The following is a 72,089-nucleotide window of genomic DNA, read 5'->3' on the forward strand; positions in this document are numbered from 1 at the left end:
AATAGACTAGGAAGTTTTTATAGATCGCAAAACACATTGGCATTGGAACACCGCCTAAAGGCGCGTTAAAAAATCGCCTGTCATATTGTTAAACAAAATGCCCCATTAAATTTCGTTTGCCTGAGAGTTCTCCGCAACGTTCTCAAAGGCGTATGAAGTCTACCAATTCTCACTTGACCAGCCTGATGCACAACGGGCTAAACGCTACTTCAGAGCGGAGATACGTGCCTATAGAGAACCGGTAATGAGTTGATGATGATGATGGTGATAAAAAAAGGAATCGTAATTGTAATGACACGCGCAATGCAGTTGATTTTCAAAAAATATAAATAATATAATTTATATATATTTATGTAGAAAACATTATACCGAAGGATCATATCTGATATATATTAGATCTACCTTTATCCTACCTTTTTTATGAATTCCGTAACGACAAGGCTGTTTAAAAACAGGGCACTCCGCTCTCATCTCTTACAAAACAGAATAAATCTAAATGATGTTGGAAAAGAGCAATCTGATAAGTTTCTTGCCGGCTCTTCTCTGTGGAATCTGCCTTCCGAACCGGCGGTAGATTCACTAAAAAAAAAGACTAATATGACGTTTAAAAAGTGCTTATATACTAGTCCTACTTGAAATAAATAAATATTGAATTTGAAAGATAGAAGATAGATTGTATGTTTCATAAATAAAATCGACTTAGCAAGCCCTCCCTTGCCCCAGTTAGGCGTATCTAAGCCAAGTTGCAGCACCCTTGCATAACCGCTGAACTATTTCGATATACTGTGCCATTGTTTGTTCGTTTGGGTAATTGTGATCGCACTCTGTTTATATTATTTATTAGGTTTAAAGATTAAGTACTTATAAACGTTAATTAATTTTAGTTGGTAGGTAATCTTGAAAGACTTTATCATCCATAGGAACGTTCTTTTTCAGTTACAAGAGATTACTTTTCACTTACAAGGGAACTTTTATTAATTTTAACCCCCGACATGTGTGTTTGTGTGTGTGTTTGAGTGTGTGTGCGAGTTTGTCTGTGTGTTTGAGTCTGTGTGCGAGTTTGTGTGTGTGTGTGTATGTGTGTGTGTGTGTGTGTGTGTGTGTGTGTGGTAACGGCATATGGGTCGAACGGTAGAATCGATTTTGATTATATTTGAACTGAAAAACCACTTTTCTACGAGATAATCTTTTGGTACATCATTATCGCTAGTTCGATCCCGGACTCACTGTATAATTATACTCTCTCAAACTGAATTGTAAACTTCACATCATCAGAATTGTCTTTACTTACATCCGTCTTCAAAATAAGTGATGTGTCATCTGCAAACAGTACATTGTCACAAGTGTTACTGACATGGCGTGGAAGATCGTTTATATACACTAACAATTGAAAGGGACCCAAAATTGAGCCCTGTGGGACACCCATTAAGAAAGGTTAACCCTGAACCCTAGTACTAGTTATAAAAAGCATTCGCGTTGCTCTAATAATTTATGTGTTAACTACTAGGAATTTGTGTTTTAATAAACTACAGACTTATTCACCGAAAAAACACAGTATAGCGCAGTCAATAAGAAAAAAAGTAAAATACAATCATAATAACAAATAACAAACCTTTTTCCTGCCGTCTCACCTTGTGTTACATCACGCAGTAAAGCATGCGCCTTGTAGAGGAAAAATAGGTGTGTACTTCCGATTTGTACTGCATATACATTACATGGCGTGACCTTATCACTTCCGGTTGACCTTAAGGCCCTACTGAGGTCGAGACATAGAGAAATGTGTTAATAATCACGTATCGGGACATTGAAATATTCTATGACATAAAACGCACAAATAGATGTCTGATGCAATAGTTAAAAGATAGAAAGAGAATGGTGACAATAATTCAGTCATACATAAATTTCGTTACGATAGTAACATATTCAAGCAAATTGCTAAACAAAACTAGATTGACCTTAGAGTCCTAGCTGAAGTCAGGATAATAAAGAAATTTAATAAACACGTGATAAATGGCATTGAAATATTCTATAACATAAAATATAAATGCCGTGGTCGTGGTCGCTAACTATGAGCCTCATAAGAAGGTTCAGAGTCACTGCGCGAGCGCTGAAAAGAGCTATGTTAGGAGAATCTCTACGTGATCAAATCAGAAGTGAGGAGATCCGCAGAAGAACTAAAGTTACCGACATAGCTCAACGAGTCGCGAAGCTGAAGTGGCAATGGGCGGGGCACATAGCACGGACCGATGGACGTCGGGGTTCCAAGATGTTGGAGTGGCAACCCCACACCGGTAAACTCAGCGTTGGTCGACCTGCAACCAGGTAGACCGACGACATCAAGCGAGTCGCGGGCAGCCACTGGATACAAGCGGCCCAGAATCGTAGATTTTGGAACGCCCTACAAAAGACCTATGTCCAGCAGTGGACGTCAATCGGTTAATTTGATGATGATGATGATGATGATAAAATATACATGTCTGATGCCATTTTTGAAAGAGAAAAAGAAAGAAAATGGCGTCAATAGGAATACTTCTAGGAAGGTCTAAAAATTTTTGCTATTCTTTTTCACGGGGAAGATTGCTCTACTGTTACACATGTCAATTTAGTTAAAGCACTAAACGCGGAGCTTCGTGCGCTTTCAAGCAATAAAAAGTCAGGTGCTTTAACGTTGAAGGAATACATCGTGACGAAAACATCGTATGCCTGAGAGTTCTCCTCATTATGTTTTCAAAGGCATGTGAAGACTACCAATCCGCATTTGGCCAGTGCCTAAATGGTAACTAGCCTAAACTCTAGACTAGAGAAGACCCGTGCCCAGCTGGAAATCAGGAAGCGGTCATAGACCGAGTTCGAATCGCAGCACGCACTTCTGACTTTTTCAAGTCGTCTTCAACGGTGAAAATATCGTGATTAAACCTGCATGCCTGAGAGTCCTCCATGATGTTCTCGAAGGTGTGTGGAGCACCAATCCGCACTGGGCCAGCGTGGTGGACTTCGGCCGTAACCCCTTTTCATTGTTGGAGCAGACCGTGCCCCGTAGTGGGCTGGTAATGTGTTGATATGATGATGATGATGAAGAATGATGAAGATAATACAAAATAGAATAACACTCCTCTTGGTTCTTTTTTAATTGTAGTTAAAAATAGTATGCTGCCTGAATCAATTAATCGCTACCTTGATTAGATAGTTTTGTGGAGCTCCTTGGCACAGCGGTAAGCGCTGTGGTCGAGGTCCCGAGGTTCGATCACCAGCGATTTGGGAATCAATAATTTCAGAATTTTTCCTGGCCTAGGCTGGCGTTAGGCTTCGTCCGTAGCTAGTAATCAAATTACGATTTAGGGTTACAGTACGACGTTGCGAAGAAACCGATTAAGGGTATCAGTTTAATGCCAATCTCCCTAACAGGTTAGCCCGTTACCATCTTAGAGTGCATCATCTCTTACAACCGAGGGCTAACTTGCAGTGGAAAAAAAAATGCAGATAGATACCAATAAAAACTAGCTAAAACACGCTAGCTATGTATATGTATATTAGCATGTTTGCACATACACGTCGGCCTTAACACAGCGTAGTAAGTGTGTCAAAACGAACAGATCGACAATTTGTGATGCAACTCTGCAATTGACGAGTCGCTTGTGAAACTCAAAGGATGCGAGCTCCTATTCGCGCATTCGACTGGATATCAAATCGAGCGTGCATTTCGTAGAAATGTGCTACATTAAATTGGTGCATTGTAACAGTTTTACAAATAATAACTAGTAATTAAATTAAAATTTTAACTAACCCCGACACAAAATAATAAAAATACTATGAAAGTTGAAATCCTACAACAATTAATTGATTCCCATATATATATTTTTTTGTTCAACTACAAGTTAGCCCTTGACTGCAATCTCACAGAACACACAAAAAAAATAAGGCATGCAGGTTTCCTCACGATGTTTTTTTTCTTCACCGTTGAAGCAAGTGTTATTTTAATTGCTCAAAACGCACGTAACTAAGAAAAGTAAGACGTGCGTGCTGGGATTTGAACTGCCCCTCTGAAAGTGAAGTCGAAGTCCTACCCACTGGGCTATCCCCGCTTTTTTATCGGTAGTGTTCAGTCCAAATTGACCACAGGGATCAAAACTACAACAACTTAACATTGGCAAAAAGTGCACCAGATTCCTATAAATATGAAATAATATAAAATGGTTGAATTTAAATTGTAATTTAATTTATTCTAATTTTAATTAAAGATTTTAATATTTTTTTTTTTTTTAATCTGAGTGTCTTATATTTATTTTATGTCAATCTCTCAATTTGTATATGGGTCCCCGCCCTGAAATAAAATGATTTTATTTCATTTTTATTTATTTATTTCAAACTCCAGAGTGGTCGGCAAAGTTGTACATTTACCAACTTGGGGCGATTTAAACAAAAAAAAGTTATCGTAACAACGCCACATCACCCTCGAGTAAAAATACTGTTTATGAAATTGCGAATCATTTGCTAAACACATTACACATTGGCGCAAAGTTTCAACAATGATATCGTAACAAAGCGTAACATTCCCTAGCAATAACTGCACAGCACCAAGGGCGGTTACAACACCAGTTTACACTATCGACAGCAATTTATTGCACCAAATAATGCGAACTGGGAATATTACTTAGACGACCTCCCTGGAGCAGGTGAGTGCTCTGGTTTTCGGCTTAAAGACATTTATTTCTCAAAAAGAACACAATACTTCACTTACATCGAAAATACCTATTTTAAAATTAGTAGATACAAAATCTCAATGTGGTTTACAAATGTTGTACCATATTATTTAAGTAAAATTTTTTGCGGGTGGTTAAAGAAAAAGTAAGCGAGCGATAATACAAAATTAACTTAACGTTTTAAATTTGCGATACCGCATTCGATTCTCGGCAGGCAATTTGTGCATTAATTATTTCAGAATTTCTCTGGTCTGGTCGGGAGACTTTCGCCGTGGCTAGTTACCACCCTACCGACAAATACGTGCCTCTAAGTGAGAGTGGAGACCTATTAGGGGTATGACTACCATACTCCCCCAACAGGTTAGGCCGCTACTTGTGTGCAGAGAGATTGCAATCAAGAGCTAACTTTTTAGTGCAATAAAAAAATATCGGTATCAAATCAACTGTTTTAGGATTTTAACTTTCATACTATACTAGCGTACCCAGCCCGCTTCGCCGGGCTAGATTTTCCTTTATTTTATTTAAACAATAAACTTACATCATTAAATTTTTAATTTAAGTCTCATAATATATTAAATCATTTATGAGACATAAATGATTCCCGTATTCATTCTCTTCTCGAGCGGGTGAAGATCATTATCTACACCCATGTACACCCAACAATAGAATATCATCATAGTAAATAAAAGCTGTATTTGACAGTTCAAAAATAGGAGTGCTCCGATCGTCACCAAACTAACACCACCACCGGAGATTCCCTGAAACTTTCATTGAAATCGGTCCAGCCGTTTCGGAGCCTATACGGAACATACCCACACACTTTCTCTTTTATATTTATAGATTTATTTTATTGTAATTTGTTAAGTTTATTTTAATTGTAATGGAAGAGCGGAGTCATCTGACTCAGGGGTAGTTATACTACTCTTAAAAAAAGGCATCAGCGATATATTGTAACCACTTTGTTTCTTACCGAAATAAACTATTTTTATTTTTTATTTTATTATTTTGAGTCGGAGCTAGTTAAAAATGTAATTTTTAAACTTCTTATCATTTGTGAAAATTGAAAACGCAAAAATTAAATGTAGCACATGTCTGCGAAATCACTGCAAACAAATTTGAAATCACATCTTAGACTGCATAATCACTTACCATACCATACCATACCACGGTGAGATTGCAGTCAAGGGCTAACTTGTAGTGGAATAAAAAAAAGAAAAGCGTTAGCTAGTTATCATATAATTCTAATCAACTTACATAACCTCCTTGGAAGGCTGCGCAGGAGGAAATACGGAAATGAACGCCGGACCTCGCACTTGCCTTCACCTCCGATTGATCATTGATCAACAATGGCATTACGTGTAACTTTTAATTGTGCATTAGTTGTTACCAATATACTTAACGCTATAAATGGATAAAGTCTCGTGTAAAAAGTGCCATCTATGTGCAGTGGCGTGCATAAATGATATGCACAGAGATGTATTAAGCGGGCAGATGATATAAAATGAAGAAAATCTCCAGTACGAGTTATAAAAAACTTAAGGATAGGCTTTGTGAAAGTTATAAAAAGCGTACCCTAAAGTTTTTATAACTCGTACTGTAGATTTTCTTAATTTTTATCTCATCTGCATACCCTTTATGCATGCCACTGTCTATGTACCTATTTGTCCGCGATTATGACGGTTTTTTAGAAATCCCGTGAGAACCATTCTTTTTTCTGGGATAGCCCAAAAGTAGCCTATGTGTGTAAAGTACTCTCCGTTCTTTCAACTAACTCTATGCCAAAAATCAAGCTAACGGATTGCTTAGTTAGGAAGTAAAGGAAGTACAATACTAATATTAGCCTGTAACAATATTGATATTAGAAGTAAAAATAAGCTTGTATTTTCTATTACTTGTAAATTTATTATATTGATTTTTATATCATTTCATAACAAATTACCGGACGAAATCCTTGAGATGTCTCTCAATAAGTCCAAAGTTTATATAAAACGTAAGCTTACAGAAAAGTCCTTTTATAATATTAAGGATTACATGTATGATAAAAAAGCTTGGGTATGAATTTCTCTAACATTAACTTGTGAGATGATTTTGTGAGATGGTGATAACAAAAAAAAACCTGGCTAAGTTTGTTGTGGGCTCTTCGTAGACCAGAGCCCGGAACCCTCCTAGCTTTAGTTTGCAGTTAACGAATGCAGTTATCACCATCACTAACATTAGTGTAACATGTTAAATGTATGAACGTTTCATTAGAGCCTGTGAAAAGGTCTACATGAATATAGCTTTTTTGAATTTTGAATTTTGAATGTTGACAAACAAACAGACTTTTTCGCATTTATAATAATAGTTAAGGTCTCAAGAGAACTCAAGTAGTTCTCGTTGGAATTTCACATAACATGAAAATAAGTAGCTAAATAGTGTAACGTTATGTGTAAACTAATTAGGTGAACGAAGGCAATACTGCCAATATCAAAGTTAGCTAACTTGTAACACAAAAAGCCACCCGAACGTAGCGTATAAAAAGCGGAGCCTAGCCCAAGTACAATCTGGCATTTGGCGGGTTCCCATTGCCCAAGAACGAAAGGAGCTGGCGCCTTGACACGCCGCTCCTTTGCTAGCAAACATTTGCCGTGTCGAAACCGACCCGTATCCTTGGCTTGCGTAACGTTACTTCACGTTGCTGGCTAGATGGCGTTGCTGAGGAAGTCGGGATTATGCGACGGATGTTATTAATATTCATATCATTATCTTTCAGTGGCGTGCAATTCGTACTCGCACAAAACCACTGGCTACGCTTTTTTTTTTGTCGTGGTGGGAAAGCTTTATTGCTGCCTCCGACCCTTGGGCAGGACGGAGGTAATGTGGGACTCCCCCCTCTCCTACTTTGTGCCTAACCCAGTCAAAAACCTTGTGCACGCCACTGTCATCCTTCATCATCCGCAGCCAATTAACAACCCAATGCCGGGCACTGACGTCATCTCCCATAACGAGACGGCCGTAGAGCATAGACCCACCACGCTGCTCTAATGCGGGCTGGTGGGCTGTAACGACTTTTACCACAATAAGGTGATAAAAACCGTGAGCTTTACGTGCTCTCCAAGGCACGTGCACTAACACCGCTTACTTTCCAACTCCGGACGAGAATCGAAAATTCTTTAAAAGAAAATACATTATAATTTGCAATATACCTTATATAAATTGGGCAGACCCGGGAATCGAATCTAGAACCTCATGGTCCGTATTTGAACACGCTAACCACACTACTAGACTAACGTGCCATTTAATCATACATTCTAAATTAAAAAATGTGAAATTGTGTTTGTTTGTTTGTCCCTACTTAACTGCCTAACTAAGCAGCCAATCGACTGGATTTTTGGCGTAGAGTTAGATGAAAGGACGGAGAGTGACAAAAGGCTACTTTTTATCCCAGAGAACAAAAGACCCCCACGGGATTTTTTGATTGATCTTGATTTTCATTAAAGCAATTTTAAATATACTGGTGGCAGGCTTTTGTCTAGTGGGAGGCTTTGGCCGTGGCTAGTTACCATCCTACAGACAAAGACGTGCCGCTAAGCGATTTAGTGTTCCGGTACGATGTCGCGTGGAATCCAATTAGGGGTATGACTACCATACAGCAGGCTAGCCCGTTACCATCTTAGACTGCATCATCACATACCACCAGGTGAGATTGCAATCTTACTAACTTTGTAGAGGAATAAAAAAATATATATATAATAGGTGAACGAAACCATCGTTAAGAAACCTACATGCCTGAGAGTTCTCAACAATGTTTTCAAAGGACCACGCCTATTATCTAAGCTATACTCCGCGAAAAGCAGGAGAATCTGTATGGTGTAATTTATAATTTCATCAATCTTTATACTGCACACCAAACAGATCTTCGGCAAGGTACACTCAACGTATGTATCACTCCGGAATCAGTTATGAACACCAAAAAAATTTAACAACTATTCATTGTCAAGTTAACATCTCCTGAGGATGCTACAAGAATGCCCATAATCAGTTTCTACAAAGCATTCAACCGGGTCTTTGCTGATAGGGTGGCAACCAGCCATGGTTAGCATGGGCAGGAAACAACCATATGGCCGGGTAAAGGATATGAATTTATCTTCTCCCGCAGCTTTATCAACTCTCAGAGCACTGACGCACAAGTTGAAATAATATATGTGTAATAATAAGCGGTGGTAAACTTCTCCTATTCCATATTCCCTTGCTTTAGCAGGTGGACACGTTAATTTTATCAAAATTCAAAATTCAAAATTCATTTATTTCAAGTAGGCCTAATATAAGTACTTTTGAAACGTCAAGTCTGTCTGTTTGTAGTGATTCTACCACCGGTTCGGAAGCAGATTCTACCGAGAAGAAGCCGGCAAGAAACTCAGCAGTTCCTCTTTTCCAACATCAACAATTTAAATTTTGCATTTTAACATTCATTTTTCTATCTTGTGAGAGCTGAAAGCGGAGCCGGATGCTTCCAAGCAACCTTGTCATTAAAAAAATCATCAATTGTATAGTAACCTCGCTGTAATAAATAGCGATGCTAAAATGCTCCCTTGTCAGGGGATATAATCGGGGGATATAATCAGGGGATATAAATTTTAGTCTCGCTGCCGTGCCGTGCTAGCCCTGCAGGAGCCCAGACAAACTCACTTTCCAGATTCGTCTCGCACTTCAAAAATGTTTGCACAATAAAAAGATTCCGATTTAGTAACAATAGTCATCCCCACTGCATCCCTCCTTGACTGTTATAAATGGCAGTCTCCGACAGCAAACCAATTAATTAGCAATGACTGGGTTAACCGTAATTTTCAGAACAATAGCGGGACGACAAATTTATGCCACCGTTGAAATTATGCGTTACGGACAAGTCATAATCAAGTCACGTTATAACTTTGAAATGACTTTGTTTTTGACACAGATCTTTTGTAGGGAGTTCCACAATACACGGTGCTGGGCCGCTTGCCACCAGCGGCTCCCAGCGACTCGCCTGATGTCATTTGTCCACCTCGTTGGGGCCGACCTACGCTGCGTTTGCCGGTGCGGGGTTGCCATTCCAGCACCTTAAGACCCCAACGTCCATCGGTTCTCCGAGCTATTTGCCCTGTCCATTGCCACTTCAGCTTCGCGACTCGCTGACCTATGTCGGTAACACTAGTTCTTCTACGGATCTCCTCATTTCTGATTTGATTACGTTGAGATACTCCTAGCTCTCTCCATCGCCCGCTGAGTGAGGCCCATAGTTAGTGACCATGTAAACCTTTTGTCACCTTCAAAAATGGGTAACAAAATAATATAAATGTTTAGGAAATTATAATATCCCTTGCTTTAACGGTGAAGGAAAATACCGCGAGGAAACCTGCATGCCTGAGATTTCTCCATAAAGTTCTTCTGGTTGTGTGGAGTCCCCCAATCCTCACTGGTCCAGGGTGGTTGACTAGACCCGTGCCCAGTAGTGGGCCGGTAAAGGGTTGATATGATGATGACGATAAATATAGATGCACTTGGCCAGCGTGGTGAACTACGGCCTGTAGTTGGCCGATAAAAAAAATGGGTTGAATGATTCATCATCATTTCAATGATGAATTACCGATTTGTTTTAAACTGGATAAATTTCAAGTGCTATATTAAACTTGGTTTCCAAACCGTAATCAGAACAAGAACATCCTATAAAACCAAGAACTATTGACAACCCAGTAGCAGAAGACGTAAAAAGTGATTCAATATTCTAAAATAGTTATCCTTACTTCATTCAAACAAAAAACTTAATAAGCGCAACGGTTGAAATTCAAAACGGCAATAATCGTTAATCGAAATGCAACTTTGCGGCAACGCTGATTCGTCGTGGATAACGAAAAAGTATGTTTACGAAATTCATTGGAAATACGTCAGATAATATTACAAGTAGATACCTAATATTTTTTTTTTTATTATCTACTTGATGGCAAGTGCTAAACAATTGACTTAATACAGAGCAACACAGAGCAGGGTACGCAAGGAAACATCTTAAGAAATGCCGCTCTTTGTCCCTCCATCTCAGGTTATCACCATCACCTTACATTTATGTAAACATATCATAAGAATTTATGCAAACTTTTGTTTTGAGCTAATTTTTGCCTTCTGCTATTTATGCAAACCGTGTTTCTAACACGGTTTCCATTTGAAGTGGATATGTGAAAACATAAGTAGTACTTTTACGTAGAACAATTAGAAGTTAGAATTTAGAATAAAGATGTTTTTTTAACTGAGCAAGAGTAAGATTAAATAAATCTAAATCCGAGAAATTATTATTATAGCTTTGAGTAGCTCTATAAATATAACTATTAAGAGCGTATTTTGATCTGACTAAGGGCAAATAAAATGGAGGGGATTTTCGCCTAGATAAAATTAAAGTGTCCACCTACTAAGCACTTGAACAGGGAATAGGAGAAGTTTACCTCCGTTTATATTATTTGGATATTAGTTCTGCCACAGAATCAAAAACAATCAGAAACCGTGTACACTACTAATATTGAGGCGTCAAAAACCACTCAACAGTGTTTCTCGAACAGGCGTTTAGTCACTTCATTCCATTTAGCAGTTGCCAGTAATTATTTTACCTCTAACGTCCTAAACGTTTACTACAAAATGGGAAAAGTTTGTGAGCTAGAAATATTCCGACGGTGTGAAGCGTGAAGTGAGATGTGCGTGGGGCGTTTTCACGTTTCTTGGACACAATGCACTGCATGCAATAATAGCTGAGTTAGGGTTCGGTAAATTCTTAATTCTGTGATTTCTACTTGTGAGCCAATGGTCAGAGAGTTGATAAAACTGTGGAAAGAAAAATTGGTATCCTTGCCCCGGGGAGAATAACGCTTTCACGGCTAGCATGGGCAGGAGACAATTATCTCCCAGGGAAATGGATTAAAATGTATCTTCTACCACAGATTTATCAACTCTCAGAGCACTGGCGCACAAGTGGAAATAATATCCAAATAATATATGAGTATTAATCAACGGGGGTAAACTTCTCCTATTCCATGTTCCCGTGCTTTAGCAGGTGGACACGTTAATTATATCCCCTGTCAGGGGACATATTTTTTATCTCCTGCCTGTGTCAGCCCTGCTTCCCATCCTGCTAGGCCTCACAGATGTTAATAGACTAAAGTATATTTTACATTTATTTATTTAATTTTATTACACAAGTACTTTATGAAATGGTATAACATGATTACACAATAACAATCAATACAAAATAGTCATTCATGCAGCGAATGATAACTACATTTATTATTAAGTTATCATTATGAATAAGCGATAAATAATAAATCATATTTATTATATATCGTTAATAATAATGTTTACCTATTATTATGTAACTAAAACTAGCAATAAACAAATTTATTACAACCATATTTGTTATTACGATAAACATTATCGTTTACAAGTTGAATGTTAGCACTTCTAATATCAATAGCAGGAAGTTCAGCACTTGGAATATACAGGTTCGAATATACCGGGCTAGTTCCAAAGTTAAAAGTTCCTAGATCACTTTGGCAGGAACTTTTTTGATGTTTAGTGAAACATACGCATTCTATCTCATCAATTGGCCTGGTTTCCAATGATTTTTGTTCACATGGAACTTTTTCATTACATCTGCAGTCGGATTTAGGAATGTATATAAGAAGGGGTTCCTCGATGTTTTCGATAAGAATTTTTGTTTTCGGCTTTAAGCATGCTGTTATCAGTTGAGCCTGAAATAAAAATAAAAATTTCAGTTTATCATTGGTGTTAACTCAAACTTTATTTTCTTCTATATTACCTACAGAATAATTAGATTTTTTTTTTTTTTTAATAAGATTAAGGTCTCAAATAAAATAAGCCATATTGCAGGCATTATTAATTCCACATAATGGATGAGTGACATATTATAAGATTTATTAAACAATTATTAAACAAGATATAAGATTCTTTAAACAATTTTAATATATTATTTGGAGTTACCTAGTTAAATTGTATTAAAAATAGATGAATAAAAAAATAGAAAAGAGAATATAATCCTTATTTATTTTAAATAATTTTCATAGTAAATAACACCGTATAAAAAAGATATATTTGATGCTTTGATCTTGTGTAGAATGCAAACATGCGGTTGCACAGAATCGCAATAGTTTCTCTGCACAGATTTATCGCAAAACTGCTCTCTCTAGTAGGCGGAGTCTATGGATACCCTTACCCTGTGGTTATTTTTGCTTGTAAATAGCTTATGTGTTTTGCTTCAAATTAGGTTGTTTTTAATCAGTGTATCTTCCCTTACGACCTAAATTAAAGGTAATGAAATGTCTTATTAATATAAATAAATGAAATAGGTACAAAATATTATACTTACGATTATAATGACAAGTATTAATGTAATGATATTTCTCATGACGTTTTTTTTTCTTTAGCACTTTTTTGAAATCGAAATGTTCTCCTTACTAATTTATAACAAAAAAAAATCTTAGCTTTTATACAAATTTCTTATCAACAATATTTCTGTTGTAATTTAGTTTCCGAAAATATTTTTTTGGTAAGACTGACACGTCCATATTTTTGAGTTTCAAAATTCTATAGATTAAGAAATTCACTACGGAATTTAATTTGTGTTTAGTGGTGTCGGTAGATCAGAATACAGTTGTCACCACCCCTTCTCTTCCCAGGTGATGTTTGAGGAGACTTAGAGAACATAACACAGAACGTCCAGTAGTGTCCTCTGTGCTACTACCATCTACTTTGATCAGTGGCGAGAAAACTTTGCAGAGTGACATAATTTTTTTTGGGTAGGCAGTGCTTCAGTGCATGTGATTGTGATCAACAACCCATATGCCTCCGTGTGTCTGCCTACCGTGGTGATTATAGGCAAACCCTCCAATTGGGATAGACTTTTAGTCCAGCAAAGTTAAGACTGTTATAAACTATTGATGGATTTAATATTTTTAAGTACTATTTCATATAATTGTTAACAGAACATTAGGTTGCCTATTTTTTTGGTATTTACAAGTATCTGTTGCTTGAAATAGTCAATGCTTCTTTCGATTCTTAAATTAAGTTATTAAGTTTCGTTTATTTCTCGTTATGTGTCCAAAGAACTTGAGGATTAGTATCTGCACAGTCGACGATAACCTCTCTTTGACTTTTAATTCCTCCAGGATCGACACGTTCGATCCAAGGGATCCGCAGCAGTCGCCGCCAGCACCACATTTCTAGTGCATCGATTCTGCAACGGTCTTTCAAGCGTACTGTCAGAAACATGTTCTGCGCCATACAGAAATATTGAAGAATTTTTTTTTTTCCTTAAACACCTTTTTTTCACATAATTTACTATTTAGCTACTGTGTTACCACAATTACTCTTCAAACCGGTCCATCAAAAACACCTGTCCACAAGAACTGTCCAGTAAGACGTCATAAATTGCATTTAGAATTGTGATACGAGTTCAATGTCATAAAGAACGAGATACCAGGCTAACATAACTACGTAGCGGCAAAATGCCTTGTCAAAGATGTATTAATTGACACACCGACTTGCATTACCCACAAACCGTGAGACTGTTTACGGATAGTCTACATTCTACTGGTTTTTCTTTGATAATAATACTTTGATAAATTTGACAGCCGGTTGGTGCAGTGGGCAGCGACCGTGCTTTCTGAGTCCAAGGCCGTGGGCTCGATTCCCACAACTGGAAAATGTTTGTGCGATGAACAATGAATTTTTTTTAGGTATTGTAAGTATTTATGTGCAATATTCATAAAAAAATATCTTAATACCCATAACACAAGCTACGCTTACTTTGGGGCTAGATGGCGATGTGTGTGTCGTAGTATATTTATTTATTTGTTTATAATAAAATGATGTTCTGAAAATACCAAAATCCTTGTTATTTTTAGCTCTCGACGCAAAAACGGTGTGTTGTGTATGTTTATGTCATTGTGTGTGTTTGGTGTGTATGGATGGCTTTCACCACAAAATGGCGGAATACATTTTTTCCCACAACTTCCTCAATATGAATATTAAAAAAGGGAGAGGGAAATGTATTGAGAAAGGGCTTGGCTAGGAGGATGCAACGAGAAATGAATGACAAATTTGAAATACAAGTCCCCGAATATGTATATTATATACCAAAAACATTCAAAAATATATATTTAAGATGAAATCCTGAATCATAATAGTGCAGCAGCATAAAATCTGGTCAAAAGCAACTTTATTTTTAATACAATAAAGCTTATGTTCATTCACGAGGAATGTGCAAGAGTGTTGCAACTGCTACAAAAACTGAGTTATCTGTGTTATCGATAGTAATGTCGACTAGTGTGCCAGTATACAGTGTACTGACAGGTAATGCAAACAAACTATGGAATAGGCTTTTAAACAGCTCAATTTTTCTTACTTGTCTACTTACATTTCAGCAGTATTGAGTAGTCGAAAACATGGTTTTGAAATATAGAAAAGAGGTCAGTTGAATGTCAGGATAAAATAGAATAAACCTGATATTTATGTTTTAAAATAGTTGTTTAATTTTATTTTTAAAACATACTTTACACTTCGATTCAATTCAAGTTAATTATTTTATTTGCTGATTGGCTTAACTTGCTAGAGGTTCGAACGATTGAGTAAAACTATCTAGGGTTCCGAGTAAGACCGGCACGCAGCTCTAATTTCTCGGAGTACGTTTTTAATTTAAGAAATTAAAATATTATTTGATTTAATGGTGAAGAACAACATCGTGAGGAAACCTGCATGAAGTCAAGCAATCCGCACTTGGCCAGCGTCGTTGACTACGGGCCCTTCTCATTCTGAGAAGAGACCCGTGTCCTTTATTTTGGGTTAGTAATGGGTGGACAATGATCATTAATAGGTTAGTAATTGTAAACTTCATGGCATAAAACCCAAGACCAAACACTTTTTGAGCCAGACCCGGAATTATAACCTCAAAATATCAAGTCAAACATGCTAACTACGCAGTTTGCTATAAAGTGATATAATTTAAAAAAAAAAGCCATATCCATACGCAGTGCTCGTAGAACTCGTAGAGTCCCGTTACGTGGCAGTAGGTTAGCATCCGCTTAACATCCCTATGATGCTGTCTCTCTAGGGTTGCCTAAAAAGAAAAAAAATTAAATTGTATTTTTTTTAGACAAAAATCAGACAAGGAAGGTTTTTGTTTTGACATATCGTACGAATCGGTAATTTTCTCGTAACATATGATTAAGTTAAGTAAGCCAAAAAATTAAGATAGTAGATTTAATTATAAATGCTTAGTTAGTTAGGTTATGACATTGACCAACGTCAGGTGATACTAATCGTTGAATTCTTTGAACTGGAGTAGCCTGGGTATGGGATTCGAGCAGCCTGGGTATTGCCCAGAACTGGGGCATTAATAGACTGAGTATAATAATGATGATAATGTTATGAGCAAAAGCCTTAAGAAAAGTCCTATTATAATATATAGGATATTGTAAACGATAAAAAAGCATCGGTGTGAAATATTATGGTTGCTCTTTAATATTTTCAAATGACAACGTGAGATGGTGATGACAAAAAGAAGTTGGTTGTGGACTTCTTCTTGGATCAGGGCGCGTTTGGAACCCTTGTAACTTTAGTTTTCGGTTTACGAACGATAGTTATCGACATCACTACAAACTACTATGTACACATTTTGTATGTAATGAACGCATCAAAGTGCCATTTTTATGCCTAATAAATATTTGACTTTGACCTTGACTTTAACTTTGACTTTATGATAGGGTAAGGTACAATGAATATGCTCTTATTTGAAGTTCCGATTAACAAAAACCAAAGATGTATTAATTGACACACCGACTTGCATTACCCACAAACCGTGAGACTGTTTACGGATAGTCTACATTCTACTGGTTTTTCTTTGATAATAATACTTTGATAAATTTGACAGCCGGTTGGTGCAGTGGGCAGCGACCGTGCTTTCTGAGTCCAAGGCCGTGGGCTCGATTCCCACAACTGGAAAATGTTTGTGCGATGAACAATGAATTTTTTTTAGGTATTGTAAGTATTTATGTGCAATATTCATAAAAAAATATCTTAATACCCATAACACAAGCTACGCTTACTTTGGGGCTAGATGGCGATGTGTGTGTCGTAGTATATTTATTTATTTGTTTATAATAAAATGATGTTCTGAAAATACCAAAATCCTTGTTATTTTTAGCTCTCGACGCAAAAACGGTGTGTTGTGTATGTTTATGTCATTGTGTGTGTTTGGTGTGTATGGATGGCTTTCACCACAAAATGGCGGAATACATTTTTTCCCACAACTTCCTCAATATGAATATTAAAAAAGGGAGAGGGAAATGTATTGAGAAAGGGCTTGGCTAGGAGGATGCAACGAGAAATGAATGACAAATTTGAAATACAAGTCCCCGAATATGTATATTATATACCAAAAACATTCAAAAATATATATTTAAGATGAAATCCTGAATCATAATAGTGCAGCAGCATAAAATCTGGTCAAAAGCAACTTTATTTTTAATACAATAAAGCTTATGTTCATTCACGAGGAATGTGCAAGAGTGTTGCAACTGCTACAAAAACTGAGTTATCTGTGTTATCGATAGTAATGTCGACTAGTGTGCCAGTATACAGTGTACTGACAGGTAATGCAAACAAACTATGGAATAGGCTTTTAAACAGCTCAATTTTTCTTACTTGTCTACTTACATTTCAGCAGTATTGAGTAGTCGAAAACATGGTTTTGAAATATAGAAAAGAGGTCAGTTGAATGTCAGGATAAAATAGAATAAACCTGATATTTATGTTTTAAAATAGTTGTTTAATTTTATTTTTAAAACATACTTTACACTTCGATTCAATTCAAGTTAATTATTTTATTTGCTGATTGGCTTAACTTGCTAGAGGTTCGAACGATTGAGTAAAACTATCTAGGGTTCCGAGTAAGACCGGCACGCAGCTCTAATTTCTCGGAGTACGTTTTTAATTTAAGAAATTAAAATATTATTTGATTTAATGGTGAAGAACAACATCGTGAGGAAACCTGCATGAAGTCAAGCAATCCGCACTTGGCCAGCGTCGTTGACTACGGGCCCTTCTCATTCTGAGAAGAGACCCGTGTCCTTTATTTTGGGTTAGTAATGGGTGGACAATGATCATTAATAGGTTAGTAATTGTAAACTTCATGGCATAAAACCCAAGACCAAACACTTTTTGAGCCAGACCCGGAATTATAACCTCAAAATATCAAGTCAAACATGCTAACTACGCAGTTTGCTATAAAGTGATATAATTTAAAAAAAAAAAGCCATATCCATACGCAGTGCTCGTAGAACTCGTAGAGTCCCGTTACGTGGCAGTAGGTTAGCATCCGCTTAACATCCCTATGATGCTGTCTCTCTAGGGTTGCCTAAAAAGAAAAAAAATTAAATTGTATTTTTTTTAGACAAAAATCAGACAAGGAAGGTTTTTGTTTTGACATATCGTACGAATCGGTAATTTTCTCGTAACATATGATTAAGTTAAGTAAGCCAAAAAATTAAGATAGTAGATTTAATTATAAATGCTTAGTTAGTTAGGTTATGACATTGACCAACGTCAGGTGATACTAATCGTTGAATTCTTTGAACTGGAGTAGCCTGGGTATGGGATTCGAGCAGCCTGGGTATTGCCCAGAACTGGGGCATTAATAGACTGAGTATAATAATGATGATAATGTTATGAGCAAAAGCCTTAAGAAAAGTCCTATTATAGTATATAGGATATTGTAAACGATAGAAAAGCATCGGTGTGAAATATTATGGTTGCTCTTTAATATTTTCAAATGACAACGTGAGATGGTGATGACAAAAAGAACTAAGTTGGTTGTGGACTTCTTTTTGGATCAGGGCGCGTTTGGAACCCTTGTAACTTTAGTTTTCGGTTTACGAACGATAGTTATCGACATCACTACAAACTACTATGTAATGAACGCATCAAAGTGGCATTTTTATGCCTAATAAATATTTGACTTTGACCTTGACTTTAACTTTGACTAGAATATGCTCTTAGGTACAAAGAATATGCTCTTATTTGAAGTTCCGATTAACAAAAACCCACCGAAGCAATCTCTGGAAGTTGAAGTTTTAAAAGAACATTAATCTCATTTGAAGTGCTGTTTACTTCTTGAGGTGAGGACACAACTTAGTTAAACTGATCCCAGAAGTTAAATAAATTTAAACCAGATATGAAATACCCGTTTTCCACTATAGGCTTTCTTTTTTCGTTTTATTAATGACTGTTTTTTTTTCAAAATTCAAAATTCATTTATTTCAAGTAGGCCTAATATAAGCACTTTTGAAACGTCAAGTCTGTCTGTTTGTAGTGATTCTACCACCGGTTCGGAAGGCAGATTCTACCGAGAAGAAGCCGGCAAGAAACTCAGCAGTTGCTCTTTTCCAACATCAACAATTTACATTTTGCATTTTAACATTCATTTTTCCATCTTGTGAGAGCTGAAAGCGGAGCCGGATAAAGTATATGAGATAATGCTGGCGTTTAAACAATATTTAATTTATTGACATACTGAAACTTCCAACAAAAACTGAGTGGTCAGGTGTTTCACCTTCATATCAAGAGGAGCGATTATTTAGACACCCCTATTTTAATTTTTTTATGCACATAATATATCTATGCATCTAGTTTGTAGATACATTTGTATGATGAGCGCTATCGACGAACTAAATGCATTAACATTTAGTCCGTCTCTCGCATCATCTATGTGCAGTTCGAGATTTATAGTGCTTCTTTTCTTTTTTAGTGACCAATCCAAATTATTATTTTTAAATAGAAGAAACTACACAGACGTCTGACGTAAGCGTTACTTCCGTCAGAAAAAGATATGAGTTACTCCCTAGTCACACCTTAAGAAGTTTTACTTCAAAAAAAACTTGACACCCCTAACCAGTATCCGCCAGTTAGTGGGTAAGCGGGTTATGTCAGCGCAGTGTAACGCGTATAAAAGGCCGCAGTGTTGCCATACTCGCTGCCATGATGGGCTGTGAGAGACGCAGTCGGACATTGTCTCTGAATACACGAAGGGTGACCATAAAAACAAACAAACAGAATAATATTTATTTATTATCTTTTAGGATATGGTCGGTTGATACTAAATGAAACACTACTTTGCGACGAACTGTGTATTTTACAGGATTGAAATCTTCTTTCTTCTTCTTCTGGATCTTTTTTCTTACTGGATCACTCCAGCCAGCCGAGCTCACTCCAGAAGCTTAGCAGGTCGCCCAGGTCGCCGAGTGCTTCATGGAGTGTTGCTGAGGAGCCAAGGTGTGCTGCGCGTAGTCCTGCTACTCCATTTTCATTGGAGCATTACGTGTTTCGGTTTTTCTTTCGTCCCCATGCATGCTCTGCACAGAGTCTGTCTTCTTCTTCTTTAGGTGCCTTTCCAACTAGTGAAGGTTGGCGGTCAGATTTTGATAATTTACCTTTTCTCTCGCGAGGCTAAACAGCTGGGCGGCACTAGCGATCCCAGTCCACTCTCTAATGTTGCGCAAGCAAGACTTCCTCTTGCAAACGGTGCGTCTCTTTCCAGCAACTTTTCCCATCTTTATCAGTTGCAGTAGCCTGTCATGCCGAAGCACATGCCCTAGTTAAGCAAATATTTTCTTTTTGACGGTCTTCCAAAGTTGACGCTGACAACAAACTCGTCGCAAGTCTTCCTTATTGGTAACCTTTTGAGTCCAACTGATTTTCAGCATGCGTCGATAGGCATTTCGAATGCTTCTAGACGTTTCCTGAGATCCTCTTTGATGGTCCAGGATCGCATCCGTAAAGAATAATTGGCCGTTAAATAAGGTATCCGTATATAGTAGGCAGTGCCCTGTTACCATACCTACAACTGTCCTTAGTTTTACCCAATTTAGTTGCAGTAATTGTGTTGTTAATCGTTGAGGTCTAGTAAGGCCTCCTTCTTGTGTCTGCAAGGTTTGAAATATTGTAAACTGACAAATATTATTTAAGGCAACAGGGCGGTCACCTTCTCGTTGGACAGTACGGTGAAATCATTGAACCAGGCAACTGTGGTGGAATGCTTCCGACATCCTACCAACCGCCAAAAGTGGAGAAGACTAGCGCGGGAAGCTGTACATTCCAATGATGCCTAATGCCATGGAATTCATCTCAGCAGCCACGACCACACTGCCAAGAATGCACTACTAATAAAGAAGAAGAAGAGAATTATTAACGGTATGCGTTAGCGTCGCAGGAGTAGCGTCTCTTATTGAGTGACGCAAACGTACGTGTTGCGCTTGGTCTGCCACTGACTGGCTGGACTGGCCGTGGCTCGGCGTGGTTCAGCACATGTGGACTGCACGTGTGCGCATTTCTGAATCCGCCACATTCTATTTCGGAAAACGAACAGCTAATGCATTTTGCACATGCATTAACTTGAATGATTTCATGTAAATACACAGAGATATGAATAGGAAAGTTGCCATAAAGACACTCGTCCTACAATGTCATTGCAGATAGTCACCCTACTGCTGACACGGATGGTCCGCACCTGAGAACTAGAATGTTGCTATTATGAAAACCTTGACACTGACTGCAGATCCCCAGTTCTGATATAAATTGTAGATCATCGGAGTAACTGTAGTTAATGTTATTGGCGATTAACTAATCACGGTTAATTTAGTTAGTCGCATGTTTCAAACTGGTTCTTTTTTTATTCTACTTAAAGTTAGGCCTTCGTTAGTTAAACCTGAAATCTTACCTGCAGTCTAAGATGTTAGCGGGCTAACCAGTTAAGGAGTATGGCAGATATATTTAACATATACCCGTAATCATTTTTTACGTGATATCGTACCGGAACGCTAAATCGATAAGCGGCACATCTTTGTCGGTAGGGTAGTAACTAGCCACGACCGAAGCTTCCCAACAGACCAGACCAGAGAATATTCGGAAATAATAAATTCCCAAATATCCTCTCCTGAGAATGGAACCCGACACCTCTAACTTAAAACCATGGCGCTCACCGCTGCACCAGGGAGGTCGACAAAAAAATATATTTATTTGATACGTTTAGAAATTATTGAATTGAAACAGCAGTTCCGAAATCAGTTTTATATAAATTTAAATTATTTTTTAATAAACATGAATGTCAAGTCAAACATTTCAATTAAATACGAAATTATTATTTTAAAACCTAATCATCTTGTGTCCTGTATATATCCAATCTTATTTTTATGTTGATAGAGTTGCAAATGTTTTGAGTATTTCGTTAATAGTCCTAAATTCATGTTTCAACATGTAGATTGGAAATGTGACGTCACGATATTAAGGATCCCTCCCGCCCTCCTGTCACACAATGTCGCACTTCGTCGACCCCCTGCCTCTAAGGAATAATTATCAATAAACAATATGCCAAATTACACCAAAACGTGATCCGCCATAAATCATAACAATATACCTATCCACATTACCATTTCAAAACTGACATTCTAAAATTAACCGACGCAAATCCTACACCGACCACTCTGCAATGACCCCACACCCCCTCTTTACCTTTGATACAGAGGTCACAGCGGAGTAATTGAACCCGCGTTGACGGCTCAAGATATTCTGGCCGCTCTCACAGTAATGTACAGATTATGCAACTGTAGTGACCTTAAATTGTCTTACGTAACTGTAAACTAAAACCAGGACTAATCAACAATCAAATATCAACTCTAATGTAGGGGCGTATTAAGTTGATTTTCGTTCAGTCTGAGTTTTATACGCGTATCGAATTGGGTTACTCAAACGCTTTACAACGGTCTTTGGATGTATTATGAATTTGGTATATTATTTATGTATGCGTGGTATATATTATTATAGGTGAACAGTACTGCTGGTGCAATGTATCGCAGTGTATGTGTGTATGTTAACAGCTGCATTAATTAATTAGTGTACGAACAAAGTTCAATGAGAAATGTATATTGTTATGTATAATGTAACATAAAAAAATATTGACAGTGTATATTATGTGTTAATGTAGATATATACCTGAAAATTTAATGTACTTTAACAAATCTATTTATAAATGAAAAAAAAAACAAGTGTCTAATAATTTGAACATACATACTAGGTTACATAAAATTCAGTTTATAGAAAAGTCCTGAAATAGTAAAGGACTACGTAATCGATAACAAAGCTTGGGTGTGAATTATTGCTCTAACCAGGTTCTTGTAATTTTAAATGACAATGTGAGATGGTGATAACAAAAAAGAACACCCAGCTAAGTTTGTTGTGGGCTTCCTCTTAGACCAGAATGCGTTTGAATTCCTCGTAGCTTTAGTTTTAAGTTTACGAATATGGTTATCGCCATCATCTCACTACCGCGTACACATTTCTTATATAATCTGCCATCTATAGCCCTACTTTTTTTTTGTAATTAGGAGGGGAAAATCTTTATGAACAGCCCTATGGATAGTGTCGGACTTCTACTGACTAAAAACCCCTCCTGCATTCTACACGTTAGTGTACCTGCCTTTTGGCCTACCACTAACGTCGTTGTCCTTCTTCCCTCCCTTTCGTCAATTTCCTTTACTTTATCTTTAGCCTTCGTCTATTTGGACGGCCTATTGGCGCAGTCTGCAGCGACCCTGCTTTCTGAGTCAAAGGCCGTGGGTTCGATTCCCACAGCTGGAAAATGTTTGGGTGATGAGCATGAATGTTTTTCAGTGTCTTGGTGTTTATATGTTTATTATAAGTATTTATCTGTAAGTCGGTTGTTAATCGGTTAATAATGACAAATTAAATTAGCCCTACTTGAATCGAGATATTTTAGACTTTTACTATTAGAAGGGCTATAACGAAGAACGTGGTAAAACGTGCTATAAAAATTGGAAGAATGCCGCTCCGCTTTCATCTCAAAAAATACAAATTGAAATACTAATATATAAACAGATGACCATTAATAAAATTGTTATGAAAAATCTGACCTGAACTCAAAACCTTGGCTTACATGCATAACTGGACCGATTATGATGCAACTGCTTGCGTCACTCTTTCTTACAGATTAATCAAAAGATCTATGGCCTAGATTAACCGGTTGAGTTTGTGCGTGACGCAAACCTGAATAATTGTTTTTTTTTTTGGTAATGCGATTTTTTTATCAGCTCCTAAGAGATGATTCTCATCAACGTCATTCTTGAATCTACTTTTTTTTTTAATACCTGTACTAGCGCTTGACTGCAATTACACCTGATGATAAGTAATTATGCATTCTAAGAAACGCACTTGCCTCGAAGATGCCTATTCTTACCCAGATTATAGGTATCCTAAAAGACGGAAGGGAATTCCGGAAGTTTTCGGTGCATATTAAATAGGAAGAAGCAATACGCTTACTACGTCATGTCAACCCATTACTTGCCCACTACAAGGCACGGGTCTCCTCACACAATAAGAAGGAGTTAAGGCCGTAGTCCACCACGCTGGCCCAGTGCGGATTGGTGGACTCCACACATCTTTGAGAACAACATCGAGCACTCTTAAGTATCAAGTGTCCTCATGATGTTATCCTTAACCGTTGAAGCAAGTGATATTTTAATTACTTAAAACACACATAACTTAAAAAAGTTGAGGTGGGTGGGCAGCAGGTACTCGCACGCGAATCCATGGATTATGTAATATATACCCATGTATATAGGTGAGTGCTGTTCCCATGCCTAAAGCCGTAATTTTTTTTTTTAATATTAATACCTGGCATACTAGCAAGTGGTTCACCTGATGTTAAGTGATCACCGCCGCCCATAAACATCTGCAGCACCAGAGGAGCCACCGATACTTTGCCGGCTTTTAAGGAATTTGTTTATCCGCCCCTGAATAACCCTAGATTGTGAGGAAACACATCAGATGATATAACAGTACGAACTCCTTTTTGGGAGTCGGTTCAAAATATCTCCAGAAATCTTCCAGTTATAGATTTATGTGCTTAGTAAACTTACACCAAGCCAAAACGCATACTAAGTTAGTTACAGATGCACAGTTACAAATATTATTTACCTTATTGATTTTTATTTATTTAAACATCTTTATTGCGTAGGATAAATTTAAAATATACATAAAAAAAACTTAGAGGCAAAAGGCGATCTTATCACTAAAAGGGATCTCTCCCAGGTAACCTTAACGATAGGAATATACATAAGAGATGGGAAATCGCAATAACAATAAAACAATACATAAATTTACACACTAAAGTATATACCTACTACTAATAACTAATATATTAATTAGTTATCTAATTAATTAATTTATTTGAATATAATTAATGAACTTTTACCTAAACTTATATTAAATATATCAATTTGTTGATGCTGAGCAATAAAATTACGAAGCAACGTGAGGGAGCGAAATAAAGCATTCTGAGGACGTACGTAACGAATCAAGTGAAAAAACTGGTAATCTTCCCATGCAAGTTTTACCAGGCACTCAAATGTGAGTACGGGATTCACTTGCGTATACGGGATAGCTGATTAGTGATTCCAGAGAACAAGTTTTATTTGTATATATCTTGGTTGCAAGCTATCTCTAAGCCTCTAGTTCTAATTGACGGACCTATCAGGGTTAATGAAACAGAGCAACACTTCGCATGACATGTAAGGCAGACTCCTTAGAAAAACACATTAACATACAAACTTTTGTCTAAGTATATAAAATTAGTGTGACTTTGGATGTACGGATAGATATAATATAGGCATAGTCTATAAATATAAAAATGTTACGTTGGTTTGTGTACGCTTCAAAAACCCAAAAAGTTCTGCACCGATCGAGCTGAAATTTTAGCATATATAATACGCATCAAGGATTGTTTTTATCTATTTTTTGCATCAGTCACATATCCGCGACCGCGAAACTACAGTTTTTTTTAACGATCGATGTACCAGAGACCGCGCCATCTGCCGAAAGCGAGAAAAACACTCGCTGACATATGTAATGTATTCTTTGTTTTTTTTTTCATTTTTCAACCATTCTTTAAAAATGTTCCGCAGCGAAGCGTGGCAGGGTATGACTAGTTTATTATATGAATTGAATATCAACAAATAGTCATAAAATGTTCAGTTTTCGCCAAGTAACCAGAATCTACATTCGCAATAATCGATTTTGAGTCCAAAAGGTTTCGTAACCGATCATTAACTGTTACACAGTTATTACATATCCAGACCAGTTACCGCTCTTCACCTTGTAGCTGATGTAACGTGTCAAGGTGATGTGACGCAAGGTGTGTTTTGCAATTGTGAGAGGTGTGCGAGATGAAGATTGAATGAACCTTTTTTACCATCACCTGACGGCAATGGGAAAATATTATGTTTGAAAAAAAAAAACATTTATTTCAAGTAGGCAGGTAGTTTATGTGTACTTTTAAAAAGTCAAGTCAGTCGTAATGACTCTACGGCCGGTTCGGAAGTCCGATTTTATTATTATTAAATTCTGTATTGCACACACAAAAACAAAATACAAAAAGAAACACAATAGATAAAAAAAAATCAAAAAACTAGTTTAGGTGTACAAAGGCGGTCTTATCGCTAAAGCGATCTCTCCCAGACAACCTTTGGCGAAAGTAGTTGTAATACGGAACGGGTTGGCAATAAAAATGTATACGTAAATAAAAATATTGCAAACTAAAGTACATGTTATAAATTCTATTCTACCGGGAAGAATCGATAAGAAACTCAGCAGATTGCTTGTTTTCAACATAATTTTATCGTTTAGTGATCTTTGGATTTTTTCTTTCTTTTGAGAGATGAGAACGAAATGGCCTGCTTCAAAGTAGCCTCGTTAAGGATTTGTTTTCATCGAGATTTCATTGAAAAGATCGGCTAATTTTTATTCCAGGAAAACAATGGTATATATGTGTAAAAACGCATCTAGTACAGCGAGGTTACTATACATTTGATGAATTCCTCAATGACAAGGTAGAATGGAAGCAGCCAGCCTCGCTCTCATCTCCCGCAAGATAGCAAAATGATTGTAAATGTTGATGTTGGAAAAGAGCAACTACTGAGTTTCTTGCCGGCTGTTCTCGGTAGAATCTGCTTTCCGAACCGGTGTTAGAGTCACACAAACATACATACTTGACGTTTCAAAAGTGCTTATAAAGTAGGCCTACTCCAAATAAATGAATTTGAATTTTGTTTTTTTTTTTTTTTAAATTTGAATGGAAAACAAACAAAAAAACGCGGACAAAACACGCGTGCAACAGCTTTTTTTTTATAAAATATTTTTTTATATAAAATTAAACTATTTTAAATAAAATTATAGTCTCCTTCATTTTGAAATCGGTTATAAATGAACTATTTCAACTACTTATGTGTGATACGCCCTTGAAATAAATATCACACGCCACTCAAGAAAAATGGTATTGTTTACTTTTTCGCAACGTTTTCGACGCGTGTAACGCAACACTAATCAGCGGTATTATATTATCTGTCCGTCTGTCTCACAGTGATGTAACCCATGAATATATGCCAAGGTTCCGATACAAGTTGCGGCTAGAGAAATGTTGATATATTAATTATGTTTTTTTAGTTATATGAATATACATATAACTGCACTGTCATACATTTAAAAAGCGGTGATAGCGCATTGGGTACCACACTTCACTTTCAGGAGGCTGAGTTCGAATCCCAGGACGCACTAACTTTGGTAAGTTATGTTTTAAGTAATTAAAATATCACTTGCTTCAACGGTGAAGGAAAATATCGTGAGGAGTCCTGCATGCCTGAGAGTTCTATATAATGTTCTCAAAGGTGTTTGGAGTTCACCAATCTACACTGGGCCGGCGTGGTGGACTACGACCTTAACCCCTTCTCATTGTGGGAGGAGACCCGTGCTCTGTAGTGGGTCGATAATTGGTTGATATGATGAAGTGGTAATGCAAAATCCATACCAAGCTTATAAATAAGAAAAAACGTATGTTTGTTTATTCGCTAACTATCCTCAACTACTGCTCTGATCTTGATAAAATTTGGCATATATAGACTTGGATATTTTGCTTACAGAACAATCCTTTTATAAAGTTAAGGATTACTTAAACGACAAAAAAGCTTGGTTGTGAATTGCTCTAACTTCATAGCTTAGTATTAATTTACTGTGAGATGGTGATTACAAAAAAATACCCAGCTAAGTTTGTTGTGGGTTCTTCTTAGGCCAGGGCGCGTTTGGAACGTTTGTAGCTTTAGGTTTAAGTGGGCGAACGAAGTTATCACCATCCCCTTACAATTGTGTAAACATATATGTTTGAACGTGATAGGCCTACATGAATAAAGGATTTTTGAATTTGAATTTTGAATTTGATATTGGATAAGTTTTATCCTGGAAAAGCAAATCATGCAAGGCTTAAGATCGTAATCGGTCTTGGTAAAATTTCACATGGAAATTTAAAAGAAATCTTGCAGTCACTATTGCTAGAGGGTGTTCTAATATAAATGATTTTAGAAAATAGAATTTGAAATTAGAATTTGAATAAGATGAAGTACTTTCCTAGTTTGCGACGCGTGGTCAATTAAATTGTTAACAAATGTAATAATTGTATAATGTGGCTGAATTAAACTCGTGTAGTGCACCCGCCAACTGCCTACGGTACGGTACGAATTGCAACAGGTCAACTAACTCTAGTGTCGAAATATCTCCAGAAGGTCTGCAATCTATTCGCTACATAAAGGTGGTGTTTTAAAGTTTACTTTCTTAGTAAGAAAAATTACGTTTTTCTTTTTTTTTATCATGCTCATCATGGTATCATGATCTTAAACTGTAGGTAGGTTTTGTATGATGGAAAGTTAGTTACTACTCTACTAAAGAAGACGTGCAGCTAGGCGATTTACTTACCACCAAGTCAGATTGCAGTCAAAGTAAATGGTGGTAGTAAATGGTGGTAACAATTCCCCGAACGAGCACTGTCACAAAAAGCTCTTCTTTTGATTGGCTGGTTCAAAATTAAATTAAACTCAATTTTATCAGACCACTTCAGTAACGCTAGCATAGGCTGGATACAAAAATTATGTCCCCTGACAACTAATAAAATTATTTGTCCAAGGCAACAGGGAGTTGGAGAAGCATACCCCCGTTTATTATTACACAAATATTATTTGGTTATTATTTCATCTCGTGCGCTCGAGATGAGAAAGCTTTGGGAGAAGATACAATAGGCATGGTGACAGTAACAAAGAATTGCTAAAATATTGTATTCATCTGGTGATATAATATGTTTCATGTGTAAAAAACGTATGTTTATTTTTGTTTCAAGTGAGATTGGAATTTATCTTCTATATACATAAAAATCAATGCAACTTTTCGTTATAATTTTATAACTCTAGAAAGGGCTCACCTATCGAAACCAAATGTTTAGGCTTTGTTCGGACTATTAAATAGATGGTTTATGTAAAGTTTGCACAAAATCGGTTGAGCGGTTCTTCATTTAACACATTTTTTGTAACTAATATATTCAATAAATGGCGGATCATTTTGTTAATGGGCGCAAATTGACAAATTTAAATTTCAGATGGAGATTGTGCTGTCAAATTGGAACTTTTTTCAGTGTTGACAGTATCATCATCTTGTTATTTATTGTTGGTCATTTAATTGTGGACATGCTTCGATTAAAGCAAAATTGTTTTTAATATGATTTCAATAAGAAATTCATCAAATGTAACCTCGCTGTATTGATGATGATATTGATGTGTTGTTACACATTTTTAAAGTTATGCATCGGTAGGTCTAGAATTACCTTAAGAATCATGTTGTAAAAGCGTATACTCAACCCCACAAAGGAGTTGTGCGCCTTTCGCAGACGATATGCAGATATCACTAATATATGTCCGTTTCTGTTAAGTTGATTCTTAATATCAGCTTTTTGTTTCTAAAGAGTATATTATTTTGTCTTACAAAGACTATCTATTCCTACTTGAAATAAATCTGTAACTGGAAGATTTCTGTACGTTTATTATATTTTGAAAATTTTGACCGGGGGATGTTTTTTTATCTTTTTACACAATTTACTTAAATCCAAAAAGTACATTATTTATAACAGTAAATAATTTACTTATTTACATTATATACTTACTTACATTATACACTTAAATACATTATATACTGAAGTACATTTTTTTCTTAAGACATAATTTTCTGCAGTTAATTTTTTACTTAAATACATTAATTAGTTCTTTACATTATATACTTACATACATTATTTACTTATCACCACTATTTTCTTAAGATAAATAATTTACTTAAGTACATTATGTGCTTATTTACATAATATATTTAAGTACATTATTTAATAAAGTACATTATATACTTAAGTACATTATCTACTTAAGTACATTATTTTATTTAGTACATTATTTACTTATTTACTAAAATACATAATAACCTTAAGTACATTATTTACTTAAGTACATTGTATACTTAAGTACATTATATACTTAAGTACAAAATTTATTAAAGTACATTATTTACTTATTTACATTATGTACTTGAATACATTATATACTTAAGTACTTATGTATTAAAGTTAATAATGAACTTAAGTATATAATGTATTTAAAAATATAATGCAAATAAGTAAATAATGTACTTAAGTAAATCATTAACTTGAGTATATAATGTATTTAAGTAAATATGTAATATATATAATGTAAATAAGTATATAATGTATTCAAGTTAATATGGTACTTAAGTAAATTATGTATTTAAGTACATAATGTTAATAAGTATATAATGTATTTAAGTATATAATGTACCCTAGTATAAAATGTACTAAAATATATAATGTATTCAAGTATATAATGTAAACAAGTTAATAATGTACTTAAGTAAATAATGTACTTAAGTATATAATGTACTTAAGTATATAATGTTCTTAAGAATATAATGTATTTAAGTATATAATGTAAATAAGTATATAATGTATTCAAGTAAATAATGTACTTAAGTAAAAAATATTTTTAAGTATATAACGTACTTAAGTAAATAACTTACTTAAATACATTAAATACTAAAGTACATTACAAACTTAAAAACATTATATACTTAAGTACATTATATACTTAAGTACATTATTTACTTAAGTACATTATTAACTTGTTTACATTATATACTTGAATACATTATATATTTAAGTACATTATATACTAGGGTACATTATATACTTAAATACATTATATACTTATTTACATTATATATATTACATATTTACTTAAATACATTATACACTCAAGTTAATGATTTACTTAAGTACATTATATACTTTAATACATTATATACTTAAATACATTATATAATAAAACACATTATTTACTTAAGTACATTATTTACTGAAATACATTATATACTTAAGTAAATTATTTACTTAAATACATTATTTACCTAAGTACATTATTAACTTATTTACATTATATACTTAAATAGATTATATAATAAAACACATTATAAACTTAAGTACATAATTTACTTAAGTATATTATTTACTTATTTACATTATTTACTTAAATACATAATTTACTTAAGTACATTATTTACTTAAATACATTATATGCTTATTTACATTTTATACTTTAATACATGTTATACTTAAGAACATTACATACTTTAATACATTATATACTTAAAAACATTATATACTTAAGTTCATAACTTACTTAAATACATAATATAATTAAGTACATTACTTAAGTACATTATATACTTAAATACAACATTTACTAAAGTACATTATTTACTTATTTACATTATGTACTTGAATACATTATATACTTAAGTACATAATATACTTAAGTACATTATTTACTGAAATATATTATTTACTTTAATACATTATATACTCAAGTAAATGATTTACTTAAGTACTTATGTATTTAAGTTAAAAATGAACTTAAGTATTTAATGTATTTAAATATATAATGTAAATAAGTAAATAATGTGATTAAGTACATTATGTACTTACGTACATTATTTACTTGGATACATTATATACTTTAGAACATTATATACTTAATTACTTTATATACTTAAGTACATTATATACTTAATTACATTATAAACTCATTTACATTATTTACTTAAATTCATTATTAACTTGAATACATTATAAACTTAAAAACATTATATACTTAAGTACATTATTTACTTATTTACATTATATACTTAAGTACATTATTTACTTAAATACAGCATATACTTATTAACATTATGCACTTAAGTACATTATTTACCAACTACATAATTTACTTAAGTACATTATATACCTAAGTAAATTATTTACTTAAGTACATTATTTACTTATTTACATTATATACTTTAATACATTATATACTTAAGTACATTATTTACTTGAATACATTATATACTTAAGTACATTATATACTTAAATATATTATATACTTTAATACATTATTTACTTAAGTACATTATATACTTAAGTTCATAACTTACTTAAATACATAATATAATTAAGTACATTACTTAAGTACACTATATACTTAAGTACATTATTTACTTGAGTACATTGTATACTTAAGTACATTATATACTTAAGTACAAAATTTACTAAACTACATTATTTACTTATTTACATTATGTACTTGAATACATTATATACCTAAAAACATTATATACTTAAATACATTATATACTTAAGTAAATTTTATACATTAGTACATTATTTACTTAAGTACATTATATACTAAAGTTCATAACTTACTTAAATACATAATATAATTAAGTACATTACTTAAGTACATTATATACTTAAGTACATTATTTACTTAAGTACATTGTATACTTAAGTACATTATATACTTAAGTACATTATATACTTAAGTACAAAATTTACTAAAGTACATGATTTACTTATTTACATTATGTACTTGAATACATTATATACTTTAGAACATTATATACTTAAGTACATTATATACTTTAGTACATTATTTACTTAAGTACATTATATACCTGAGTACATTATTTACTTTAGTACATTATATACTTAATTACATTATATACTTTAATACATTATATACCTAAGTTCATTATATACTTAAGTACATTATATACTTAAGTACATTATTTACTTAAATACATTATATACTTAAGTACATTATTTACTTAAATACAGCATATACTTATTAACATTATGCACTTAAGTACATTATTTACTTATTTACATTATATACTTTAATACATTATATACTTAAATACAGCATATACTTATTAACATTATGCACTTAAGTACATTATTTACTTATTTACATTATATACTTTAATACATTATATACTTAAGTACATTATTTACTTGAATACATTATATACTTAAGTACATTATATACTTAAATACATTATATACTTAAGTAAATAATATACTTTAGTACATTATTTACTTAACTACATTATATACTTAAGTCCATTATATACTGAAATACATTATATACTTAAGTAAATTATTTACCTTACTACATAATTTACTAATTTACATTATATACTTAAATACATTATATACTTAAGTACATTATTTACTTTAATACATTATATACTTAAGTACATTATTTACTTAAATACAGCATATACTTATTAACATTATGCACTTAAGTACATTATTTACCAACTACATAATTTACTTAAGTACATTATTAACTTATTTACATTATATACTTTAATACATTATATACTTAAGTACATTATATACTTAAGTACATTATTTACTTAAGTACATTATATACTTAAATACATTATATACTTTAGTACATTATTTACTTAAGTACATTATATACTTAAGTTCATAACTTACTTAAATACATAATATAAATAAGTACATTACTTAAGTACATTATATACTTAAGTATATTCAAAATTCAAATTCATTTATTTCAAGTAGGCCTACTTTATAAGCACTTTTGAAACGTCAAGTATGCATGTTTATGTGACTCTACCACCGGTTTGGAAAGCAGATTCTACCGAGAAGAGCCGGCAAGAAACTCAGTAGTTGCTCTTTTTCAACATCAATATTTACAATCATTTTGCTATCTTGCGGGAGATGAGAGCGAGGCTGGCTGCTTCCATTCTACCTTGTCATTGAGGAATTCATCAAATGTATAGTAACCTCGCTGTACTAGATGCGTTTTTACACATTTTTTAAATGTATGCATTGGTAGGTCAAGAATTTCCTTAGGAATCATGTTGTAAAAGCGTATACTCAACCCCACAAAGGAGTTCTGCACCTTTCGCAGACAATAAGCAGATATCACTAATTTATGACCGTTTCTGGTAAGTCGATTGTTAATTTCAGCTTTTGATTTATAAAGAGTAATATTTTGCCTCACAAAGACTATATTATTATAAATGTATTGCGAAGCTACTGTAAGAATACCTATTTGTTTAAATTTTTCACGAAGCGATTCGCGTGATCCAAGTTTATATATTGATCGTACGGCTCTTTTCTGTAGTATAAATATACTTTCAATATCTGCAGCTTTTCCCCACAGCAAGATGCCATAGGACATAATACTGTGAAAGTATGCGAAATAAACAAGCCTAGCTGTTTCAACATCGGTAAGCTGTCTAATTTTCCTGATTGCATATGCAGCTGAGCTGAGTTTACTCGCTAGGCTTTCTATATGGGTACCCCACTGTAGCTTACAATCTAAGGTCACTCCTTGAAAAACAGTGGAGTTTTCTATTTCAAGTGTTTCTCCATTTATTATGATGTTTTTATCAATTTTTTTTACGTTAGGCAAAACAAATTCCAAACACTTAGTTTTTTTTGCATTTAAAAGTAAGTTATTAACAGTAAACCAGTCTGACACATGTTTCAAAGCACGGTTTATTATTTACTGAAATATATTATTTACATTATATACTCAAGTAAATGATTTACTTAAGTACTTATGTATTTAAGTTAATAATGAACTTAAGTATATAATGCAAATAAGTAAATAATGTACTTAAGTAAATCATTTACTTGAGTATATAATGTATTTAAGTAAATATGTAATATATATAAAGTAAATAAGTATATAATGTATTCAAGTTAATAATGTACTTAAGTAAATTATGTATTTAAGTACATAATGTTAATAAGTATATAATGTACCCTAGTATATAATATACTTAAATATATAATGTAAACAAGTTTATAATTTACTTAAGTAAATAATGTACTTAAGTATATAATGTTCTTAAGTATATAATGTATTTAAGTATATAATGTATTAAATAAATAATTTACTTAAGTATATAATGTAATAAAGTATAAAATGTAAATAAGTTCATAATGTTTTTAGGTAAATAATGTACTTAAGTAAATTATGTATTTAAGTACATAATGTTAATAAGTATATAATGTATTTAAGTATATAATGTACCCTAGTATATAATATACTTAAATATATAATATAAACAAGTTTATAATGTACTTAAGTAAATAATGTACTTAAGTATATAATGTTCTTAAGTATATAATGTATTAAAGTATATAATGTATTTAAGTATATAATGTATTCAAGTAAATAATTTTTTTAAGTATATAATGTAATAAAGTATAAAATGTAAATAAGTTCATAATGTTTTTAGGTAAATAATGTACTTAAGTATATAATGTACTTAAGTATATAATATACTAAGGTATATAATCTATTTAAGTATATAATGTAAATAAGTATATTATGTATTCAAGTAAATAATGTACTTAAGTAAATAATATGTTTAAGTATATAACGTACTTAAGTATATAATGTATTTAAGTACATGTACTTAAGTATATAATGTATTTAAGTATATAATGTACTTAGGAATATAATATACCAAAGTTTATAATGTATTTAAGTAAATAATGTACTTAGGTATATAATGTATGAAAGTATATAATGTAAATAAGTAAACTATGTAGTAAGGTAAATAATGTACTTAAGTGCATAATGTTAATAAGTATAAAATGTATTTAAGTAAATAATATTTTTAAGTATATAATGTACTTAAGTATATAATGTATTTAAGTATATAATGTACTTAAGTAAATAATGTACTAAAGTATATAATGTACTTAAATATATAATGTATTTAAGTATATAATGTACTTAAGTATATAATGTTAATAAGTAAATAATGTACTTAAGTATATAATGTACTTAAGTAAATAATGTACTCAAGTATATAATGTACTCAAGTAAATAATGTACTTAAGTATATAATGTAAGTAAGTATATAATGTACTTAAGTATATAATGTAAATAAGTATATAATGTTAATAAGTATAAAATGTAAATCAGTATATAATGTCCTTAAGTATATAAAGTACTTAAGTGCATAATGTTAATAAGTATATAATGTATTTAAGTAAATAATATTTTTAAGTATGTAATGTACTTAAGTATATAATGTATTAAAGTATATAATGTACTTAAGTATATAATGTACTTAAGTAAATAATGTACTAAAGTATATAATGTACTTAAATATATAATGTATTTAAGTATATAATGTACTTAAGTATCTAATGTTAATAAGTAAATAATGTACTTAAGTATATAATGTACTTAAGTAAATAATGTACTTAAGTAAATAATGTACTCAAATATATAATGTACTTAAGTAAATAATGTACTCAAGTATATAATGTACTCAAGTAAATAATGTACTGAAGTAAATAATGTACTTTAGTATATAATACTTTAGTATATATTGTATTTAAGTAAATAATGTACTTAAGTATATAATGTAAATAATTATATAATGTAAATAAGTATATAATGTATTAAAGTATATAATGTTAATAAGTATATAATGTACTTAAGTATATAATGTAAATAAGTATATAATGCGTTTAAGTAAATAATGTACTTAAGTAAATAATGTAAATAAGTATATAATGTACTAAAGTATATAATGTACTGAAGTAAATAATGTACTTAAGTATATAATGTAAATAAGTATATAATGTATTTAAGTATATAATGTAAATAAGTATATAATGTACTTAAGTAAATAATGTACTTAAGTATATAATGCGTTTAAGAAAATAATGTACTTAAGTATATAAGGGTTAAAACCGGAAGTGATCACCGTATGGTAAGAGGCACATTGAGTATAAACGTTCAACTTGAAAGAGTCAGACTGGTGAAGTCTACACTCCGGCCTACTCGTGCCCATATTCAAAACCCCGAGAGAACTAGAACTACAGAACCGGTTCGGTTGCCTAGCAGATTGCGACACTGTGGACGATTTGAACAACAGGCTGGTGGAAACTGTCCAAACAGTCGGGTCCAAATTCTACAAGACCCACCGTAGAAACAAGGCCAATAGGTTCTCAACCAATACACTCAAGCTTATGACGGAGAGGCAAGAGATGAGACTACAGTCTATAGCAGACGCGTCCGCTTACCGGCGGATTAATAGGCAGATCTCTAAATCACAGACTCGTGATATGCGGCACTTCAATACAGAGCGTATTAAAAATGCCATCGAGCAAAACAGAGGCTCTAAAGTGTTTGCTAGAGATCTGTCTATCGGTCAGAGCCAGTTGATGCGACTGAAGACCAATAATGGTAGTCTTGTCTCTTCCAAACCTGAGATCTTGGGTGAGGTTGAGAACTTTTATGGACAGTTATACACCACAGTACAGACGCCTGTTGAAGATTTGGCTAAGGATCCTAGAGCCAAATTAACTCGACACTATACCGAAGATATCCCAGACGTCAGCCTATACGAGATAAGTGTGGCTCTCAAGCAGCTTAGAAATGGCAAGGCGCCGGGTGATGACGGAATAACGGCAGAACTCCTGAAGGCAGGTGGAAAACCGATACTGAAAGTCCTTCAGCGATTGTTTGATTCCGTTATTCACCAAGGCACAACGCCAGAGGCATGGCACAGGAGTGTGGTGGTTCTGTTCTTCAAAAAAGCTGATAATACCTTGTTGAAGAATTACAGACCCATCTCGCTGCTGAGTCATATCTACAAGCTGTTTTCGAGAGTCATTACGAATCGTCTCGCTCGTAGGTTTGATGACTTCCAGCCTCCCGAACAAGCCGGTTTCCGTAAGGGCTTTAGTACCATAGACCACATTCATACGCTGCGGCAGGTTATACAGAAGACTGAAGAGTATAACCGGCCACTTTGCTTAGCGTTTGTGGACTATGAAAAAGCCTTTGATTCGGTGGAAACTTGGGCTGTGTTTAGGTCACTGCAGAGATGCCGAATTGACTACCGGTATATCCAAGTGTTGCAGTGTTTGTACAAAAACGCCACTATGTCAGTTCGTATACAGGATCAGGCTACGAGACCAATCCAATTGCAGCGAGGCGTGCGACAGGGAGATGTTATCTCCCCGAAACTATTTACCGCTGCGTTGGAGGACATCTTTAAGCTTCTGGATTGGAACGGACTTGGCATCAACATTAACGGCGAGTACATCACTCAACTTCAGTTTGCCGACGATATAGTCATAATGGCAGAGACTCTGGGAGACCTAAATACGATGCTCAATGGCCTCAGCAGAGCTTCTCAACAGGTTGGCCTACGAATGAACATGAGCAAGACGAAGATTATGTCTAATGCTCTTGTTCCGCTTCAACCAGTAATCGTTGAGAACACTGCACTCGAAATTGTTGACGAATACGTATACCTAGGACACACGATCCAGTTAGGTAGGTCCAATTTCGAGAAGGAGGTGAACCGCCGAATCCAACTCGGATGGGCAGCGTTCGGGAAACTTCGTGCCATCTTTTCGTCAAAAATCCCTCAGTGCATGAAGACGAAAGTCTTCGAACAGTGCGTGTTGCCAGTGATGACCTATGGCTCTGAAACATGGTCGTTAACTATGGGCCTCATAAGAAGGCTTAGAGTCACTCAGCGGGCGATGGAGAGAGCTATGCTCGGAGTATCTCTACGCGATCGAATCAGAAATGTGGAGATTCGTAGAAGAACCAAAGTTACCGACATAGCTCAACGAGTCGCGAAGCTTAAGTGGCAAAAGGGCCGGGCACATAGTTCGGAGAAAGGATGGACGTTGGGGTTCCAAGGTGCTGTAATGGCAGCCCCGTACTGGTAAGCGCAGCGTTGGTCGACCCCCAACGAGGTGGACAGACGACATTAAGCGCGTCGCAGGTAGCCGTTGGATCCAAGCGGCTCAGAATCGTGGAACTTGGAACTCCCTACAAAAGACCTATGTCCAGCAGTGGACGTCTATCGGTTGATCTGATGATGATGATGATGAAGTATATAATGTAAGTTAGTAAATAATGTACTTAAGTATATAATGTAAATAAGTATATAATGTACTTAAGTAAATAATGTACTTAAGTATATAATGTACTTAAATAAATAATGTACTTTAGTATATAATGTACTGAAGTAAATAATGTACTTAAGTATTTAATACTTTACTATATAATGTATTTAAGTAAATAATGTACTTTAGTAAATGATGTACTTAAGTATATAATGTAAATAAATATATAATGTATTAAAGTATATAATGTATGAAAGTATATAATGTAAATAAGTAAACTATGTAGTAAGGTAAATAATGTACTTAAGTGCATAATGTTAATAAGTATATAATGTATTTAAGTAAATAATATTTTTAAGTATATAATGTACTTAAGTATATAATGTATTTAAGTATATAATGTACTTAAGTATATAATGTACTTAAGTAAATAATGTACTAAAGTATATAATGTACTTAAATATATAATGTATTTAAGTATATAATGTACTTAAGTATATAATGTGCTTAAGTAAATAATAAACTTAAGTATATAATGTACTTAAGTAAATAATGTACTCAAGTATATAATGTACTCAAGTAAATAATGTACTTAAGTATATAATGTAAATAAGCATATAATGTACTCAAGTATATAATGTACTTAAGTAAATAATGTACCTAAGTATATAATGTACTTAAGTATATAATGTAAATAAGTATATAATGTAAGTAAGTATATAATGTACTTAAGTATATAATGTAAATAAGTATATAATGTAAATAAGTATATAATGTACTAAAGTGCATAATGTTAATAAGTATAAAATGAATTTTAGTAAATAATATTTTTAAGTATATAATGTACTTAAGTATTTTATGTATTTAAGTATATAATGTACTTAAGTATATAATGTACTTAAGTAAATAATGTACTAAATTATATAATGTACTTAAATATATAATGTATTTAAGTATATAATGTACTTAAGTGTCTAATGTTAATAAGTAAATAATGTACTTAAGTATATAATGTACTCAAGTAAATAATGTACTGAAGTAAATAATGTACTTAAATATATAATGTATTTAAGTATATAATGTACTTAAGTATCTAATGTTAATAAGTAAATAATGTACTTAAGAAAATAATGTACTTAAGTATATAATACTTTAGTATATAATGTATTTAAGTAAATAATGTATTTTAGTAAATAATGTACTTAAGTATATAATGTAAATAATTATATAATGTAAATAAGTATATAATATATTTAAGTATATAATGTAAATAAGTATATAATGTACTTAAGTATATAATGTAAATAAGTATATAATGTACTTAAGTATATAATATAAATAAGTATATAATGTACTTAAGTAAATAATGTACTTAAGTATATAATGCGTTTAAGAAAATAATGTACTTTAAGTATATAATGTAAGTTAGTAAATAATGTACTTAAGTATATAAAGTAAATAAGTATATAATGTACTTAAGTATATAATGTACTTGAGTAAATAATGTACTTAAGTAAATAATGTAAATAAGTATATAATGTACTAAAGTATATAATGTTCTAAAGTAAATAATGTACTTAAGTATATAATGTACTTTAGTATATAATGTACTGAAGTAAATAATGTACTTAAGTATATAATGTAAATAAGTATATAATGTATTTAAGTATATAATGTAAATAAGTATATAATGTACTTAAGTATATAATGTACTTGAGTAAATAATGTACTTAAGTATATAATGTACCTAAGTAAATAATGTACTTTAGTATATAATGTACTGAAGTATATAATGCGTTTAAATAAATAATGTTAATAAGTATATAATGTATTAAAGTATATAATGTACTCAAGTATATAATGTAAATAATTATATAATTTACTGAAGTAAATAATGTACTTAAGTATATAATACTTTAGTATATAATGTATTAAAGTAAATAATGTACTTAAGTATATAATGTAAATAATTATATAATGTAAATAAGTATATAATGTATTTAAGTATATAATGTAAATAAGTATATAATGTACTTAAGTAAATAATGTACTTAAGTATATAATGCGTTTAAGTAAATAATGTAAAAAATGTATATAATGTAAATAAGTATATAATGTACTTAAGTAAATAATGTACTTAAGTATATAATGTACTTAAGTAAATAATGTACTTTAGTTTATAATGTACTGAAGTAAATAATGTACTTAAGTATATAATACTTTAGTATATAATGTATTTAAGTATATAATGTACTTAAGTAAATAATGTAAATAAGTATACAATGTACTAAAGTATCTAATGTAAATAAGTATATAATGAAAATAATTATATAATGTACTTAAGTATATAATGTAAATAAATATAATGTGTTTAAGTAAACAATGTACTTAAGTAAATAATGTAAATAAGTATATAATGTACTAAAGTATATAATAAACTAAAGTATATAATGAACTTAAGTAAATAATGTACTTTAGTATATAATGTACTGAAGTAAATAATGTAAAAAATGTATATAATTTAAATAAGTATATAATGTATTTAAGTATATAATATAAATAAGTATATAATGTACTTAACTATATAATGCGTTTAAGAAAATAATGTACTTAAGTATATAATGTAAATAAGTATATAATGTACTTAAGTATATAATGTACTTAAGTAAATAATGTAAATAAGTATACAATGTACTAAAGTATCTAATGTAAATAAGTATATAATGAAAATAATTATATAATGTACTTAAGTATATAATAAACTAAAGTATATAATGAACTTAAATAAATAATGTACTTTAGTATATAATGTACTGAAGTAAATAATGTACTTAAGTATATAATGTAAATAAGTATATAATGTATTTAAGTATATAATATAAATAAGTATATAATGTACTTAAGTAAATAATGTACTTAACTATATAATGCGTTTAAGAAAATAATGTACTTAAGTATATAATGTAAATAAGTATATAATGTACTTAAGTATATAATGTACTTAAGTAAATAATGTACTTAAGTATATAATGAACTTAAGTAAATAATGTACTTTAGTATATAATGTACTGAAGTAAATAATGTACTTAAGTATATAATACTTTAGTATATAATGTATTCAAGTAAATAATGTACTTTAGTAAATGATGTACTTAAGTATATAATGTAAATAAGTATATAATGTATTAAAGTATATAATGTAAATAAGTATATATTGTAAGTGAGTATATAATGTACTTAAGTAAATAATGTAAATAAGTATATGATGTACTAAAGTATATAATGTTCTTAAGTATATAATGTACTAAAGTATCTAATGTAAATAAGTATATAATGTATTTAAGTAAATAATGTACTTTAGTAAATAATGTACTTAAGTATATAATTTAAATAAATATATAATGTACTTAAGTATATAATGTACTAAAGTATCTAATGTTAATAAGTATATAATGTTCTTAAGTATATAATGCAAGTAAGTATATAATGTACTGAAGTAAATAATGTACTTAAGTATATAATACTTTAGTATATAATGTATTTAAATAAATAATGTACTTAAGTAAATAATGTACTTAAGTATATAATGTAAATAAGTATATAATGTACTTAAGTATATAATGTACTAAAGTATCTAATGTAAATAAGTATATAATGTATTTAAGTATAAAATGTAAATAAGTATATAATGTACTTAAGTAAATAATGTTCTTAAGTAAATAATAAACTTAAGTATATAATGTATTTAAGTAAATAATGTACTTTAGTAAATAATGTTCTTAAGTATATAATGTAAATAAGTATATAATGTACTTAAGTATATAATGTACTAAAGTATCTAATGTAAATAAGTATATAATGTTCTTAAGTATATAATGTACTGAAGTAAATAATGTACTTTAGTAAATGATGTACTTAAGTATATAATGTATTAAAGTATATAATGTTCTTAAGTAAATAATGAACTTAAGTATATAATACTTTAGTATATAATGTATTTAAGTAAATAATGTATTTTAGTAAATAATGTACTTAAGTTTATTATGTATTTAAGTATATAATGTAAATAAGTATATAATGTTCTTAAGTATATAATGCAAGTAAGTATATAATGTACTTAAGTATATAATGTACTAAAGTATCTAATGTAAATAAGTATATAATGTAAATAAGTATATAATGTACTTAAGTATATAATGTACTTAAGTAAATAATGTAAATAAGTATATAATGTACTAAAGTATCTAATGTAAATAAGTATATAATGTTCTTAAGTATATAATGCAAGTAAGTATATAATGTACTTAAGTATATAATGTAAGAAAGTATATAATGTAAGTTAGTAAATAATGTATTTAAGTATATAATGTAAATAAGTATATAATGTACTTAAGTAAAAAATGTACTAAGTATATAATGTACTTAAGTAAATAATGTACTTAAGTATATAATGTACTTAAGTAAATAATGTACTTAAGTATATAATGTAAATAAGTATATAATGTACTTAAGTATATAATGTACTTAAGTAAATAATGTACTTAAGTATTTAATGTACTTAAGTATATAATGTAAATAAGTTTATAATGTAAATTAGTATATAATGTATTTAAGTATATAATGTTAATAAGTAAATAATGTACTTAAGTATATAATGCGTTTCAGAAAATAATGTACTTAAGTATATAATGTAAATAAGTATATAATGTACTTAAGTATATAATGTACTTGAGTAAATAATGAACTTAAGTATATAATGTACTTAAGTAAATAATGTACTTTAGTATATAATGTACTGAAGTATATAATGCGTTTAAGTAAATAATGTTAATAAGTATATAATGTACTAAAGTATATAATGTACTTAAGTATATAATGTAAATAAGTATATAATGAAAATAAGTATATAATGTTTTAAAGTATATAATGTACTCAAGTATATAATGTACTTAAGTAAATAAAAGTAATGTAAATAAGTATATAATGTAAATAATTATATAATTTACTTAAGTAAATAATGTACTTTAGTATATAATGAACTGAAGTAAATAATGTACTTAAGTATATAATACTTTAGTATATAATGTATTTAAGTAAATAATGTACTTAAGTATAAAATGTAAATAATTATATAATGTACTTAAGTATATAATGTATTTAAGTATATAATGTTAATAAGTATATAATGTACTTAAGTAAATAATGTACTTAAGTATATAATGCGTTTAAGAAAATAATGTACTTAAGTATATAATGTAAATAAGTATATAATGTACTTAAGTATATAATGTACTTGAGTAAATAATGAACTTAAGTATATAATGTACTTAAGTAAATAATGTACTTTAGTATATAATGTACTGAAGTAAATAATGTACTTAAGTATATAATGTAAATAAGTATATAATGTATTTAAGTATATAATATAAATAAGTATATAATGTACTTAAGTAAATAATGTACTTAACTATATAATGCGTTTAAGAAAATAATGTACTTAAGTATATAATGTAAATAAGTATATAATGTACTTAAGTATATAATGTACTTAAGTAAATAATGTACTTAAGTATATAATGTACTTAAGTAAATAATGTACTTTAGTATATAATGTACTGAAGTAAATAATGTACTTAAGTATATAATACTTTAGTATATAATGTATTCAAGTAAATAATGTACTTTAGTAAATGATGTACTTAAGTATATAATGTAAATAAGTATATAATGTATTAAAGTATATAATGTAAATAAGTATATATTGTAAGTGAGTATATAATGTACTTAAGTAAATAATGTAAATAAATATATGATGTACTAAAGTATATAATGTTCTTAAGTATATAATGTACTAAAGTATCTAATGTAAATAAGTATATAATGTATTTAAGTAAATAATGTACTTTAGTAAATAATGTACTTAAGTATATAATTTAAATAAATATATAATGTACTTAAGTATATAATGTACTAAAGTATCTAATGTAAATAAGTATATAATGTTCTTAAGTATATAATGCAAGTAAGTATATAATGTACTGAAGTAAATAATGTACTTAAGTATATAATACTTTAGTATATAATGTATTTAAGTAAATAATTTACTAAAGTAAATAATGTACTTAAGTATATAATGTAAATAAGTATATAATGTACTTAAGTATATAATGTACTAAAGTATCTAATGTAAATAAGTATATAATGTATTTAAGTATATAATGTAAATAAGTATATAATATACTTAAGTAAATAATGTTCTTAAGTAAATAATAAACTTAAGTATATAATGTAAATAAGTATATAATGTTCTTAAGTATATAATGCAAGTAAGTATATAATGTACTTAAGTATATAATGTAAGTAAGTATATAATGTAAGTTAGTAAATAATGTACTTAAGTATATAATGTAAATAACTATATAATGTACTTAAGTAAATAATGTACTTAAGTATATAATGTACTTAAATAAATAATGTACTTTAGTATATAATGTACTGAAGTAAATAATGTACTTAAGTATTTAATACTTTACTATATAATGTATTTAAGTAAATAATGTACTTTAGTAAATGATGTACTTAAGTATATAATGTAAATAAATATATAATGTATTAAAGTATATAATGTATGAAAGTATATAATGTAAATAAGTAAACTATGTAGTAAGGTAAATAATGTACTTAAGTGCATAATGTTAATAAGTATATAATGTATTTAAGTAAATAATATTTTTAAGTATATAATGTACTTAAGTATATAATGTATTTAAGTATATAATGTACTTAAGTATATAATGTACTTAAGTAAATAATGTACTAAAGTATATAATGTACTTAAATATATAATGTATTTAAGTATATAATGTACTTAAGTATATAATGTGCTTAAGTAAATAATAAACTTAAGTATATAATGTACTTAAGTAAATAATGTACTCAAGTATATAATGTACTCAAGTAAATAATGTATTTAAGTATATAATGTAAATAAGTATATAATGTAAGTAAGTATATAATGTACTTAAGTATATAATGTAAATAAGTATATAATGTAAATAAGTATATAATGTACTTAAGTGCATAATGTTAATAAGTATAAAATGAATTTTAGTAAATAATATTTTTAAGTATATAATGTACTTAAGTATTTTATGTATTTAAGTATATAATGTACTTAAGTATATAATGTACTTAAGTAAATAATGTACTAAATTATATAATGTACTTAAATATATAATGTATTTAAGTATATAATGTACTTAAGTGTCTAATGTTAATAAGTAAATAATGTACTTAAGTATATAATGTACTCAAGTAAATAATGTACTGAAGTAAATAATGTACTTAAATATATAATGTATTTAAGTATATAATGTACTTAAGTATCTAATGTTAATAAGTAAATAATGAACTTAAGAAAATAATGTACTTAAGTATATAATACTTTAGTATATAATGTATTTAAGTAAATAATGTATTTTAGTAAATAATGTACTTAAGTATATAATGTAAATAATTATATAATGTAAATAAGTATATAATATATTTAAGTATATAATGTAAATAAGTATATAATGTACTTAAGTATATAATGTAAATAAGTATATAATGTACTTAAGTATATAATATAAATAACTATATAATGTACTTAAGTAAATAATGTACTTAAGTATATAATGTACTTAAATAAATAATGTACTTTAGTATATAATGTACTGAAGTAAATAATGTACTTAAGTATTTAATACTTTACTATATAATGTATTTAAGTAAATAATGTACTTTAGTAAATGATGTACTTAAGTATATAATGTAAATAAATATATAATGTATTAAAGTATATAATGTATGAAAGTATATAATGTAAATAAGTAAACTATGTAGTAAGGTAAATAATGTACTTAAGTGCATAATGTTAATAAGTATATAATGTATTTAAGTAAATAATATTTTTAAGTATATAATGTACTTAAGTATATAATGTATTTAAGTATATAATGTACTTAAGTATATAATGTACTTAAGTAAATAATGTACTAAAGTATATAATGTACTTAAATATATAATGTATTTAAGTATATAATGTACTTAAGTATATAATGTGCTTAAGTAAATAATAAACTTAAGTATATAATGTACTTAAGTAAATAATGTACTCAAGTATATAATGTACTCAAGTAAATAATGTAATTAAGTATATAATGTAAATAAGTATATAATGTAAGTAAGTATATAATGTACTTAAGTATATAATGTAAATAAGTATATAATGTAAATAAGTATATAATGTACTTAAGTGCATAATGTTAATAAGTATAAAATGAATTTTAGTAAATAATATTTTTAAGTATATAATGTACTTAAGTATTTTATGTATTTAAGTATATAATGTACTTAAGTATATAATGTACTTAAGTAAATAATGTACTAAATTATATAATGTACTTAAATATATAATGTATTTAAGTATATAATGTACTTAAGTGTCTAATGTTAATAAGTAAATAATGTACTTAAGTATATAATGTACTCAAGTAAATAATGTACTGAAGTAAATAATGTACTTAAATATATAATGTATTTAAGTATATAATGTACTTAAGTATCTAATGTTAATAAGTAAATAATGAACTTAAGAAAATAATGTACTTAAGTATATAATACTTTAGTATATAATGTATTTAAGTAAATAATGTATTTTAGTAAATAATGTACTTAAGTATATAATGTAAATAATTATATAATGTAAATAAGTATATAATATATTTAAGTATATAATGTAAATAAGTATATAATGTACTTAAGTATATAATGTATATAAGTATATAATGTACTTAAGTATATAATATAAATAAGTATATAATGTACTTAAGTAAATAATGTACTTAAGTATATAATGCGTTTAAGAAAATAATGTACTTTAAGTATATAATGTAAGTTAGTAAATAATGTACTTAAGTATATAAAGTAAATAAGTATATAATGTACTTAAGTATATAATGTACTTGAGTAAATAATGTAAATAAGTATACAATGTACTAAAGTATCTAATGTAAATAAGTATATAATGAAAATAATTATATAATGTACTTAAGTATATAATGTAAATAAATATAATGTGTTTAAGTAAACAATGTACTTAAGTAAATAATGTAAATAAGTATATAATGTACTAAAGTATATAATAAACTAAAGTATATAATGAACTTAAATAAATAATGTACTTTAGTATATAATGTACTGAAGTAAATAATGTACTTAAGTATATAATGTAAATAAGTATATAATGTATTTAAGTATATAATATAAATAAGTATATAATGTACTTAAGTAAATAATGTACTTAACTATATAATGCGTTTAAGAAAATAATGTACTTAAGTATATAATGTAAATAAGTATATAATGTACTTAAGTATATAATGTACTTAAGTAAATAATGTACTTAAGTATATAATGAACTTAAGTAAATAATGTACTTTAGTATATAATGTACTGAAGTAAATAATGTACTTAAGTATATAATACTTTAGTATATAATGTATTCAAGTAAATAATGTACTTTAGTAAATGATGTACTTAAGTATATAATGTAAATAAGTATATAATGTATTAAAGTATATAATGTAAATAAGTATATATTGTAAGTGAGTATATAATGTACTTAAGTAAATAATGTAAATAATTATATAATGTACTTAAGTATATAATGTAAATAAATATAATGTGTTTAAGTAAACAATGTACTTAAGTAAATAATGTAAATAAGTATATAATGTACTAAAGTATATAATAAACTAAAGTATATAATGAACTTAAATAAATAATGTACTTTAGTATATAATGTACTGAAGTAAATAATGTACTTAAGTATATAATGTAAATAAGTATATAATGTATTTAAGTATATAATATAAATAAGTATATAATGTACTTAAGTAAATAATGTACTTAACTATATAATGCGTTTAAGAAAATAATGTACTTAAGTATATAATGTAAATAAGTATATAATGTACTTAAGTATATAATGTACTTAAGTAAATAATGTACTTAAGTATATAATGAACTTAAGTAAATAATGTACTTTAGTATATAATGTACTGAAGTAAATAATGTACTTAAGTATATAATACTTTAGTATATAATGTATTCAAGTAAATAATGTACTTTAGTAAATGATGTACTTAAGTATATAATGTAAATAAGTATATAATGTATTAAAGTATATAATGTAAATAAGTATATATTGTAAGTGAGTATATAATGTACTTAAGTAAATAATGTAAATAAGTATATGATGTACTAAAGTATATAATGTTCTTAAGTATATAATGTACTAAAGTATCTAATGTAAATAAGTATATAATGTATTTAAGTAAATAATGTACTTTAGTAAATAATGTACTTAAGTATATAATTTAAATAAATATATAATGTACTTAAGTATATAATGTACTAAAGTATCTAATGTTAATAAGTATATAATGTTCTTAAGTATATAATGCAAGTAAGTATATAATGTACTGAAGTAAATAATGTACTTAAGTATATAATACTTTAGTATATAATGTATTTAAATAAATAATGTACTTAAGTAAATAATGTACTTAAGTATATAATGTAAATAAGTATATAATGTACTTAAGTATATAATGTACTAAAGTATCTAATGTAAATAAGTATATAATGTATTTAAGTATAAAATGTAAATAAGTATATAATGTACTTAAGTAAATAATGTTCTTAAGTAAATAATAAACTTAAGTATATAATGTATTTAAGTAAATAATGTACTTTAGTAAATAATGTTCTTAAGTATATAATGTAAATAAGTATATAATGTACTTAAGTATATAATGTACTAAAGTATCTAATGTAAATAAGTATATAATGTTCTTAAGTATATAATGTACTGAAGTAAATAATGTACTTTAGTAAATGATGTACTTAAGTATATAATGTATTAAAGTATATAATGTTCTTAAGTAAATAATGAACTTAAGTATATAATACTTTAGTATATAATGTATTTAAGTAAATAATGTATTTTAGTAAATAATGTACTTAAGTTTATTATGTATTTAAGTATATAATGTAAATAAGTATATAATGTTCTTAAGTATATAATGCAAGTAAGTATATAATGTACTTAAGTATATAATGTACTAAAGTATCTAATGTAAATAAGTATATAATGTAAATAAGTATATAATGTACTTAAGTATATAATGTACTTAAGTAAATAATGTAAATAAGTATATAATGTACTAAAGTATCTAATGTAAATAAGTATATAATGTTCTTAAGTATATAATGCAAGTAAGTATATAATGTACTTAAGTATATAATGTAAGAAAGTATATAATGTAAGTTAGTAAATAATGTATTTAAGTATATAATGTAAATAAGTATATAATGTACTTAAGTAAAAAATGTACTAAGTATATAATGTACTTAAGTAAATAATGTACTTAAGTATATAATGTACTTAAGTAAATAATGTACTTAAGTATATAATGTAAATAAGTATATAATGTACTTAAGTATATAATGTACTTAAGTAAATAATGTACTTAAGTATTTAATGTACTTAAGTATATAATGTAAATAAGTTTATAATGTAAATTAGTATATAATGTATTTAAGTATATAATGTTAATAAGTAAATAATGTACTTAAGTATATAATGCGTTTCAGAAAATAATGTACTTAAGTATATAATGTAAATAAGTATATAATGTACTTAAGTATATAATGTACTTGAGTAAATAATGAACTTAAGTATATAATGTACTTAAGTAAATAATGTACTTTAGTATATAATGTACTGAAGTATATAATGCGTTTAAGTAAATAATGTTAATAAGTATATAATGTACTAAAGTATATAATGTACTTAAGTATATAATGTAAATAAGTATATAATGAAAATAAGTATATAATGTTTTAAAGTATATAATGTACTCAAGTATATAATGTACTTAAGTAAATAAAAGTAATGTAAATAAGTATATAATGTAAATAATTATATAATTTACTTAAGTAAATAATGTACTTTAGTATATAATGAACTGAAGTAAATAATGTACTTAAGTATATAATACTTTAGTATATAATGTATTTAAGTAAATAATGTACTTAAGTATAAAATGTAAATAATTATATAATGTACTTAAGTATATAATGTATTTAAGTATATAATGTTAATAAGTATATAATGTACTTAAGTAAATAATGTACTTAAGTATATAATGCGTTTAAGAAAATAATGTACTTAAGTATATAATGTAAATAAGTATATAATGTACTTAAGTATATAATGTACTTGAGTAAATAATGAACTTAAGTATATAATGTACTTAAGTAAATAATGTACTTTAGTATATAATGTACTGAAGTAAATAATGTACTTAAGTATATAATGTAAATAAGTATATAATGTATTTAAGTATATAATATAAATAAGTATATAATGTACTTAAGTAAATAATGTACTTAACTATATAATGCGTTTAAGAAAATAATGTACTTAAGTATATAATGTAAATAAGTATATAATGTACTTAAGTATATAATGTACTTAAGTAAATAATGTACTTAAGTATATAATGTACTTAAGTAAATAATGTACTTTAGTATATAATGTACTGAAGTAAATAATGTACTTAAGTATATAATACTTTAGTATATAATGTATTCAAGTAAATAATGTACTTTAGTAAATGATGTACTTAAGTATATAATGTAAATAAGTATATAATGTATTAAAGTATATAATGTAAATAAGTATATATTGTAAGTGAGTATATAATGTACTTAAGTAAATAATGTAAATAAATATATGATGTACTAAAGTATATAATGTTCTTAAGTATATAATGTACTAAAGTATCTAATGTAAATAAGTATATAATGTATTTAAGTAAATAATGTACTTTAGTAAATAATGTACTTAAGTATATAATTTAAATAAATATATAATGTACTTAAGTATATAATGTACTAAAGTATCTAATGTAAATAAGTATATAATGTTCTTAAGTATATAATGCAAGTAAGTATATAATGTACTGAAGTAAATAATGTACTTAAGTATATAATACTTTAGTATATAATGTATTTAAGTAAATAATTTACTAAAGTAAATAATGTACTTAAGTATATAATGTAAATAAGTATATAATGTACTTAAGTATATAATGTACTAAAGTATCTAATGTAAATAAGTATATAATGTATTTAAGTATATAATGTAAATAAGTATATAATATACTTAAGTAAATAATGTTCTTAAGTAAATAATAAACTTAAGTATATAATGTAAATAAGTATATAATGTTCTTAAGTATATAATGCAAGTAAGTATATAATGTACTTAAGTATATAATGTAAGTAAGTATATAATGTAAGTTAGTAAATAATGTACTTAAGTATATAATGTAAATAACTATATAATGTACTTAAGTAAATAATGTACTTAAGTATATAATGTACTTAAATAAATAATGTACTTTAGTATATAATGTACTGAAGTAAATAATGTACTTAAGTATTTAATACTTTACTATATAATGTATTTAAGTAAATAATGTACTTTAGTAAATGATGTACTTAAGTATATAATGTAAATAAATATATAATGTATTAAAGTATATAATGTATGAAAGTATATAATGTAAATAAGTAAACTATGTAGTAAGGTAAATAATGTACTTAAGTGCATAATGTTAATAAGTATATAATGTATTTAAGTAAATAATATTTTTAAGTATATAATGTACTTAAGTATATAATGTATTTAAGTATATAATGTACTTAAGTATATAATGTACTTAAGTAAATAATGTACTAAAGTATATAATGTACTTAAATATATAATGTATTTAAGTATATAATGTACTTAAGTATATAATGTGCTTAAGTAAATAATAAACTTAAGTATATAATGTACTTAAGTAAATAATGTACTCAAGTATATAATGTACTCAAGTAAATAATGTATTTAAGTATATAATGTAAATAAGTATATAATGTAAGTAAGTATATAATGTACTTAAGTATATAATGTAAATAAGTATATAATGTAAATAAGTATATAATGTACTTAAGTGCATAATGTTAATAAGTATAAAATGAATTTTAGTAAATAATATTTTTAAGTATATAATGTACTTAAGTATTTTATGTATTTAAGTATATAATGTACTTAAGTATATAATGTACTTAAGTAAATAATGTACTAAATTATATAATGTACTTAAATATATAATGTATTTAAGTATATAATGTACTTAAGTGTCTAATGTTAATAAGTAAATAATGTACTTAAGTATATAATGTACTCAAGTAAATAATGTACTGAAGTAAATAATGTACTTAAATATATAATGTATTTAAGTATATAATGTACTTAAGTATCTAATGTTAATAAGTAAATAATGAACTTAAGAAAATAATGTACTTAAGTATATAATACTTTAGTATATAATGTATTTAAGTAAATAATGTATTTTAGTAAATAATGTACTTAAGTATATAATGTAAATAATTATATAATGTAAATAAGTATATAATATATTTAAGTATATAATGTAAATAAGTATATAATGTACTTAAGTATATAATGTAAATAAGTATATAATGTACTTAAGTATATAATATAAATAACTATATAATGTACTTAAGTAAATAATGTACTTAAGTATATAATGTACTTAAATAAATAATGTACTTTAGTATATAATGTACTGAAGTAAATAATGTACTTAAGTATTTAATACTTTACTATATAATGTATTTAAGTAAATAATGTACTTTAGTAAATGATGTACTTAAGTATATAATGTAAATAAATATATAATGTATTAAAGTATATAATGTATGAAAGTATATAATGTAAATAAGTAAACTATGTAGTAAGGTAAATAATGTACTTAAGTGCATAATGTTAATAAGTATATAATGTATTTAAGTAAATAATATTTTTAAGTATATAATGTACTTAAGTATATAATGTATTTAAGTATATAATGTACTTAAGTATATAATGTACTTAAGTAAATAATGTACTAAAGTATATAATGTACTTAAATATATAATGTATTTAAGTATATAATGTACTTAAGTATATAATGTGCTTAAGTAAATAATAAACTTAAGTATATAATGTACTTAAGTAAATAATGTACTCAAGTATATAATGTACTCAAGTAAATAATGTATTTAAGTATATAATGTAAATAAGTATATAATGTAAGTAAGTATATAATGTACTTAAGTATATAATGTAAATAAGTATATAATGTAAATAAGTATATAATGTACTTAAGTGCATAATGTTAATAAGTATAAAATGAATTTTAGTAAATAATATTTTTAAGTATATAATGTACTTAAGTATTTTATGTATTTAAGTATATAATGTACTTAAGTATATAATGTACTTAAGTAAATAATGTACTAAATTATATAATGTACTTAAATATATAATGTATTTAAGTATATAATGTACTTAAGTGTCTAATGTTAATAAGTAAATAATGTACTTAAGTATATAATGTACTCAAGTAAATAATGTACTGAAGTAAATAATGTACTTAAATATATAATGTATTTAAGTATATAATGTACTTAAGTATCTAATGTTAATAAGTAAATAATGAACTTAAGAAAATAATGTACTTAAGTATATAATACTTTAGTATATAATGTATTTAAGTAAATAATGTATTTTAGTAAATAATGTACTTAAGTATATAATGTAAATAATTATATAATGTAAATAAGTATATAATATATTTAAGTATATAATGTAAATAAGTATATAATGTACTTAAGTATATAATGTAAATAAGTATATAATGTACTTAAGTATATAATATAAATAAGTATATAATGTACTTAAGTAAATAATGTACTTAAGTATATAATGCGTTTAAGAAAATAATGTACTTTAAGTATATAATGTAAGTTAGTAAATAATGTACTTAAGTATATAAAGTAAATAAGTATATAATGTACTTAAGTATATAATGTACTTGAGTAAATAATGTACTTAAGTAAATAATGTAAATAAGTATATAATGTACTAAAGTATATAATGTACTTTAGTAAATAATGTACTGAAGTAAATAATGTACTTAAGTATATAATGTAAATAAGTATATAATGTATTTAAGTATATAATGTAAATAAGTATATAATGTACTTAAGTATATAATGTACTTGAGTAAATAATGTACTTAAGTATATAATGTACCTAAGTAAATAATGTACTTTAGTATATAATGTACTGAAGTATATAATGCGTTTAAATAAATAATGTTAATAAGTATATAATGTATTAAAGTATATAATGTACTCAAGTATATAATGTAAATAATTATATAATTTACTGAAGTAAATAATGTACTTAAGTATATAATACTTTAGTATATTATGTATTAAAGTAAATAATGTACTTAAGTATATAATGTACTTAAGTATATAATGTATTTAAGTATATAATGTACTTAAGTATATAATGTACTTAAGTAAATAATGTACTAAAGTATATAATGTACTTAAATATATAATGTATTTAAGTATATAATGTACTTAAGTATATAATGTGCTTAAGTAAATAATAAACTTAAGTATATAATGTACTTAAGTAAATAATGTACTCAAGTATATAATGTACTCAAGTAAATAATGTATTTAAGTATATAATGTAAATAAGTATATAATGTAAGTAAGTATATAATGTACTTAAGTATATAATGTATTTAAGTATAAAATGTAAATAAGTATATAATGTACTTAAGTAAATAATGTTCTTAAGTAAATAATAAACTTAAGTATATAATGTATTTAAGTAAATAATGTACTTTAGTAAATAATGTTCTTAAGTATATAATGTAAATAAGTATATAATGTACTTAAGTATATAATGTACTAAAGTATCTAATGTAAATAAGTATATAATGTTCTTAAGTATATAATGTACTGAAGTAAATAATGTACTTTAGTAAATGATGTACTTAAGTATATAATGTATTAAAGTATATAATGTTCTTAAGTAAATAATGAACTTAAGTATATAATACTTTAGTATATAATGTATTTAAGTAAATAATGTATTTTAGTAAATAATGTACTTAAGTTTATTATGTATTTAAGTATATAATGTAAATAAGTATAAAATGTTCTTAAGTATATAATGCAAGTAAGTATATAATGTACTTAAGTATATAATGTACTAAAGTATCTAATGTAAATAAGTATATAATGTAAATAAGTATATAATGTACTTAAGTATATAATGTACTTAAGTAAATAATGTAAATAAGTATATAATGTACTAAAGTATCTAATGTAAATAAGTATATAATGTTCTTAAGTATATAATGCAAGTAAGTATATAATGTACTTAAGTATATAATGTAAGTAAGTATATAATGTAAGTTAGTAAATAATGTATTTAAGTATATAATGTAAATAAGTATATAATGTACTTAAGTAAAAAATGTACTAAGTATATAATGTACTTAAGTAAATAATGTACTTAAGTATATAATGTACTTAAGTAAATAATGTACTTAAGTATATAATGTAAATAAGTATATAATGTACTTAAGTATATAATGTACTTAAGTAAATAATGTACTTAAGTATTTAATGTACTTAAGTATATAATGTAAATAAGTTTATAATGTAAATTAGTATATAATGTATTTAAGTATATAATGTTAATAAGTAAATAATGTACTTAAGTATATAATGCGTTTCAGAAAATAATGTACTTAAGTATATAATGTAAATAAGTATATAATGTACTTAAGTATATAATGTACTTGAGTAAATAATGAACTTAAGTATATAATGTACTTAAGTAAATAATGTACTTTAGTATATAATGTACTGAAGTATATAATGCGTTTAAGTAAATAATGTTAATAAGTATATAATGTACTAAAGTATATAATGTACTTAAGTATATAATGTAAATAAGTATATAATGAAAATAAGTATATAATGTTTAAAGTATATAATGTACTCAAGTATATAATGTACTTAAGTAAATAAAAGTAATGTAAATAAGTATATAATGTAAATAATTATATAATTTACTTAAGTAAATAATGTACTTTAGTATATAATGAACTGAAGTAAATAATGTACTTAAGTATATAATACTTTAGTATATAATGTATTTAAGTAAATAATGTACTTAAGTATAAAATGTAAATAATTATATAATGTACTTAAGTATATAATGTATTTAAGTATATAATGTTAATAAGTATATAATGTACTTAAGTAAATAATGTACTTAAGTATATAATGCGTTTAAGAAAATAATGTACTTAAGTATATAATGTAAATAAGTATATAATGTACTTAAGTATATAATGTACTTGAGTAAATAATGAACTTAAGTATATAATGTACTTAAGTAAATAATGTACTTTAGTATATAATGTACTGAAGTAAATAATGTACTTAAGTATATAATGTAAATAAGTATATAATGTATTTAAGTATATAATATAAATAAGTATATAATGTACTTAAGTAAATAATGTACTTAACTATATAATGCGTTTAAGAAAATAATGTACTTAAGTACATAATGTAAATAAGTATATAATGTACTTAAGTATATAATGTACTTAAGTAAATAATGTACTTAAGTATATAATGTACTTAAGTAAATAATGTACTTTAGTATATAATGTACTGAAGTAAATAATGTACTTAAGTATATAATACTTTAGTATATAATGTATTCAAGTAAATAATGTACTTTAGTAAATGATGTACTTAAGTATATAATGTAAATAAGTATATAATGTATTAAAGTATATAATGTAAATAAGTATATATTGTAAGTGAGTATATAATGTACTTAAGTAAATAATGTAAATAAGTATATGATGTACTAAAGTATATAATGTTCTTAAGTATATAATGTACTAAAGTATCTAATGTAAATAAGTATATAATGTATTTAAGTAAATAATGTACTTTAGTAAATAATGTACTTAAGTATATAATTTAAATAAATATATAATGTACTTAAGTATATAATGTACTAAAGTATCTAATGTAAATAAGTATATAATGTTCTTAAGTATATAATGCAAGTAAGTATATAATGTACTGAAGTAAATAATGTACTTAAGTATATAATACTTTAGTATATAATGTATTTAAGTAAATAATTTACTTAAGTAAATAATGTACTTAAGTATATAATGTAAATAAGTATATAATGTACTTAAGTATATAATGTACTAAAGTATCTAATGTAAATAAGTATATAATGTATTTAAGTATATAATGTAAATAAGTATATAATATACTAAAGTAAATAATGTTCTTAAGTAAATAATAAACTTAAGTATATAATGTTCTTAAGTATATAATGCAAGTAAGTATATAATGTACTTAAGTATATAATGTAAGTAAGTATATAATGTAAGTTAGTAAATAATGTACTTAAGTATATAATGTAAATAACTATATAATGTACTTAAGTAAATAATGTACTTAAGTATATAATGTACTTAAATAAATAATGTACTTTAGTATATAATGTACTGAAGTAAATAATGTACTTAAGTATTTAATACTTTACTATATAATGTATTTAAGTAAATAATGTACTTTAGTAAATGATGTACTTAAGTATATAATGTAAATAAATATATAATGTATTAAAGTATATAATGTATGAAAGTATATAATGTAAATAAGTAAACTATGTAGTAAGGTAAATAATGTACTTAAGTGCATAATGTTAATAAGTATATAATGTATTTAAGTAAATAATATTTTTAAGTATATAATGTACTTAAGTATATAATGTATTTAAGTATATAATGTACTTAAGTATATAATGTACTTAAGTAAATAATGTACTAAAGTATATAATGTACTTAAATATATAATGTATTTAAGTATATAATGTACTTAAGTATATAATGTGCTTAAGTAAATAATAAACTTAAGTATATAATGTACTTAAGTAAATAATGTACTCAAGTATATAATGTACTCAAGTAAATAATGTATTTAAGTATATAATGTAAATAAGTATATAATGTAAGTAAGTATATAATGTACTTAAGTATATAATGTAAATAAGTATATAATGTAAATAAGTATATAATGTACTTAAGTGCATAATGTTAATAAGTATAAAATGAATTTTAGTAAATAATATTTTTAAGTATATAATGTACTTAAGTATTTTATGTATTTAAGTATATAATGTACTTAAGTATATAATGTACTTAAGTAAATAATGTACTAAATTATATAATGTACTTAAATATATAATGTATTTAAGTATATAATGTACTTAAGTGTCTAATGTTAATAAGTAAATAATGTACTTAAGTATATAATGTACTCAAGTAAATAATGTACTGAAGTAAATAATGTACTTAAATATATAATGTATTTAAGTATATAATGTACTTAAGTATCTAATGTTAATAAGTAAATAATGTACTTAAGAAAATAATGTACTTAAGTATATAATACTTTAGTATATAATGTATTTAAGTAAATAATGTATTTTAGTAAATAATGTACTTAAGTATATAATGTAAATAATTATATAATGTAAATAAGTATATAATATATTTAAGTATATAATGTAAATAAGTATATAATGTACTTAAGTATATAATGTAAATAAGTATATAATGTACTTAAGTATATAATATAAATAAGTATATAATGTACTTAAGTAAATAATGTACTTAAGTATATAATGCGTTTAAGAAAATAATGTACTTTAAGTATATAATGTAAGTTAGTAAATAATGTACTTAAGTATATAAAGTAAATAAGTATATAATGTACTTAAGTATATAATGTACTTGAGTAAATAATGTACTTAAGTAAATAATGTAAATAAGTATATAATGTACTAAAGTATATAATGTACTTTAGTAAATAATGTACTGAAGTAAATAATGTACTTAAGTATATAATGTAAATAAGTATATAATGTATTTAAGTATATAATGTAAATAAGTATATAATGTACTTAAGTATATAATGTACTTGAGTAAATAATGTACTTAAGTATATAGTGTACCTAAGTAAATAATGTACTTTAGTATATAATGTACTGAAGTATATAATGCGTTTAAATAAATAATGTTAATAAGTATATAATGTATTAAAGTATATAATGTACTCAAGTATATAATGTAAATAATTATATAATTTACTGAAGTAAATAATGTACTTAAGTATATAATACTTTAGTATATAATGTATTAAAGTAAATAATGTACTTAAGTATATAATGTAAATAATTATATAATGTAAATAAGTATATAATGTATTTAAGTATATAATGTAAATAAGTATATAATGTACTTAAGTAAATAATGTACTTAAGTATATAATGTACTTAAGTTAATAATGTACTTTAGTTTATAATGTACTGAAGTAAATAATGTACTTAAGTATATAATACTTTAGTATATAATGTATTTAAGTATATAATGTACTTAAGTAAATAATGTAAATAAGTATACAATGTACTAAAGTATCTAATGTAAATAAGTATATAATGAAAATAATTATATAATGTACTTAAGTATATAATGTAAATAAATATAATGTGTTTAAGTAAACAATGTACTTAAGTAAATAATGTAAATAAGTATATAATGTACTAAAGTATATAATAAACTAAAGTATATAATGAACTTAAGTAAATAATGTACTTTAGTATATAATGTACTGAAGTAAATAATGTACTTAAGTATATAATGTAAATAAGTATATAATGTATTTAAGTATATAATATAAATAAGTATATAATGTACTTAAGTAAATAATGTACTTAACTATATAATGCGTTTAAGAAAATAATGTACTTAAGTATATAATGTAAATAAGTATATAATGTACTTAAGTATATAATGTACTTAAGTAAATAATGTACTTAAGTATATAATGTACTTAAGTAAATAATGTACTTTAGTATATAATGTACTGAAGTAAATAATGTACTTAAGTATATAATACTTTAGTATATAATGTATTCAAGTAAATAATGTACTTAAGTAAATGATGTACTTAAGTATATAATGTAAATAAGTATATAATGTACTAAAGTATATAATGTAAATAAGTATATATTGTAAGTGAGTATATAATGTACTTAAGTAAATAATGTAAATAAGTATATAATGTACTTAAGTAAAAAATGTACTAAGTATATAATGTACTTAAGTAAATAATGTACTAAAGTATATAATGTTCTTAAGTATATAATGTACTAAAGTATCTAATGTAAATAAGTATATAATGTATTTAAGTAAATAATGTACTTTAGTAAATAATGTACTTAAGTATATAATTTAAATAAATATATAATGTACTTAAGTATATAATGTACTAAAGTATCTAATGTAAATAAGTATATAATGTTCTTAAGTATATAATGCAAGTAAGTATATAATGTACTGAAGTAAATAATGTACTTAAGTATATATTACTTTAGTATATAATGTATTTAAGTAAATAATGTACTTAAGTAAATAATGTACTTAAGTATATAATGTAAATAAGTATATAATGTACTTAAGTATATAATGTACTAAAGTATCTAATGTAAATAAGTATATAATGTATTTAAGTATATAATGTAAATAAGTATATAATGTACTTAAGTAAATAATGTTCTTAAGTAAATAATAAACTTAAGTATATAATGTATTTAAGTAAATAATGTACTTTAGTAAATAATGTTCTTAAGTATATAATGTAAATAAGTATATAATGTACTTAAGTATATAATGTACTAAAGTATCTAATGTAAATAAGTATATAATGTTCTTAAGTATATAATGTACTGAAGTAAATAATGTACTTTAGTAAATGATGTACTTAAGTATATAATGTATTAAAGTATATAATGTTCTTAAGTAAATAATGAACTTAAGTATATAATACTTTAGTATATAATGTATTTAAGTAAATAATGTATTTTAGTAAATAATGTACTTAAGTTTATTATGTATTTAAGTATATAATGTAAATAAGTATATAATGTTCTTAAGTATATAATGCAAGTAAGTATATAATGTACTTAAGTATATAATGTACTAAAGTATCTAATGTAAATAAGTATATAATGTAAATAAGTATATAATATACTTAAGTATATAATGTACTTAAGTAAATAATGTAAATAAGTATATAATGTACTAAAGTATCTAATGTAAATAAGTATATAATGTTCTTAAGTATATAATGCAAGTAAGTATATAATGTACTTTAGTATATAATGTAAGTAAGTATATAATGTAAGTTAGTAAATAATGTATTTAAGTATATAATGTAAATAAGTATATTATGTACTTAAGTAAAAAATGTACTAAGTATATAATGTACTTAAGTATATAATGTAAATAAGTATATAATGTACTTAAGTATATAATGTACTTAAGTAAATAATGTACTTAAGTATTTAATGTACTTAAGTATATAATGTAAATAAGTATATAATGTAAATTAGTATATAATGTATTTAAGTATATAATGTTAATAAGTATATAATGTACTTAAGTAAATAATGTACTTAAGTATATAATGCGTTTAAGAAAATAATGTACTTAAGTATATAATGTACTTGAGTAAATAATGAACTTAAGTATATAATGTACTTAAGTAAATACTGTACTTTAGTATATAATGTACTGAAGTATATAATGCGTTTAAGTAAATAATGTTAATAAGTATATAATGTACTAAAGTATATAATGTACTTAAGTATATAATGTAAAAAAGTATATAATGAAAATAAGTATATAATGTTTTAAAGTATATAATGTACTCAAGTATATAATGTACTTAAGTAAATAAAAGTAATGTAAATAAGTATATAATGTAAATAATTATATAATGTACTTAAGTATATAATGTACTTGAGTAAATAATGAACTTAAGTATATAATGTACTTAAGTAAATACTGTACTTTAGTATATAATGTACTGAAGTATATAATGCGTTTAAGTAAATAATGTTAATAAGTATATAATGTACTAAAGTATATAATGTACTTAAGTATATAATGTAAAAAAGTATATAATGAAAATAAGTATATAATGTTTTAAAGTATATAATGAACTGAAGTAAATAATGTACTTAAGTATATAATACTTTAGTATATAATGTATTTAAGTAAATAATGTACTTAAGTATATAATGTAAATAATTATATAATGTACTTAAGTATATAATGTATTTAAGTATATAATGTTAATAAGTATATAATGTACTTTAGGAAATAATGTACTTAAGTATATAATGCGTTTAAGAAAATAATGTACTTAAGTATATAATGTAAATAAGTATATAATGTACTTAAGTATATAATGTACTTTAGTATATAATGTACTGAAGTAAATAATGTACTTAAGTATATAATGTAAATAAGTATATAATGTATTTAAGTATATAATATAAATAAGTATATAATGTACTTAAGTAAATAATGTACTTAACTATATAATGCGTTTAAGAAAATAATGTACTTAAGTATATAATGTAAATAAGTATATAATGTACTTAAGTATATAATGTACTTAAGTAAATAATGTACTTAAGTATATAATGTACTTAAGTAAATAATGTACTTTAGTATATAATGTACTGAAGTAAATAATGTACTTAAGTATATAATACTTTAGTATATAATGTATTCAAGTAAATAATGTACTTTAGTAAATGATGTACTTAAGTATATAATGTAAATAAGTATATAATGTATTAAAGTATATAATGTAAATAAGTATATATTGTAAGTGAGTATATAATGTACTTAAGTAAATAATGTAAATAAGTATATGATGTACTAAAGTATATAATGTTCTTAAGTAAATAATGTACTTAAGTAAATAATGTACTTAAGTATATAATGTAAATAAGTATATAATGTACTTAAGTATATAATGTACTAAAGTATCTAATGTAAATAAGTATATAATGTATTTAAGTATATAATGTTAATAAGTATATAATGTACTTAAGTAAATAATGTTCTTAAGTAAATAATAAACTTAAGTATATAATGTAATTAAGTAAATAATGTACTTTAGTAAATAATGTTCTTAAGTATATAATGTAAATAAGTATATAATGTACTTAAGTATATAATGTACTAAAGTATCTAATGTAAATAAGTATATAATGTTCTTAAGTATATAATGTACTGAAGTAAATAATGTACTTTAGTAAATGATGTACTTAAGTATATAATGTAAATAAGTATATAATGTACTTAAGTATATAATGTACTAAAGTATCTAATGTAAATAAGTATATAATGTATTTAAGTATATAATGTAAATAAGTATATAATGTACTTAAGTAAATAATGTTCTTAAGTAAATAATAAACTTAAGTATATAATGTATTTAAGTAAATAATGTACTTTAGTAAATAATGTTCTTAAGTATATAATGTAAATAAGTATATAATGTACTTAAGTATATAATGTTCTAAAGTATCTAATGTAAATAAGTATATAATGTATTTAAGTATATAATGTAAATAAGTATATAATGTACTTAAGTAAATAATGTTCTTAAGTAAATAATAAACTTAAGTATATAATGTATTTAAGTAAATAATGTACTTTAGTAAATAATGTTCTTAAGTATATAATGTAAATAAGTATATAATGTACTTAAGTATATAATGTACTAAAGTATCTAATGTAAATAAGTATATAATGTTCTTAAGTATATAATGTACTGAAGTAAATAATGTACTTTAGTAAATGATGTACTTAAGTATATAATGTATTAAAGTATATAATGTTCTTAAGTAAATAATGAACTTAAGTATATAATACTTTAGTATATAATGTATTTAAGTAAATAATGTATTTTAGTAAATAATGTACTTAAGTTTATTATGTATTTAAGTATATAATGTAAATAAGTATATAATGTTCTTAAGTATATAATGCAAGTAAGTATATAATGTACTTAAGTATATAATGTACTAAAGTATCTAATGTAAATAAGTATATAATGTAAATAAGTATATAATGTACTTAAGTATATAATGTACTTAAGTAAATAATGTAAATATGTATATAATGTACTAAAGTATCTAATGTAAATAAGTATATAATGTTCTTAAGTATATAATGCAAGTAAGTATATAATGTACTTAAGTATATAATGTAAGTAAGTATATAATGTAAGTTAGTAAATAATGTATTTAAGTATATAATGTAAATAAGTATATAATGTACTTAAGTAAAAAATGTACTAAGAATATAATGTACTTAAGTAAATAATGTACTTAAGTATATAATGTACTTAAGTAAATAATGTACTTAAGTATATAATGTAAATAAGTTAATAATGTACTTTAGTTTATAATGTACTGAAGTAAATAATGTACTTAAGTATATAATACTTTAGTATATAATGTATTTAAGTATATAATGTACTTAAGTAAATAATGTAAATAAGTATACAATGTACTAAAGTATCTAATGTAAATAAGTATATAATGAAAATAATTATATAATGTACTTAAGTATATAATGTAAATAAATATAATGTGTTTAAGTAAACAATGTACTTAAGTAAATAATGTAAATAAGTATATAATGTACTAAAGTATATAATAAACTAAAGTATATAATGAACTTAAGTAAATAATGTACTTTAGTATATAATGTACTGAAGTAAATAATGTACTTAAGTATATAATGTAAATAAGTATATAATGTATTTAAGTATATAATATAAATAAGTATATAATGTACTTAAGTAAATAATGTACTTAACTATATAATGCGTTTAAGAAAATAATGTACTTAAGTATATAATGTAAATAAGTATATAATGTACTTAAGTATATAATGTACTTAAGTAAATAATGTACTTAAGTATATAATGTACTTAAGTAAATAATGTACTTTAGTATATAATGTACTGAAGTAAATAATGTACTTAAGTATATAATACTTTAGTATATAATGTATTCAAGTAAATAATGTACTTAAGTAAATGATGTACTTAAGTATATAATGTAAATAAGTATATAATGTATTAAAGTATATAATGTAAATAAGTATATATTGTAAGTGAGTATATAATGTACTTAAGTAAATAATGTAAATAAGTATATAATGTACTTAAGTAAAAAATGTACTAAGTATATAATGTACTTAAGTAAATAATGTACTAAAGTATATAATGTTCTTAAGTATATAATGTACTAAAGTATCTAATGTAAATAAGTATATAATGTATTTAAGTAAATAATGTACTTTAGTAAATAATGTACTTAAGTATATAATTTAAATAAATATATAATGTACTTAAGTATATAATGTACTAAAGTATCTAATGTAAATAAGTATATAATGTTCTTAAGTATATAATGCAAGTAAGTATATAATGTACTGAAGTAAATAATGTACTTAAGTATATATTACTTTAGTATATAATGTATTTAAGTAAATAATGTACTTAAGTAAATAATGTACTTAAGTATATAATGTAAATAAGTATATAATGTACTTAAGTATATAATGTACTAAAGTATCTAATGTAAATAAGTATATAATGTATTTAAGTATATAATGTAAATAAGTATATAATGTACTTAAGTAAATAATGTTCTTAAGTAAATAATAAACTTAAGTATATAATGTATTTAAGTAAATAATGTACTTTAGTAAATAATGTTCTTAAGTATATAATGTAAATAAGTATATAATGTACTTAAGTATTTAATGTACTAAAGTATCTAATGTAAATAAGTATATAATGTTCTTAAGTATATAATGTACTGAAGTAAATAATGTACTTTAGTAAATGATGTACTTAAGTATATAATGTATTAAAGTATATAATGTTCTTAAGTAAATAATGAACTTAAGTATATAATACTTTAGTATATAATGTATTTAAGTAAATAATGTATTTTAGTAAATAATGTACTTAAGTTTATTATGTATTTAAGTATATAATGTAAATAAGTATATAATGTTCTTAAGTATATAATGCAAGTAAGTATATAATGTACTTAAGTATATAATGTACTAAAGTATCTAATGTAAATAAGTATATAATGTAAATAAGTATATAATATACTTAAGTATATAATGTACTTAAGTAAATAATGTAAATAAGTATATAATGTACTAAAGTATCTAATGTAAATAAGTATATAATGTTCTTAAGTATATAATGCAAGTAAGTATATAATGTACTTAAGTATATAATGTAAGTAAGTATATAATGTAAGTTAGTAAATAATGTATTTAAGTATATAATGTAAATAAGTATATTATGTACTTAAGTAAAAAATGTACTAAGTATATAATGTACTTAAGTATATAATGTAAATAAGTATATAATGTACTTAAGTATATAATGTACTTAAGTAAATAATGTACTTAAGTATATAATGTAAATAAGTATATAATGTAAATTAGTATATAATGTATTTAAGTATATAATGTTAATAAGTATATAATGTACTTAAGTAAATAATGTACTTAAGTATATAATGCGTTTAAGAAAATAATGTACTTAAGTATATAATGTAAATAAGTATATAATGTACTTAAGTATATAATGTACTTGAGTAAATAATGAACTTAAGTATATAATGTACTTAAGTAAATACTGTACTTTAGTATATAATGTACTGAAGTATATAATGCGTTTAAGTAAATAATGTTAATAAGTATATAATGTACTAAAGTATATAATGTACTTAAGTATATAATGTAAAAAAGTATATAATGAAAATAAGTATATAATGTTTTAAAGTATATAATGTACTCAAGTATATAATGTACTTAAGTAAATAAAAGTAATGTAAATAAGTATATAATGTAAATAATTATATAATGTACTTAAGTATATAATGTACTTGAGTAAATAATGAACTTAAGTATATAATGTACTTAAGTAAATACTGTACTTTAGTATATAATGTACTGAAGTATATAATGCGTTTAAGTAAATAATGTTAATAAGTATATAATGTACTAAAGTATATAATGTACTTAAGTATATAATGTAAAAAAGTATATAATGAAAATAAGTATATAATGTTTTAAAGTATATAATGAACTGAAGTAAATAATGTACTTAAGTATATAATACTTTAGTATATAATGTATTTAAGTAAATAATGTACTTAAGTATATAATGTAAATAATTATATAATGTACTTAAGTATATAATGTATTTAAGTATATAATGTTAATAAGTATATAATGTACTTAAGTAAATAATGTACTTAAGTATATAATGCGTTTAAGAAAATAATGTACTTAAGTATATAATGTAAATAAGTATATAATGTACTTAAGTATATAATGTACTTTAGTATATAATGTACTGAAGTAAATAATGTACTTAAGTATATAATGTAAATAAGTATATAATGTATTTAAGTATATAATATAAATAAGTATATAATGTACTTAAGTAAATAATGTACTTAACTATATAATGCGTTTAAGAAAATAATGTACTTAAGTATATAATGTAAATAAGTATATAATGTACTTAAGTATATAATGTACTTAAGTAAATAATGTACTTAAGTATATAATGTACTTAAGTAAATAATGTACTTTAGTATATAATGTACTGAAGTAAATAATGTACTTAAGTATATAATACTTTAGTATATAATGTATTCAAGTAAATAATGTACTTTAGTAAATGATGTACTTAAGTATATAATGTAAATAAGTATATAATGTATTAAAGTATATAATGTAAATAAGTATATATTGTAAGTGAGTATATAATGTACTTAAGTAAATAATGTAAATAAGTATATGATGTACTAAAGTATATAATGTTCTTAAGTAAATAATGTACTTAAGTAAATAATGTACTTAAGTATATAATGTAAATAAGTATATAATGTACTTAAGTATATAATGTACTAAAGTATCTAATGTAAATAAGTATATAATGTATTTAAGTATATAATGTTAATAAGTATATAATGTACTTAAGTAAATAATGTTCTTAAGTAAATAATAAACTTAAGTATATAATGTAATTAAGTAAATAATGTACTTTAGTAAATAATGTTCTTAAGTATATAATGTAAATAAGTATATAATGTACTTAAGTATATAATGTACTAAAGTATCTAATGTAAATAAGTATATAATGTTCTTAAGTATATAATGTACTGAAGTAAATAATGTACTTTAGTAAATGATGTACTTAAGTATATAATGTAAATAAGTATATAATGTACTTAAGTATATAATGTACTAAAGTATCTAATGTAAATAAGTATATAATGTATTTAAGTATATAATGTAAATAAGTATATAATGTACTTAAGTAAATAATGTTCTTAAGTAAATAATAAACTTAAGTATATAATGTATTTAAGTAAATAATGTACTTTAGTAAATAATGTTCTTAAGTATATAATGTAAATAAGTATATAATGTACTTAAGTATATAATGTTCTAAAGTATCTAATGTAAATAAGTATATAATGTATTTAAGTATATAATGTAAATAAGTATATAATGTACTTAAGTAAATAATGTTCTTAAGTAAATAATAAACTTAAGTATATAATGTATTTAAGTAAATAATGTACTTTAGTAAATAATGTTCTTAAGTATATAATGTAAATAAGTATATAATGTACTTAAGTATATAATGTACTAAAGTATCTAATGTAAATAAGTATATAATGTTCTTAAGTATATAATGTACTGAAGTAAATAATGTACTTTAGTAAATGATGTACTTAAGTATATAATGTATTAAAGTATATAATGTTCTTAAGTAAATAATGAACTTAAGTATATAATACTTTAGTATATAATGTATTTAAGTAAATAATGTATTTAAGTAAATAATGTACTTAAGTTTATTATGTATTTAAGTATATAATGTAAATAAGTATATAATGTTCTTAAGTATATAATGCAAGTAAGTATATAATGTACTTAAGTATATAATGTACTAAAGTATCTAATGTAAATAAGTATATAATGTAAATAAGTATATAATGTACTTAAGTATATAATGTACTTAAGTAAATAATGTAAATATGTATATAATGTACTAAAGTATCTAATGTAAATAAGTATATAATGTTCTTAAGTATATAATGCAAGTAAGTATATAATGTACTTAAGTATATAATGTAAGTAAGTATATAATGTAAGTTAGTAAATAATGTATTTAAGTATATAATGTAAATAAGTATATAATGTACTTAAGTAAAAAATGTACTAAGAATATAATGTACTTAAGTAAATAATGTACTTAAGTATATAATGTACTTAAGTAAATAATGTACTTAAGTATATAATGTAAATAAGTATATAATGTACTTAAGTATATAATGTACTTAAGTAAATAATGTACTTAAGTATTAAATTTACTTAAGTATATAATGTAAATTAGTATATAATGTATTTAAGTATATAATGTAAATAAGTTTATAATGTACTTAAGTAAATAATGTACTTAAGTATATAATGCGTTTAAGAAAATAATGTACTTAAGTATATAATGTAAATAAGTATATAATGCGTTTAAGAAAATAATGTACTTAAGTATATAATGTAAATAAGTATATAATGTACTTAAGTATATAAGGTACTTGAGTAAATAATGAACTTAAGTATATAATGTACTTAAGTAAATAATGTACTTTAGTATATAATGTACTGAAGTATATAATGCGTTTAAGTAAATAAAGTTAATAAGTATATAATGTACTAAAGTATATAATGTACTTAAGTATATAATGTAAATAAGTATATAATGAAAATAAGTATATAATGTTTTAAAGTATATAATGTACTTAAGTAAATAAAAGTAATGTAAATAAGTATATAATGTAAATAATTATATGATTTACTTAAGTAAATAATGTACTTTAGTATATAATGTACTGAAGTAAATAATGTACTTAAGTAAATAATGTACTTAAGTATATAATGTAAATAAGTATATAATGTATATAATATAAATAAGTATATAATGCACTTAAGTAAATAATGTACTTTAGTATATAATGTACTGAAGTAAATAATGTACTTTAGTAAATGATGTACTTAAGTATATAATGTATTTAAGTAAATAATGTACTTAAGTAAATGATGTACTTAAGTATATAATGTACTTAAGTATATAATGTATTAAAGTATATAATGTAAATAAGTATATATTGTAAGTGAGTATATAATGTACTTAAGTACATAATGTAAATAAGTATATGATGTACTAAAGTATATTATGATCTTAAGTATATAATGTACTAAAGTATCTTATGTAAATAATTATATAATGTACTTCAGTAAATAATGTACTTTATTATATAATGTACTGAAGTAAATAATCAACTTAAGTATATAATACTTTAGTATATAATGTATTTAAGTAAATAATGTACTTTAGTAAATAATGTACTTAAGTATATAATGTAAATAAGTATATAATGTACTAAAGTATCTAATGTAAATAAGTATATAATGTTCTTAAGTATATAATGCAAGTAAGTATATAATGTACTTAAGTATATAATGTATTTAAGTATATAATGTTAATAAGTATATAATGTACTTAAGGAAATAATGTACTTAAGTATATAATGCGTTTAAGAAAATAATGTACTTAAGTATATAATGTACTTGAGTAAATAATGAACTTAAGTATATAATGTACTTAAGTAAATAATGTACTTTAGTATATAATGTACTGAAGTATTAATGCGTTTAAGTAAATAATGTTAATAAGTATATAATGTACTAAAGTATATAATGTACTTAAGTATATAATGAAAATAAGTATATAATGTTTTAAAGTATATAATGTACTTAAGTAAATAAAAGTAATGTAAATAAGTATATAATGTAAATAATTATACAATTTACTTAATTAAATAATGTACTTTAGTATATAATGTACTGAAGTAAATAATGTACTTAAGTATATAATACTTTAGTATATAATGTATTTAAGTAAATAATGTACTTAAGTATATAATGTAAATAATTATATAATGTAAATAAGTATATAATGTATTTAAGTATATAATGTAAATAAGTATATAATGTACT

This window comes from Pararge aegeria, chromosome 24, assembly GCF_905163445.1.
Source record: "Pararge aegeria chromosome 24, ilParAegt1.1, whole genome shotgun sequence".
NCBI lineage: Eukaryota > Metazoa > Arthropoda > Insecta > Lepidoptera > Nymphalidae > Pararge > Pararge aegeria.